The sequence below is a fragment of the Protopterus annectens genome, chromosome 6.part0 (genome assembly GCF_019279795.1).
Source record: "Protopterus annectens isolate FY-2018-M chromosome 6.part0, PAN1.0, whole genome shotgun sequence".
In the NCBI taxonomy this organism is placed as follows: Eukaryota; Metazoa; Chordata; order Ceratodontiformes; family Protopteridae; genus Protopterus; species Protopterus annectens.
In genome coordinates, this window is record NC_056737.1 from 1,421,562,958 (window position 1) to 1,421,635,046 (window position 72,089).

The following is a 72,089-nucleotide window of genomic DNA, read 5'->3' on the forward strand; positions in this document are numbered from 1 at the left end:
TAAAGCACACACTAAAATCAACACCAAATATCTCACATAAGCCTACACCTAATGGTCCGCCAAGTGCAAAGCTCATAAGGCAAGCATACACTTTACTTAACACTCTTGTCAATGGGGACTTCACTGTGTGACACACAGATGACCCACTTACCAGGTTGGATAAGGAGAAATAAGGTGCTAGTTGCCGGTCTGGAGTCAGGATACACAATATCAGGCACACACTCAAGTTACTGCACCCCAGGTACCAAGATGATTCTGTCATAGTCCATGTGAGAGTAAATAATCTGAGGCATACCTCACTGGAGTATATAAAAAAAGACCTAATGGATCTCTTGAAATATGTGTCACAGATAGGTATGAACCTTGCACTGAGCAGCATTCTACCTTCACCAAGGATACTGGCACAGTATGAACATAAAAATGATTGATTTTAATAACTGGCTTAGTTTCTGGTGTCACTCCATGAATATCGAATATCTGTCAGCATGGGAGAACATGGTCAAAATAGCACATTGCTTTGCCAAGGATGGGTTACACCTGTCCCACTCCCAGGTTTCTGGATATTGGCTAAATCTTTACCTACTCCCTTAAAGCAATTTTTAGGAAATGCCAAAAAGTCAAAACTACCAACACAGTGAAAAAGTCTACAAGCAAACTTAAGGTGTTATCACTCAATGCTTGGAGTCTAAACAAAAAACTCCACACTCTTCAAGTCCTTCTCACTCTGGAGAATGTAGACATCAGTGCCATGACTGAGCCTTGGTTTAAAGCAGTTGAAAGTATTGCAGAAGTGCAAGACTACAGTACTTTCCACACATTTAGACCAACAGCAGCACAGACTGGGGTAAAAGGTGGAGGTGTTTCGATCTATGTTAGTAACAAACATACATCTAGATCGCTTATACAAGATGACACCATTGAGCTTATCCATGTACAAGTCACCAACAGGTAAGGTCCCTCACCATATTGTGGCTATCTACGGGTCACCCTAGAGTCTCATGACTCTTGCCTAAACCTGCTAGAGGCACTCACTGTCCAAACAAACAACCTATTCATGTGTGACTTTAAATACCACTCTGTAGGCCTGGAAATGTACACTGCCTCAAACTCACAGGCACAATGCTTCCTGGACTTTATTAACACAAACTCACTAGAAAAGATAGTGTACAATCCAACCAGAGTATCAAACATACTGGATTTGGTACTCCTTAACATGGGAGAGTTTTGCAGAAAAGATGGCCAGAAAAGAGGAAAATCCCAGGATGCAAAAAACTCCCTTACTAGCCTCAGTAAGAAACTGAGATGCCTCATAAAATCCTCCAAAGCTAGTTACGAAAATAAAATTGCCAAAGATTCCAAAGACAACCACAAAGCATTCTATAACTATGTCAAAAATCTAAATGGCAATGCTCAGATCTGCTCTGAGCTAAAATAGAATGGCATTAAATATACTGATCCAAAGGATATTGCCAATATCCTGGCAGATCGATTCAGTGCCAACTTCACCCCCCCTCACCCCCTAAATGGCCCATCTCAATACCGGAAGATTGCCAAATTCCAGTAATAACGGCCACACAGGTACAAAACGCACTCTCTAAAGCCAAGAATACAGCATCCATGGGACCAGATGACATCCCGGGCTGTGTACTACATGAACTACAATATGAACTGGCACCTCACCTAAGTGTCATGTTTAATCATAGCCTCACCTCAGGTTTCGTGCCCACTGAGTGGCGCAGAGCTACAGTTATCCCAATCCACAAGGGGGATCCACATTGGATCCCGGAAACTACCGTCCCATCAGTCTGACAAGCCTTATCTGCAAGGCCATGGAGCGTATTATCATGGAACTTATAAACAAAGACATTGGCAACCTTCAAACACTGGACCCCACCCAGTTTGGGTTTGTGAAGGGCCGATCTTGTCTCCTGAACCTGATTAACTTCTTTGAATCAGTCTCCAGAGCCATGGACAAGGGTAAGGTGGTCCACACAGCCTATCTAGACCTTGCCAAGGCCTTTGACACCATCCCCCACTCTGGAATCATAGATAAACTTACTAAGTTGGGCATTAATCCCTATGTCACCCAATGGGTTGCTAAATGGCTTACTGATAGAACCCACACTATAAAAGTAGCTGACTCCAAATCCAGCTCCAGACAAGTGACAAGTGGAGTACCTCAGGGTTCAGTCCTGGGGCCACTCTTGTTTGGCATCTACTTCTCTGAAGTACAGGTCAACACTAAGGGACTCTGGCTAACAAAGTTTGCAGATGACTGCAAACTGGGAGCCATTATTGAATCCCAAATGATGTGGATACTCTACAAAAGGGCCTTACAGAAACAGATGTTTGGTGCCAGAGCCATGGGCTCAAGCTCAATGCCAAGAAATGTATTGTTATCCCTTTGGGAAAAAACATGTATCCATGAATTACCATATAGGTGGCAGTACACTAAACACAGAAAGTGTGATAAGAGACTTAGGGACACAGGTGGACAGTGGTCTCACCTTCGATAACCACATCGCCACAACAGTCAGGAAATTCTTCTATGTGGCACACCTCATCACAAAGGGCTTTTCATCCAGAAAAAAGGAGGTCATTGTCCCACTGTACTCATCCCTCATTAGACCCATTATAGAATACAACGCCCCATTTGGTATGTACCTCTCAAGACATCTGCAACAACTGGAAAGGCCTCAGAAATACCTCACTAAAAGAATCACAGGCCTAAAGCAGATGCCCTACGCTGACCGCTATACTCTGTTGCATATCGTCTACTCAGAGGCGATCTCTGCTTAACATACAAGGCCATGTCAAACCCAGAGCTGTTGGACATGCTACACTTAAAGAAATCCCAATCCGTCAGAGCTACACGCTCCAGGGATCTAAACCTTGTCATCACAATAAACAAAACATGCTGGAGGGATAGATTCCTGACCCAGAGACTCCCCAGACTCTGGAATAGATTGCCCATACATATCAAGCAGAGTGCCTCTTTGGACCTCTTCAAAAGGAACCTTGACGACTGGATGGGATAAATGAAATTCACCCCAGGCATCACGTCAGTCGCCCTGCTAGACAGGGGTCCAGGAAAGTAAATAATGTGGGAAGAAATAGCCAGGGAATTGTTATGGCTAGGCTTGTATAGGCCCTAGGGCTGATAGCCTAGTACCAACCTATGAACCTATGAACCTATGCACCCCAACCCATCCACCATGATGTCACATCCTTACTAGTAAAGTCAAATCACAAAGCTGTCTCATTTCAAGTAAAAATCAATCCAAAAAAATCCAGCCGAACTAGTAACAGTTAGGAACTATTCAAAGACAAACTACATCTTATTATGTAACAGTTTGCCAGAATTCAAGGCTCCCACCAAACACCGAGACCACTACTACCTATGCAGAATTATTCACAGAGTCAGTATACAAACATGTGAATGGCTGCATAGAAGCTGCCATACCTACTATAAATAAACCCAAAACAAACATTAAAAGCAAACCCCACTGGTACAATCCTCACCTAAACAGAGTGTAGAAAAAAATTAAAAAAACTCATGGCCAAAATCAGGAAATGCATCTCCCTTTAAGACAAGAGCTCTCTTATTTGACTAAACAAGAAACTAAGAGGTCTAATTAAGTCCAACAGGGCCAACTCTGAGGTCAGCATAGCCACACAGGCTAAGGACAATCTGAATGCTTTCTTCAGCTATGTCCAATACCTTAGAGGTAACACACAACAGTGAGCTGAACTGGTTTTAAACCCTACATCACCTGTCAGGGTGACATAGCAAATCTACTGGCTGAAAATTCATGTCAAACTTCTCCCTCACTCCCCCTAGCTTCAACAGGTGAAATCCCCTACAACATACTTCCCCCGCTATTATTAGAGTCCAGGTGCTGGCAGCACTCACTAAAGCCAAGAACTCCCTGCCTCCATGGGTCCCAACAACATCCCTGGTTACCTCCTGAACAGTCTAAAGCATGACCTATCAGGACTACCTGAGGCAGTCTTCAACTACAGACTTGAAATAGGCTATGTTTCAAGTGAATGGAGGTTCACAACAGTCATTACTCTCCACAACAGAGTACCATTAACTGAATCAGGGAACTACAGACCCATCAGTCTAACAAGCCTAATATGCACAGCCATGGAATTAATTATCAAGGAAATGATAAACAAGGGCGCTGGCAATCAAGAGACACTGGACCCATCCTGATTGGTTTTGTTAAGGGAAAGTCAAGCATACTTAACTTGGTAGAATTCTTTGACAGGATCAACAAGACAATGGATGAGGGTTAAACTGTATTCTACATATCTTAACCTGGCTAAGGCATTTGAGGAATCAACTGTGTAAAAGTCTTTCATCCTGCTGGAATAAAAGCCTTGCACAAAAGTGGTTCCCTGTGCCTAGTATATATAAAAATAAACCTCTCCAGTTTAAAATCCTCTATAGGAAAAGCTCTCCATAGTCTCCCACTGTTCACAGCTGCTCAAAGAGTTGTTAATTTCTGCAGAGGGCATCACAGGTCATCTAATCAGAGCTGCTCAACATTTGGAAAATTTTGTCAGAGGTCTGGAAAGACTCTACTGAAATCCAAAGCATCCACTGCTAAAATCGAAAAAATAAGTACCTTGTGAGTTTCCTTTGCACTTTGATGACTGTATTTTATCATTTTGCTGATTTTTGTTGTATTTTTCTGCAGTTTAAAAAACTGTTCTGTTGCTTTAAGTAGTTTGTACATACGGTAGACTCGATTCAGATATGCTGTTTCTAGATTGTGTCACTTTAGCACTATTCCAGCCATCTTACATTAGGAAGGCAGATGTGTGTAGTCTGAGCCTCAGCTGAGTTGGATATTATTGGAGGAAAGCAGATTGTGTGCTTTCTCATTGGTAGTTTAGCTTAAAAATGTTTAATTTCACCTGTATTTAAGTCTTGCATTTGTGTGTAGCTGCACACCAGTCTACGTGGTTCGGTGGTGCCCTCTATAGATGCAAACACCTTGAAAGACAAATTTATCCTAGACGTCTGTTAGTGAACCCACCCAAGCTTCCCTGCTGCATTTCAGGAAACTCAGTTGCACATTGAGAAGTGTTGCCATAGTTTTCACTCATAGCCTTCAATAGAATATGCCCCTTTGTTAATCCTAGAGCAAAATCTGGTCAAACTAGCCCACTCCCCAGTAGTAGTTACAGTTAAAACCTGCCATAATGGACAGTCAGTTTCCAACCAGCCTGATTGACATAGGCATCCTGAGACAATGTAGTAATCACCTCATGTATACTGTCAACCATTTCCTCATGAAACAAACAAATACATTATGTGACAAATGAAATCACACTAAAAATATGGAATCAGTTCTCTCACATAACAGCAAACTGGACATCAAACAGGTTGTCAGCACACACACATATCACATCACACACAAAACAAGGTCACAACACATAAACCCACATATGCAGAGGTACTCAAAAAAAGCCTACCAAATGATCAGAGACTCCCCCAAGAGCAAACCAAGCACACATGCTGCAAAGCAAATAGAATCTACTATACATAACAACACAAACACCAGTGCCTCAGCAAATAAGTCTGTAAAGCAAAAAACCTCAAAACCAAATGTCCTGGTCATAGGAAAATCCATAGTGAGACACACAGATGTCTCCCTCACCAGGCTGGACACGGTCACTGTTAGCTGCCTGTCAGGTGTCAGGATCCATGAAATCACACATGCACTCGAGTTACTCAACAACAGTTACTGCTATGACTCTGTCATAGTACATGTTCAGGTGAATAACTTGAGACGTTCCTCTCTGGTACATGGTTCAAGGATGCAGACAGCACACTGGCTGTGCAATGTTACAATGCCTTCTACACATTCAGATCCCAAAATGAGTGTGTAAGAACCAATGGTGGATCCATCTTCATTAAAGCCAAATACACCTCAAGACTGGTTAAACAGTATGACTTTCTTTTGAACTACTCCAGGTCCAAATAACTATAGGTAAAACATCCTACTACATCATTGTTAATTGCAGGTCCCTCACCATGAACCAAGAGAAGCACGCCACCTACCTGGACTTACTAGAGTCACTCACTCTACAGCCAAACATTTTGGTCATGGGTGATTTCAACTGTCCTTCCATTGGCTGGGTGACATACATGAGCACAAACATGCTAATCCTGATGTTCCTGGACTTTGTCAATACAAATGCCCTGAAAAAGCTAGTCTGCACCCACACAAGAGGCTCAAATGTCCTAGACTTAGTACTCACCAACATGGGAGGTCACTGCAGTACCCCCTGTGCGTTCCCCTACCTGGGAGGATCAGACTATAAACCTGTCTCAATTGAAGTAAGAATCAGACCTGACACTCCTGCAGGAGCAAAAATGTGAAAACATTCTCCAGAGCAAACTACAGCCTACTAGGCAATGATACAAAAAGTTGCAAAGCCCCTGCAAACATAGCCAACAATGACTCCTATGCAGAGGAGTGCACAAATGTCCTGTATAACCACCTAAACAACTGCATATATTTGGCTATAGCTGACCAGATCAAAACCAGGTCCTGCAAAAGAAACAGGCCACCCTGGTGGACCTCAAGTATAAACAGATTATATAACAAAAGGAAGAAAATTATGTCTAAGAACAAGAGGGAGCTGACTAAGCAGAGGAAGAAGAATACCCTCCACAGCTTGAGTAAGCAAAAAGATATCTTGTAAAGTCCTCTAAAGCTAGTTATGAAGTTAAATTAGCATCCCTTGGCAAGGATAATCATAAAGCATTCTTTAGCTACATCAAAAATCTAAAAGGGAATGCCCATCTATGTGCCAAACTTATAGTGGATGGTACCTCTCATACCGAACCTTGAGGAAATTGCCAACCTGCAAACAGCAGGTCATAATCCGTGCTCTCCAAGGCCAAAAGCACAGCCTGTATGGGACCAGATAACATCCCAGGCTGCTTACTATACAATCTAAATCAGGAGTTAGTAAAGCCACTTGACACTCTCTTTAACCTGAGACTAAATACTGGCTTTGTTCCAGCACAGTGGAGAACAGCAACAGTAATCCCCTTGCAGAAGGGGTGCCCATAAACCTTCCCGGGAAACTATAGACCCATAAGCCTAACCAGCCTTACCTGCAAGGCCATGGAATAATCATCATGGACCTTATCAACAAGGACATAGTTGACCTTCAATCTCTTGATCTGACCCAGTTTGGCTTTGTTAAGGGTAGATCATGCTTATTGAACCTAGTGGGCTTCTTTGAGAATGTCATCAAAGTCCTGGATGAAAGCAAAACAGTGCATACTGCCTACCTTGACTTAACCAAGGCTTTTGACACAATCCCCCACTCAGGTATCATTGGGAAACACTATCAGCTGGAAATTAACCCATACGTCATTAGATAGGTAGCCAATTGGCTCACCGACAGAACACATACTATCAAAATTAGGGATTTCACCTCTTCCAGTAGACCAGTTACCAGTGCTGTACCACAAGGATCTGTGATGAGCCCTCTAGTGTTTTAAATCTATTTTTCAGAAGACCAGGTGAAAGCAGATGGCCTTTGGCTTACGAAGTTTGCTGATGATTGCAAACTGGGTGCAATGATTGAGTCTCCAAATGATGTTAACATATTACAAAAGAGGCTAACACAGACAAATAACTGGTGCCAAAGCCACAGACTAAAACTAAACACAAAAAAGTGCTTATTATCCCCTTTGAAAAAAAGGAAGTCCCTGCAAATTACAGTATTGACAGCAGCCCCACTAAGCTCAAAACCAGGGGTGCTAGATTTGGGTACACAAACTTCAGTTACCATGTGTCCACAGTGGTAGGGAAAACCTTCTACATTGTGCACCTCATAAGTAAAGGCATCGCATCAAAGACTAAAGATATTATAACTCCAATGCACTCGACCCTCATCAAACCACTAATAGAGTACATTGCTCCCTTTTGCATGTACCTCAACAGACACCTGCAGCAGCTGGAGATACCACAGAGGCTTTTTACCCAAAAAATTCAGGGCCTCCAAAACATAAGAAAGACTAAAGCTGTCACCGAACTCTGTATCCTACAGGCTGCTGAGAGGTGACTTGTGCCTGGCCTACAGAGCAGTCTCTGACCTGCCGTAATGGAAATGCTGCACATCTGTAAATCAAATGGGACAAGAGTGACTCACTCCAGGGATCTCAACCTAGCCTGTGACATTAACAGAACATGCTGGAGAGACAAATATAATCTCTCAGAGAGTGCCGCTCCTGTAGAATAACCTCCCAATTCATGTGAAGCAGAGCTCTTCAAAAACCTTATTCAAGCACAACCTAGACAATTGGATGGGAGACCATAAATTCACACCAGGGGTGGCACCTATATCCCTCATGGACAGGGGCCGAATAATGACCATCTAATCAAGGTCAATTTAGGGAACACAGGTATAACATGGCTAGCCTTGTAAAGGCCTCAGAGTCATTAGCTTAGTAACCTCCTATGAACCTATGAACCTATACAATACTCCTCACAGGCATTGCTGACAAGCTGCCTGATCTAGATGTAAACCTTTTCATAACTCACTGGATTGCTGGCAGGCTCACAGACAGGATTCAAAAAGTCAGGATCTGTGAGATTATCTCCACCAAGAAACTGGTCACTGGCGGAGTACCCCAGGAGTCTGTGCTGGGCCTACTCCTGTTTGGCATACACTTCTCAGAAATCAAGGATAATGATAAAGGCCACTGGCTCACAAAGTCTACAGATGACTGTAAAATGAGAACTATAATAGATTCAAGACAAACATCTTGCAAGTGGGATTAACACAGACAAATGACTGGGACTAAAGCCATGGCCTATAACTCAATGCCAAAAAAATGCATTATAATACCCTTTGGGAAACTGTGAACAAGTTAACTACTCCATAGATAAAATGCACCTAAGGTTTGACTTAGTAGTAAGGGATCTGGGAACATATGTAGACAGCAATCTGAGCTTTGACCAATATGTAGCTAAGATAACAATAAAATTATTCTATGCTACCCAAATTTCAGGTAAGTATGTGGCATCTAGGTCAGAGGATGTTATAGTGTCACTGTATTCATCCGTTGTCAAATCTATTATTGAATACAATTCCCTCCCTGGCATGTATCTAACAAGAAACTTGCACAGTTGGAATATCCACAAAGGTTTATCACCAGGAGAATTCAGAGCATGAATACCCTGTCCTACAATGATTAACTAAAGGCTCTGTCTCTGTATTCAGTCTCCTACAGGTTGGTGAGAGATCTTTGCCAGGCTTACAGAGCTTCCAAAGACCTGGCCCTGATGGATCTGTTGCAAAGGTGCAAAACAAACTGCACCAGAAACACTAGATCTAGGGATCTGAACTTTGCTTGTGGCAAAAACAGAATGTGCTGGAGAGACAGATATATGTCCCAAATGATAACCACACTATGGAATAGGCTCCCAATCCATGTAAAACAGAGTTCATCCCTGATCTTATTTAAACAAAGCCTTAACAATTGACTGGCAAATCACAAATTTACCCTCGGTGTGGCCCCCATGTCCCTTATAGACAGAGACTATCATTAAGAAAAGTATTATCCTAATACTCCCCCAAGAAATCAATAGCTGCCTGCCTACTAACATGACCTCTCCATATGATACTTAGGACCCAAATGGTTTGGGGTGTGTAGCTAGGCTTGTAAGGGTCCTGGTGGGCGTTAGCCTAGTAACAACCTAAGCACCTGTGAACCTATGAAGTTCAGATATAAGTAGAAACATATAAAGATTTCTGACTCTGTTAAATAAACATCTGGGTCAATTCCATATTGCAAAATCATGTTGAATTTAAGGATTTTGTTTTACTGGAAGATGTAAGAAAAAGTCAGCGAAGTCAATGAACTCAACGTATCTCAGTAGCAGTGCTACATATGGGATCACGTTTTCCTTTAAGTCTAAGGATGAAAATAAGCAAAGCAATGAGCATATATTCCTAGAACAGGGTGGCTGCTGACTGGGCAGTAAAGAAAATGCATATGAGTGAGTGGAGCTAGTCATGTGTTTATGAAGACATTATACTTCAATATCAAACCCTTTCTTTCATAGAATAATCTTTGAAAGTGCATTGAATTTGTCAGTATACTCACTACAATGACCCTGAAATGAAAGGTTACTGTATTCCTTAGTCCAGTCAAAAAACAATCTGACTTCATGATCCACTTTGATAATTCTTCATTTTTTTTACCTGAAAAAATTATATTAAATGAAAATTATAAACCAACCACCAGTCCCTTAAATAAAATAGGATGGATTTGGAAGAGCATCCGCAATCTACATTTCTACCCAGTTCAGAGACATGACCAAATTCTAAGGAGTAATATTATATATCACTGAGTAACTGGCACATGTGCATATTAGTTATACAATATAGCAACTGAGCAATCTTTCATGAGTCATAGGTTCATAGGCTTATAGGTGTGTACTAGGCTAATGGCCCTGGAGCCTTTACAAGCCTAGCCCAAAGAATTACCCTGGCATCGTGCAACCTGACCTTAGTTCCCAGTGCCTCAGTTGAGCCAGTGGAGTGATCTCTGGGGTGAATTTTCGATTTCCCATCCACTCATTAAGATTTCTCTTGAAGAGGGCCAGTGAGGTGATCTGCTTGATATGTATGGGAAGTCTATTCCAGAGCATGGGCAGTCTCTGGGTTATGAACCTGTCCCTCCAGCATATTCTGTTGATTGTGGTAATGAGGTTGAGGTCTCTGGAGCATGTGGTGTGGAGGGATTGGGATTTCTTTAGATGTAGCATTTCTAACAGAGCTGGGTCAGACATGGCCAAGTCAAGCAGAGATCACCTCTAAGTAGGCGATATAAGACAGAGAATAGTTCGAATTTTTTGTCTTTCCATACAGGACAAGTGTTTAAGGCCTAGGATCCTCTTTGTGAGGTACTTTTGTAGTCTCTCCAGTTGTTGCAGGTGTCTAGTAAGGTACATGCCAAATGGGACACTGTACTCGATGATTAGCCTAATGAGGGAAGAGTAGAGAGAGACAATGACCTCTTTCTTCCTGGATGCAAAACCCTTAGCAATGAGATGTGCCACATAGAAGGACTTTCTGACCACAGTGGCAATGTGGTGGTCAAAAGAGAGGTTGCTGTCAACCTGTGTTCCCAGATCTTTTATACCACCTTCTGTGTTCAGTGGACTACCATTGATGTGGTAATTCAAGGGAATCAGGTTTTCCCAAGGGAGATGACAACGCATTTTTTGGCATTGAGTTTAAGGCCATGGTTCTGACACCAGTGAGATCTTTCTGTAGGATGTCAACATCACTTTGGGAGTTAATAACAGCTCGCACAGCCCTTGCAAGTACGGAAAATGCATGGCCCCAAAAAGGAAAATCCAAATTCAAAAACCAAAGGCCAGCAGACAGTGATAGACCAATTGCTTTATTAAAGCATGTATAAATGAAACTCCATCAGACTGGTTTCAGCTGAAAAAAACACTTTGATAGCCTTCATGAGTGTAACATGTAAATCAGAATTCCATGAGATTAGTATCCATTTATACAGTGACATATCAACAAAAATGGAGTTCATTGGTTATTCAGAAATTCTCATTCAGACCTGGTGGAAATAAACCACTCAACTTAATAATCCACTTTTTTCTTTTGCATTCAATATAGAGTGCCATCCAGCTGTATTTGTCCTATTACCAACATTCCTATCAATGACTGTAAATCTAAAATTTGCACCGTGGTGTAGCAGTGTGTGTGCTTATATAGGGCATTGCTAGTTCATTTGGTTCTGATGTCACTATAATGTTCAGAAATCTTTAGTTTCAATGGCCTAGAAGTTTGCCCAATATAAAAGGCTGAACAGTTACATGTAGCAAGATAACGTTGTTAGGCATAATCCTGGAATCCCTTAATAAAGCAGGGGACTTCCTCTTCTCTAATTCCATGGGTAAGATTTGGAACAGACTCCCCAGCAGCCAACAATTACTTTCATCATTACCACTCTTCAAGCACCAACTAAAACTACACCTTAAAGCACAATGGTTATGCTCATGTACTAACCCAGATTAACACTAACTGTAGAGTATACTGCTTTTTCCCCTTCTATAACCCACTAGTGGGCAAATAAACCCTCCTCTTAGTTAATATTCTAGTTTCTTATTTCTTTCTTATTACATGAAACTTAAAACCCTACTCCTGCTCCTGGCACTTCTATTGTCAGTTTTTGTATAAATGCCACCTAAGTTATATATGTGTAATGTTCTGAATAGGCATAATAATTAGCTGGAGCCTCTCATCTCTTCTCCACTCTTCTGTATAACAAATGTTAAACTATATACCTCAGATATATGCTTCTAGAACTACTGCATTGCCAAAACCTGCATTCATATTGTTCTATTGATGTTAGTTCCTTTTATGCTAGCCTACAGCAATATTGTATTCAATCATGTTTTAGCATTTTGTGCCTTTACTAGTTTGCTAGTTTTCACTATGTTAGTCTGCAGCTTTACTGTATTTGTATTTTTAACATGTATTAGTTTATGTTGCTGTAAGCCGCGGTGGTGCAGTGGTAGCATTGTCGTCTCACAGCAAGAGGTTCTCCCATTCGATTCTCAGCTGGAGCACCTTCTGTGTGGAGTCTGCATGCACTCCCCGTGGTCAAGTGGTATTCGAAAGACATGCATGAATGGGTGTGCCTTCGTTGAAGGTTGGGCGTCGGGCTGGCACCTCAGCACTGTAAAAATCAACTGCCAATCATTAGTGGACCAGAGTTCTGCTATGGTGACCCCTAGCCGAGAAAAGCCGAAAGAAAATCAACAGCATTAGTTTATGTTGCTGTATAGCTTTGTATTCCTGTTACATTAGTTTAATTTTGGAGCTTATCTCCCCGGGCCTCTACTGAAAATGGACATGTATCCAGTTGGACTAGAATGGTCAACAAATGTAAAATAAAACAAATACATTTTCATTTCATCTAGTAGTAGAAATCCTAATGTACAGCCAGCAGTATTTCTTGGCATCCTAGCTGACTCTCTGTGGCAGTGGACTGAGCCTGAATACTGTCACAGCCCATCTGTTGCTGGGCAGCCAATGCTTTTCATGCTTCTGGAGGTAGCTGTGAAATGTTTCTGCACCTGACACCCCTTTACACAGGTGTTACAGTCAACACTGTTGCATCTAAGATTGTGACATCCTCCTGAAGGTGTTCCTGTAGTTGAAGAATCGCTATTGCTGAGGTACATGGAATCTTTCTCAGTACAGCCTGCAATGCAACATCCTCATCTACTTGACTTTGTAATACTGTGTCATTTCCTGTAGAGTTATGTACCTGCTGTGGCGTGTTGGATCCTGCTATTAAATTTTGAAAATGCATGCCACTTTCAGTAGGCTGTTTCATAAATATAACTGTTATTTTATCTTCAACAGCCATTCTGCTGTTGACATCTTCCAGCTGTGCAGGAACAGTGGAATCACTCATTTCTGCGGCTGACCCAGTGAAGGATTAATTACTACTGCTACCTTGATGCACCATAATGATTGTTGTATAAAAAGGTTTGAAGGACACTTACCATGCACAATTAGTCCACTTTCATGATAGGCAGAAATAGAGGGTTTACCTGCTTATAGGAATTGTCATGTGTCATATGTAAGCAGTTAACTTTGCAGTTATTTTCAGTATGCAAATTTGTCAAGGCGGACACACTCATCTTTCTGAATGGATGCCCATGATTGCTGGTAGGTTGAGTCACTGCAAGTGTCCACACCACCTCTGATTATGGCTGTGCCATCCTTATCATTGCCACAGTCATCTCCCTGTATGCAGTGGAGACATTCCTTATTGGGTGTTAAAGGAATAAGTGTATGAGTTTTCCCACTTGTACTGTTACATGCAACTACAGTCTGTCTTTCATTTGCCCTGGCACATCCCAAAATATCGTGGCCCTTTTCCTGCACTACATCAATATGCAGTTCCACTCCTCAACAGTATTTATATCCAGAGCCACTGGGTTCCACACTTAGATCTCTAAGCTTGTTTTGGTCCACTATGCCAAGCAAGTGCTTTCCATATGTCCATGAAGATGCATTTCCCCTCAGGGATGAAGTTGTCTTTCCTCCATCTGGATCTCTGTTGTTGCATCATGTGTTCTCCTGAAACAACATGCAGCAGTGCCCTTAGTGAACTTGATTTACATAAATGAAACCCACTCATCACCCCTACAGCAAAATGCTGAAAGCATCCTCCAAAATAAATGTATTAGTACACATTTGCAGTCTTAACACCTAAGTCCCTTGCAAAACCATGCTTGCAACAACATGAAAATAAATCTGAAAAATAGGTGCAAAGCAAAAAACATATGAGCATTAACATACTGAAGGAGTTTAGCAGCTGTCAGCAGATAACATTTACGATAATAAACTAAAATATATTTCTAGACCGTTGAATGTGTTATTAATCTTTTCCACTAGTAACCTGAACATTAACATAAACAAATGAAAAAAAATATTGTAAGCATCTATCATTTCTAATATCAGCAGATATTTGTCATAACCTGGTTAACACAGAATGCAATACTCAGTATTTCCAATTACATTTCCTTGGTACATTACACTGCCACGTGCACAGATAATAAATGACACTTCCCATTCACAGCTCCTGTCATTACCTCTCTTATTACTGACAACAACATACATCAATTGAATATTAAATTCATTTTACAGTAAAACCAAGCTTCTTGAAGTAAATTATCCATGGAAATAAATTTGCATAGTTTGTCAATAATTTCTAAGTATAAAGTGTTTTAGCTTATGTCACAAAAGGAGATAATGCCAGCCCAGCTATCTGGAATTTTGTAAATAATTATGTCATTTGTGAATATCAACATGATTCATATGCTTGTGTACAAATGTATTAGAACTGTATGTTATGTGTATATCAAACTGCTGGTACTGAAGTGTGTGTTGAAAATGGTTGTAAACTACTGAGCTTTAAAAATGTATCCACAGTGTACCCTACTGGAACAGAACAATAATGTACATGCACTATTGTAACTGTTTAGATGTATATATTTCAACAATGGAAACTGGAACACAGGAGGTTAATTTCAGAAAAATAGCTGACAATTTAAATAACTTTATGACCATGTAATAAAAGGATGTCATATTTCAGTTTCCAGTGCAGTAACAGACACAGTGTCTAGGACTAGAGGTTCTCTGCATTGTCTTGCAAGTGTTTTATTGTTTTATGACTTCCAGCAAGTACCAAGATTTGAGGAAAAGCCCTTGTTTATGTATTTTTACAGGTGGATGTTAAATACTACCTGCTTCATCAATGGTTGTTTTTCACCTGGAATAGAATCAGATGACAAGAAGTGATGTCATCCTGCAAGTTATCCCAGCAGTAATATTTGAGATATTAATTTAAGAACTCTCTGAGAGAGACTGAGTATTCTGTATTTGTCTTTGACCTGACAACATCAAGATCCATTCACCACATCTGTCTTGCCTGCTCTGTAAGTAAGTTAACTAGGGTATAGTAATTACCTTAGATTCAGTCAGGAATATAGTGAAGTATAGTTTAGATGTTTTCTTTATTCATTTGAGACTGTCATGCAATCTTGTTTTAAACATTTCCTGTGATTTTGAACTCTACTGTTCCTGTGATTACACACTGAGTATTTTCTTGTTCTTTTATTATTTATTATTAAATATATTTAAACATTTCATTGTGGTTGATATTTGTGAGACATATTTAAGATTTGACAGTACTTGCATGTTTATTTGGTGACACCGTGGGCCACTCCTAATAGCCTTGCTCTTGGTCAAACTACCATTTGTATTGATAGTAACATTAAACAGTAAGATTGGACATCCTTTGTTAAGGACCTTAAAGTAACTAATAAGGACATGGCTGGTGGCAGTAATAACTACCTTATAGTCTGGGCAGAAGGGTGCATAGTAAACCTGTGGCAGCCTTTCCCAGGTCTGTGTGTGTGTGTGTGTGTGTGTGTGTGTGTGTGTGTGTGTGTGTGTGTGTGTGTGTGTGTGTGTGTGTGTGTGTGTGTGTGTTTGCGTGTGTCCATGCGTGCGTGTGTGTGCGTGTGTCTGTGTGTGTGTGTGTGTGTGGGGGGGGGCTACTTGGGCAGGGACACTAAGCACTGGCTGGACAGAGAGGGTGCTGGAGGTCTAGGCTTGGCCACTCAGCTGAGATCTCAACCCTATAGCTGTGCCAGCAGGGAGTCTTATTGGGGATCTGGAGAAAGAGGGAAAAACCAACTCCGGACTGACTGTGGTCTCTTTATGCTCTTAAGGGAAATTGCACTTGATGCAGAGAGCTGCATCTGAAAATATTGTGTGTGTACCTGTCATCCTCCCAATGTACGTCTCTCACTGTTGCCAGTGGTGAGGATTGAGTCTCCTTGATTACTAGACCAGTGATGGAGCGTCACAGCTTACTTTTAAAAAAAATGCACTTTTCCCTATGCAAATGCCACAAAACCTGGCTGAGCACAATTAAAAATGGAGATTTTATAGTTATCAAGAAATTTAGTCCACTTATGCATTTCTTTTGTGAATGAAACACACCAAGCTGATCCCTATAAATCTCAATTATATGTGTTGTTGCTTGTGGTCTCATAGGCATTGCATGACTTTGTGTGGTCATAGTTGAGCTGCCATCAGTGATTGTCAACATGGAAAGGGGCAACAGTGTACAATATGTTTCCAGGGACAACAGTTCATAATATGTCTCCAGGGGCAGCAGTGTATAGTATGCCTCCATGAAATCTAACTACGTGACAGCATTCAGATAGAAATCTTGAGTAATTTAACATTTAGGTTGGAGTTTACTGAAGCCTAATACAGTCAGCCATGATAATATGCCAAACCAAATCACTTTGTAACAGACAGTATGATTACAGCCATATAAGAGCAATTACAGCTTATTAATGCATTGCAGTTACAAAATAGTAATTATAAAATTAGTATCTCAAACCCTACTTCAAAAGTCATACTGCTATAATGTATCACCATAATGTCATTGTGGAATTCTGGTCAAATTATTACTCTACTTAAACAAATACACATATAAGCATATGTGAAATTAGTGGACTGGTCATTTTTCCCACCTTTAATGTGACCTATACCCTGTACAATTTAATTGAAAACAAACAAATCTGTTTGGGGAAAAATATAAAAAAATAAAAAATGTACAATAAGCTGGTTGCATAAGTGTGCATAACCATAAACTAATACTTTATTGAAGCACCTTTTGATTTAATTACAGCATTTGGTCTTCTTGGGTACACACCTGCCATCAATTAAAGAGACTCTGATTAACCCCAAATAAAGTTTAGCTGTCCTATTAGGATTTCCCTGACATGTACTCAGTTGCATGCAACAGCAAAAGCCATGGTTCACAGAGAGCTTACAAAGCATCAAAGGGATTTCATTGTTGAAAGGTATCAGTCAGGAGAATGGTACAAAAAAATTTCCACAACATTGGATATAACATGGAACACAGTGAAAGCACTCATCAAAAAGTGGAGAAAATATGGGACAACAGTGATGTTGCAAAGAACTGGATGTCCCATCAAAACTGAGGAAATGACAAGATGAAAACTGGTCAGGGAGGCTGTCAAGAGACCTACAGCAATACTGAAGGAACTGCAGGAATTTCTGGAAAGTGCTGGTTGTGTACTACATGTGACAACAACCTCCCGTATTCTCCATATGTCTGGGCTATGGGGTAGGGCTGCAAGACAGAAGCCTTTTCTTACACAGAAAAGCATCCAGGCCTGGCTAAAATTTGCAAGACAATGCATCAAGTGTTCCAAAAGCATGTGGGAAAATGTGTTATGGTCTGATAAGATCAGGGTTGAACCTTCTGGACACAATTCCAAATGTTACATTTGGCAAAAAAACAACACTTTACATCACCAGAAGAACACCATCCCCACGGTGAAGCATGGTGGTGGCAGTATCATGCTTTGGAGTTGCATTTCTTCACCTGGAGTTGGGGCTTTAGTCAAGGTGGAGGGAATTATGAACAGTTCCAAATACCAGTCACTTTTGGCCCAAAACCTTCAAGCGTATGCTAGAACGCTGAAGATTAAGAGGAATTTCACCTTTCAACATGACAATGACCCCAAGCATATAAACAAATCAACAAAAATGGCTTCACCAGAAGAAAATTAAAGTTTTGGAATGGCCCAGCCAGAGCCCAGACATAAATCTAATAGAAAATCTGTGCTGTGACCTGAAGAGGTCTCTGCACAAGATATGCCCTCACAATCTGACAGATTTGGAGTACTTTTGCAAGGAATAGTGGGCAAATATTGACAATTCAAGATGTGCCATGCTGATAGACTCCTACCCAAAAAGACTGAATGCTGTAATTAAATCAAAAGGTGCTTCGACAAAGTATTAGTTTAAGGGTGTGCACAGTTATGCAACCAGCTTATTATACATTTTTTATTTTTTTATATTTTTCCCCTAACATATTTGTTTTTCAGTTGAATTGTACAGGTTATAGGTCACATTAAAGGTGGGAAACATTTTGAAATGATTTATTGTAGTCTCATTTTTTTATATAAAAAAATGCAAACTGCACACCCACCTTCACGTGGGCTTTCATTAAAAATCTACCCAAACAGCAGAGACCACCAAGGCAGAAAAGCACTCAACCACCACGAAACAACACTAATCACAAGACACATAACTCTCCTAAACAGTGTGCCACTCAACCAAAGATCCTAAGGCAAAACAGCATTCCCAACACACTAGTCATAGGTGACTCGATAGTGAGGCACACTGATGTCTACTCACTAGGTTGAATAAGGAGAAAGTAACATTCAGCCACCTGCCAGGCACTAGGATCTGCCACATAATGCAAGCACTCAGGTCCCTCAACAACAGATACAAATATGACTCTGTCATTGTACATGTGGGTTTAAATGACCTGAGACCTGACTCCCTGGACTTCATGAAAAGAGACATGGAGTTGCTCTCAGATTATGTAGTCCAGGAGGGTATGACCCTAGCCCTGAGCAGCATCCTACCATCACCCAGAATGATATCACAGTACAAACAGAAAAGTATTGATTTCAATAGTTGGCTAAGGTTCTGGTGTCATTCTAAGATGATCCAGTATCTGTCTGCCTGGGATGACATGATTGACAGAGATGACCTGCATCTGTCACCCCTGGGCTTCTGGATACTGGCCAAGGCTCTTGCCACCCCTATAGTGCCTTTTTTAGGCAGTGTTCCAAAGAGCAAACTAATACCATAACAGCTACAAACAAATGCAATCTAAAGGTCATGCTGCTCAACACTAAATCTCAAAATGCAGTCACTTGAAGCACTCCTTAAAACAGAGAACATCAACATTTGTGCCGCAACAGAGACCTGGTTCAAGGCAGTAGAAAGCGCCCCTGAACTACCAGACAATAACTCATTCCACACCTTTTGGCCCCAGAACTTGGACCGAAGCTCCAAAGGCGGTGGTGTTTCCATGCTCATAAAGGATGCCCACACCTCCAGACTGGAAGCCCAACATAATGCATTTGAGATACTTCAGGTGCTGCATAACATTGGATAAGACAGTGATTCAGGTTGCAGCCTGCTATAGGTCCCCAACCATGTCCCAAGACTCACAGTCCATGTTCCTAAGCACACTGGAGAATATTAAGGTCCAACCTAACACTCTCATACTGGGCAAATTCAACTACCCCTCCATTAACTGGGAAAACTACTCATGTACTAATACACTTGCCCAACGTTTCCTGGAAGTCATTAATTCCAATGCCCTGGACCAGCTCGTTCTTACCCCCACTAGAGGTAGCAACATTCTTGACCCAATCATTGCTAACATGGGCGACTGTTGCTCTATAGTCAACTCCTCCCTGGTTAGATCTGACCACAAACTAATCACCTGGGAAATCCGCATCTCCCCCTGCAAAGGTGACCACCATGAAAAACATCTCCAAAGCTAACTTTGGGATCCTAAAAACAGAGGTGGCTAACTTCACGGCACCCATGCAAATGGAGAATAGTTGCATGACTGCTGAATCATACACCAATGCACTGTACGAACACGTACACAAATGCATGGATCTCGCCATACCCAATAGAACCAAGAAGCTCTCCTCCAAAGAAAGCAAGCAAATCTGGTGGACCCTACCATAAACAAACTCTGCAACAGAAGGAGAAAACTGATGTGTAATAAGGTGAAGTCCGAAGACTGGAAAAACTCCCTTAACAGCCTCAACAAAAAGTTAAGATCTCTCATCAAATCCTCTAAAGCTAGCTATGAAAACAGAATTACAGCAGGTAGTAAAGACAACAAAAAGGCCTTCTATAGTCATGTAAACAATATCCATGGCAATACCCTGATTTGTTCTGAGCTACTGCACAATGGTACCTCCTATACCGAGTGTCAAAGGAAAAAACTTCAAAGACCAATTCACGCAAGGTTCAGATATGGCATTGTAATTACTTGCTGCAAGTAGACAAAAACATGCAAATACAGGATTTTGCCTAACTACTAACAGGAAGTGTGCTCTTCTTATACTGTTCTACAAAACGTTGCTTTCTATAGTTGACGTAATTAAACACAACTTTCTGTATTGTTCTATAGCAGATGTTACTCAGATTTTCTGCTGACATGACTGGATTTATGAAAAAAATTTGAGAAAAACAACCTGACCTTGGGGGCTTTAGCCCGCTATAAGTTTTTATTGTGTAGTGCTAATACATGTGTTACATTTCAAGGTACTTTTCTAGCTTAGACACTGCTTCCCTGTACATTTCCAGAGCATAAGCAAAGATTATAACTGCGCATATTTCATAACAATACAAGATTGGAAAGCTCCTGCAGTTTGTACAGATTTATGCAGTGTGAAATAGAATAAATGTGTTAACCCTTTTCAGACCTTAAATGCACTAAGCATATTACTAATACATACACTAATACATATTTTTCTAACATTTCCCCCCTTTTAATACTTTATTCTACTTTCAAAATAAGCATAAACAGTTTTTCTTCCCCTAACCTCTTCATACTCAGGATTTGCAGCTAAGAGACTCATTCAGTTTAAACTTATGAAAGCATTTTCAATTTTTTAACAGTTCTTCAAACTCAGCACCTTGATATAAGGTTTCTGAAACTGACATGTCTATAAGGTCTTTGATCAGTCTTTTCATGCAGGGGATGCCACAGCAAACGCATACTCCCAGTAGGATCATTCCTACACAAATGGCAATCAGGATGTTCATTAGGATAGTACCCCACCCCCCTAAACCATTTCTGGAAAAAGTCCATCAGTGGGTTTGGTCCTGGTTTGGTCATGTCCGACACTTGCTGAATTACCTCAAGGTGATTGTCTATCTCGTGTTTATGGTCAGGAATATATGAACAGCACTCATCCTGGATTAAAGCGCAAGTACCGCCTCTCACCGCTAGGGTGAAGTCGAGAGCCATACAGTTTTGAAGCACTACAGTTCTCATGGCATTCAGTTCATCAGTCACCAACTCTAGAGCGGAAAAAGTTGCATTGCTCATTACTTCGAGAAGTTTAGACAGTTTTCTCAGCTCCCAGATCGATGTCACTGCTCCATATGCTGGTGATATGCCTGCCCACGATATAACACTGTCACTCAAGTCCATGTATGTCAGTTTATCACCTATAGAATGATGGTTTTTCTAGCATGCATCGATTTGACCCACTGGATTTGCAGTTTTTTTGACGGGTTCTTGACGACCTCTAGGACATTCCGAATTTTTCTTTGAGGTAAAACTGCTGTGTGTCATATGGCCGGAACCAGATAGCCCAAAAAATAACTGCCGGACCAATTCTCAGGTAACCGCTTGTATGCTTTCCTACCACATACAAAATAACAATCCTCTACTTTAGTAGTAACTTTACTATGAATATACACTTGTCCTGCATGAAACATTTTTCTATCAATTATAGACAGTTGTTTATAAAGAACAGAATCATGTTATACTTCATCAGCTGTTTTGTGCATCCATTCAAAAAATGAATCATAGTTGTAGTACAATAACAACCTGTGTTATTAGCTTTAGTGTAGCATCTATAAGGAACAGTCACATTGCAATTGCTCCAACCCACCTGAACAGTATCATTTTTTATAAAAACACACAGTCCCTTTTTGTGGAACAGACAAGTGCAATGCTATTTTATCTTGTGATGTAACAGCTGCTGTAACATAAATCAAGTTTTCCCAGGTCTCATTGACTCCCAGGGGGACTGAAGTCATTAATAACCCCCCGTATGCTGTTGGCAAAGCTGTGCAAATCCAGCAATTCGAAACATTGAAAGTCTCAGCATACACATATTTGATGGCCTGGTAAGTGTTGAAGTTTGGGTGCCAGTCTATGAGCAATGCTTCACGTTTATTCAGTTCAGTTTGTGTGGCTGGGAAAAGGAATGGCCACAACAAAAAGATTATTGTCACTAGTATAGTTAACAGGATGATTATGCAATACTTTTGAGGAAATGGTTATTCTGCATTCCTGTTTTCTCCAACTCTTCCGAGTAGTTTTATTTGGATTTTTCTGGATTCCATCATTTTTGCTCTTGACATGTGACAAGATTTTTGTCCAGTTCAAAGTTTTTAACTAGTTTGCAGTGTGTCAGGTGGATCCACAAGGCTCGCTCTGCGATTTTGACTGCAGTGGGTGTCGACAGAAGCACTAGATATGGACCTTCCCACTTTGGTGACGTCCGATTCTTCTTTTTGATAGCTTTCACCCAGATCCAATTCCCTGGGATGACTGCCACTTCCGATGTTTCGGTTTGTTCTTTATCTGAAACAGAATTTGACTGCAACAGATGTTTAGAATTCAACAAATTTCTCATATATTCGGCTAGTGTACAGTTGGCTTCCTGGTCTGCAGGCATGAGAGGTTTCCACTGGGGTGTATAATAAGCCCTTCCAAATAGTTTTTTCAAAAGGAGTCAATCCTTTTGCAGTCGGAACAGTTCTCATGCTCACCAGTGCCAGGGGCAGACAGTTCACCCAATTCTTTTCTGTTTCTGCTATTAATTTTCTTAACTTATTCTTTAAAATTCCATTATGCCTCTCAACTAGCCCTGCAGATTGCGGATGGTATGCACAATGATTTTTTAAAGAAATGCCAAAATGCTTACTTAACTGTTGTATGGTTTGGTTTACAAAGTGTGTACTGTTGTCACTGTAGATCCCTTCTGGAATGCCGAATCTAGGGATGATTTCTTTAACAAGGACTTTCGCTACCGTAGCTACATCTGGATTTTTGGTCGGAAAGTCTTCCACCCATTTGGGAAACATATCTACAATGACAAGACAATACTTCTTATTTTCACATTTGTTCAATTCTATGAAATCCATACAGATAGTATGAAATGGATACAGTGGTGTAGGAAAACTCCCTTGCTTGGGCTTTAATGCCCCTTTTGCATGATGTTTGTTACAAATGTGGCACATCAAACAAAGTTTTTTAGAATAGTTGGTGAATCCATATGTCGTGAACACTCGGTTCACCAGCTGTACCATCCCCCCTGTTGCGACATGGCATTGCCCATGGCTCAACAAAGCTGCATATCTAAACAAATTAGATGGTAATATCGGTTTCCCTTCTTTAGAGATGCACAGCCCCTTTTCAAGAATTGCTCCTCGTTTTATCCATCTTTGTTTCTCTACTTGCGTAGTGAGTGTCTGCATTGTCTTTAACATTTCTAAGTCTAAAATCTCAGAGGGTTGTAGTTCCTCATTCAAAAGAAATACTTCTGAAGCTGCCTGCTTTGCAGCTGTATCAGCTCTCGCATTACCTTTTGAAATCCTATCCTTATAGGTACATAGTTCATAGGCTGGTACTAGGCTATCAGCCCTAGGGCCTATGCAAGCCTAGCCATAACAATTCCCTGGCTATTTCTTCCCACACTATTTACTTCCCTGGACCCCTGTCTAGCAGGGCGACTGACATGATCCCCAGGGTGAATTTCCTTTCTCCCATCCAATCGTCAAGGTTCCTTTTGAAGAGGACCAAAGAGGCACTCTGCTTGACATGTATGAGCAATCTATTCCAGAGTCTGGGGAGTCTCTGGGCCAGAAACCTATCCCTCCAGCATGTTTTGTTTATTGTGATGACAAGGTTTAGATCCCTGGAGCATGTGGCTCTGAGTGATTGGGATTTCTTTAAGTGTAGCATGTCCAACAGCTCTGGGTTTGACATGGCCTTGTATGTTAAGCAAAGATCACCTATGAACAGACGATATGCGACAGAGTATAGCTGGAGTTTTTTAAGGTGGTCAGCGTAGGGCATCTACTTTAGGCCTGTGATTCTTTTAGTGAGGTATTTCTGTGGCCTTTCCAGTTGTTGCAGATGTCTTGAGAGGTACATACCAAACGGGGCATTGTATTCTATAATGGGTCTAATGAGGGATGAGTACAGTGGGACAATGACCTCCTTTTTACTGGATGAAAAGCCCTTAGTGATGAGGTGTGCCACATAGAAGGATTTCCTGACTGTTGTGGCGATGGATTATCGAAGGTGAGACCACTGTCCACCTGTGTCCCTAAGTCTCTTATCAAACTTTCGGTGTTTAGTGTACTGCCACCTATATGGTAATTCACGGATACATGTTTTTTTCCCAAAGGGGATAATTATACATTTCTTGGCATTGAGCTTGAGCCCATGGCTCTGGAACCAAGCATCTGTTTCTGTAAGGCCCTTTTGTAGAGTATCCACATCATTTGGGGATTCAATAATGGCTCTCAGTTTGCAGTCATCTGCAAACTTTGTTATCCAGAGTCCCTTAGTGTTGGCCTGTACTTCAGAGAAGTAGATGCCAAACAAGAGCGGTCCTAGGACTGAACCCTGAGGTACTCCACTTGTCACTTGTCTGGAGCTGGATTTGGAGTTGGCTACTTTTACAGTGTGGGTTCTATCAGTAAGCCAGTTAGCAACCCATTGGGTGATGTAGGGATTAATGCCCAGCATAGTAAGTTTATCAATAATTCCAGAGTGGAGGATGGTGTCAAAGGCCTTGGCAAGGTCTAGATAGGCTGTGTGGACCACCTTACCCTTGTCCATGGCTCTGGAGACTAATTTGAAGAAGTCAATTAAGTTCAGGAGACAAGATCGGCCCTTCATGAACCCAAACTGGGTGGGTTCCAGTGTTTGAAGGTTGCCAATGTCTTTGTTTATAAGTTCCATGATAATACGCTCCATGGCCTTGCAGATAAGGCTTGTCAGACTGATGGGACAGTAGTTTCCGGGATCCAAGGTGGATCCCCCCTTGTGGAGTTGGATAACTGCAGCTGTGTGCCACTCAGTGGGCACGAAACCTGAGGTGAGGCTATGATTAAACATGACACTTAGGTGAGGTGCCAGTTCATATTGTAGTTCATGTAGTACACAGCCCGGGATGTCATCTGGTCCCATGGATGCTGTATTTTTAGCTTTGGAGAGTGCATTTTTTACCTGTGTGGCCGTTATTACCAGAATTTGGCAATCTTCCAGTATTGAGATGGGCCATTTAGGGGGTGAGAGGGGGAAGAAGTTGGCACTAAATCGATCTGCCAGGATATTGGCAATATCCTTGGGATCAGTATATTTAATGCCATTCTGTTTTAGCTCAGAGCAGATCTGAGCATTGCCATTTAGTTTCTTGACATAGTTATAGAATGCCTTGTTGTTGTCTTTGGAATCTTTGGCAATTTTATTTTCATAATTAGCTTTGGAGGATTTTATGAGAAATCTCAGTTTCTTACTGAGGCTGGTAAGGAAGTCTTTTGCATCCTGGGATTTTCCTCTTTTCTGCAAGAGTTTCTTCCTTTTGTTGTAAAGTTTGTTTATGGCAGGGGACCACCAGATTGGCTTCTTTTTTTTGGATGAGAGCATCTTGGTTCTATTTGGGATGGCACAATTTATGCATGAGTGGATGTGCTCATACAGTGCCTTAGTGTAGGATTCAGCAGTTGAACTTTCAGCTCCCGTCTGCATGGGTGTCATGAAGTTTGTCACTTCTGACTTGAGTAGCATGAAGTTGGCTTTGGAGAAGTTTTTTATGGAGGTTTCCTGTTGCTTGGTATGAGCTGTGCATTTACAAATAGCTACTTTCTGAGGTAACTGAATAGATTCTAAGAGATCTAGAATAAACTGTGCATGATTAATAGGTTTGTCAGTAGATGTTATCATTCCTCGATTTTTCCACTGTTGCGCAAAAACATGTACAGTAGAAAAAGCGTACTGGCTGTCAGTAAAAATGTTCACACATTTACCCTTTGCTAAGGTACATGCCCGTGTCATGGCAATCAATTCTGCTGCCTGTGCAGATAAGTTGTGTGGTAAAGGTTTCGCTTCTATAATCTCAGTATCAAAAACTACTGCATATCCTACTAGGTTCTGTCCTGCAGGACCCCTTTTGCACGAGCCATCCATGTAGTATGTCACTTCGGCATCATTCAAGGGGACATCTGTGAGATCTTTTCTAGACAGTGTCTTTTGCTCAATCACCTGCAGGCAGCAGTGTGGTGTGCCATCTGCAGGGGTTGGGAGCAAGGTAGAAGGGTTCAAATTCGTGCATCGTTCAATTGTCATATGAGGTTGGCTCAACAATATAGTCATACAGGAAAGATGCCTAGCAGGGGAAAGATATGTTACCTTCTCTTGCAGTAAAATAACTGCGACTGCATGAGGCTCTCTCAATGTGAGATGGTGGAATAAAACTACTGAGGCCGAAGCCTGTACTGCCATTGCAGCTGCAACTACCGCTTGTACACAGTGAGGTAAAGACCGTGCCACTGGGTCTAGTTGTGATGAATAATAAGCAATGGGGCATTGTTTGTCCCCATGCTGTTGTGTTAACACTGATGTCATACAACCTTGCTTACAATCTACAGTTTGGAAAAAACGTTTATGATAGTTTGGTAATCCCAGAACTAATGAGGACGCTATTAACTGTTTCAGTTTGCAGAAAGCAGATTCTGCTTCTGGAGTCCATTGTAACAAGTCCTGTGCTGCCATAGGCTTTTTATATATCAGGTCAGTCAGTGGTGCAGATTCCAAGGCATAGTTTGGAATCCAGCTCCGGCAAAAATTAGTTGTACCCAGGAAGGACATCATTTCCTTCTTAGTAGTGGGTTTTGGTGCTTGTAAAATTGCTACTTCGTCTAATGTTCTGCCCTCTTTGGATATTACATATTCTAGGTATTTGACTTGTTTTTTCCAAAGCTGCAGTTTATTTTTGTTTACCTTATGTCCTTCAGCGGCTAAAAATCGTAATAGCGCTATGGTATCTTCTTTGCAATCTTGCTGGGTGGGGGCCGCCAGCAGGATGTCATCAACATAAAGTAAAATCTGACTGCCTCTTGGTGGGGTAAATCCCGCCAAGTTGCTTGCCATTTCTTGTGAGAATATTGTCGGACTTTCACAATATCCCTGTGGTAGTCACGTATATGTATACCTTTTCCCCTGAAATGTGAATGCAAGCCAATACTGGCTGTCAGGGTGTATCGGTATCGAAAAGAATGCATTGCTGATGTCTACCACAGAAAAATATTTCTGTTGAGGTTTTAAATCATTCAACAGGGTGTGTGGGTCTGGCACCGTAGGTGCCCTTGGAATTACTGCATCATTTACAGCTTGTAAATCTTGGACCATATGCCATTCTCCATTTGCTTTCTTAACAGGAAATAAGGGTGTGTTACATGGTGAATTGGGAGATTCCACCAGTACCCCTTCCTTAAGTAAAGCTGCTATAATAGGTTGGATTCCTACCGCTGCATCTTTTCTTAAGGGATACTGTCTTTTCTGTGGTCTAAATGCTGACTTTGGCATGATAGTAACTGGTCCCGCTGTACGAATAAGCCCTACATCTGATTTTCCTGTTGACCAGAGAGTTTCTGGTATATTCTGTAAGGCATTCTCTTCCTCCTTTAATAGGAGTGCTAATCAGCTGTCCTTGCTAGACTGCAAGTGCATGGCTGGGTGGGTCTGAGTTATCCAATTCAGCCTCTGTATTTGTATTCCTTGTTCTGACAGTTTTAATTCTGTCTGCCTTTCCCATCTCATAACTTTTTCTCCTAAGTCTGCCCATTCTATGTTTCTGTCCTTGGTTAAGCTAACATGTGGTAATCGATTAGATTTATAAAGCGCAAAGAACTCCTGGGGCAATGAACAGTTGGCTACACTGTTCCCTTCCATGTCCCAGTACAGATTAGGTAATATCAATCTGTTTCCACGATTTTTAAATAATTCTTGCTCATATTCTTTATCAGGTCCTGGTGTGTTACAGTAATACAGAGTACAGTGCAACAGATGCTGTTTGTCACTGTCAAGGGAGGGGAACTTACTGATGGCTATATTCATTAATTATTTGGTCACAGTCCCTGGACCAGTCATAACCAAGTCCTGACTGTGCCAATAAAACACTTCACCCTCCGATTGCACTGCAAAGGTATCAATTTGTCGCTGTGCTTCCATACCCTGCATGGTCGGAACTACTGCTATACCAAATAGCTGCATAAGGTCTCTGCCCAAGAGGTTTACTGGGCATTTTGCAGAAACAACAATTTTGCTTTTCTGGGTCAATCCTGAAACAGGATCAGTTATTGCGATGCCACGGGAGAGAGGCTCCCAGTTCAGCTGTTCATTAGCTGCTTTTACTAGTTGTCAAAGGAAAAATAAACTTCAAAAATGATCAATACATGGCAGGTTCAGGTTAAGGCACTTTAATCTTGCAGCAAGGAGACAAAAACATGTTAATACAGAGTTTGTCTAACTAAAATAAGGAAATAAGGTCTTTTGTTATACATTTTCTAACAAGACATTGCCTACCAAGTTGACGTAACAGATCGCAAGTTTTAACACCATTACTTCATAGCAGCTGTTTGTCCATGATTTTCTGCTTGCACTATCAATTTTATGAAAAACTTCCTAAGAAAAACAATGTGGCCTTGGTGACCACTGGTTAGATACAGCTTCCCACTATGTTATGTTACCATTCAAGGTACTATAGCTAATTCGAGCACAAAGCAAGTACAGATTCTTCAAGCAGTCTTTTGTTTTATGTATCTCTTCTTTTCCGCAGCTGTGTATGTTCTCATAACACGAACAGAGCTGATTGTTCATATTCAATCATATTATAGAAAACAGTATTGTTCTATTCATACACTATTCATTCATTTTCCTGACCTAGCAGATAATCACCTGCTTCTCAGTACATTTCCAAAAGGCATAAACATGAATTTTGCTTTACTAGCAAATATTAGGTCAGGGTGCATCTTGCAGTTTCAAAAAGCATACTGTGGTTTGAAAAATCATCTTATAATTTCATACAGAATTAAGCTGCACATAAAATAGAATTAAATGTGTTAACTCTTTTAGCTTCTAATAAGCTCTAAACATACATACTAATACATATTTCTCTAACATTTCCCCCCTGTTAATACTTTTTATTCTATTTTCAAAAGCATAAACAGTTTGCTTCTTCTCCTAACCTCTTCCATTTCGGATTTGCAATTAAGAGAGTCATTCAGTTTAAACTTATGAAAGCATTTCAGTTTTCAACAACTCTTCAATTTCAGTACTTTGATACAAAGTCTCAGAAACTGATATGTCTATAAAATCTTTGATTAACTTTTTCATGCAGGGAATACCACAACAAATGCTTGCTCCTAATAGGAGTAATCCCACACAAATGGCAATCAGGATGTTCATTAGGATGGAACCCCACCACCCAAAATAATTCTGGAAAAAGTCCGTCAGAGGGTTTGGGCCTGGTTTGGTCATGGCCGACACTTGCTGGATCACCTCAAGTTGGTCGTTTACCTCATGCTGCTTGTCAGGAATATACGAACAGCATTCTTCTTTGATTAAAGTGCACGTACCACCTCTCGCCGCTAGGGTGAAGTCGAGAGCCATGCAGTTTTGAAGCACCACAGTTCTCATAGTGTTCAGTTCATCAGTCGTTAATTCGAGAGCAGAAAAAGTTGCATTGCTCATAACTTCGAGAAGTTTGGACAGTTTTCTCAGCTCCCAAATCGATTTCACTGCGCCATATGCAGGGGCTGTGTCTGCCCATGATATAATAGTGTCACTTAAGTAAATGTGTGTCAATTTATCTTTGTTTTTCACGGAATTATGGTTTCTCCATCCTGTTTCGATTCGTCCCACTGGATTCTCAGGTCTCTTGATTGGATTTCCAGGTTTACTGCTGACCTCTCTGACGTTTCAAATTTTCCCTCAAGGCAAAGCTGCAGTGTGTCGTATGGCCGGAACCAGGTAACCCAAAAAACGACTGCCGGACCAATTCTCAGGTAGCCATTTATATGCCTTTTTCCCACAAACAAAATAACAGTTCTCTACTTTAATATTGATATATGCTTGCCCTGCATGAAACATTTTTTATCAATGATAGAAAGCTGCTTTAAAAGAACAGGATTATGCTGTATTTCACTAACAGTTTTTTGCATTTTCTCAAGATATGAGTCATAGTTTGTATCACAAATTGTTTCTACCTTATTAGCCTTAATATAACATTTATAAGAAACAGTCACATTGCAATTGCTCCAACCCACCTGAATAGTGTAATTTTTATAAAAACATACAATTCCTTTTTGTGTAACAGGTAGGTACAATGCTATTTTGTCTAATGATTTTACAGGTGTAGTATCAAAAATCAAATTTTCCCAGGTCTCATTGACCCCTAGGGGGACAGCAGTCATTAATAATCCCCCGTATGCTGTTGGTATAGCTGTGCAAATCCAGCAGTTTGAAACATTGAATGTCTCAGCATACACATATTTAATTGCTTGGTAAGTGTTAAAGTTTGGGTGCCAGTCTATTTGTAACGCATTACGTTTGCTCCATTTAACTCATGTGGCTGGAAAAAGGAAAGGCCACAGCAAAAAGATTATTGTTACCAGTATAGCTAACAGGATGATCATGTAATTTTTCTGAGGTTGTTCTGCATCCCTGTTTACTCTATACCTGGTCATTTTGTTCTCGTTGTATAACAGTAACAAGGTTTTTGTCCAGTTCAAAGTTCTTAACCAATTTACAGTATGTCAGATGAATCCAGGACGCTCGCTCTGCGATCTTGACTGCAGTGGGTGTTGACAGTAGCACTTGGTATGGCCCTTCCCACTTTGGAGAACTCCAATTTCTTTTCTTCACGACCTTCACCCAGACCCACATGCCTGGGACTACTGCTGCTTCCGATGGTCTGGCTTGTTCTTTATCTGAAACAGAATTTAACTGCAAAAGTTGTTTATTACTTAAAAGGGGTCCCCTTCACATGGTCGACAGTTCATTTGATCGACATTTATTTGGTGACAATTCATATGGTCGACAGGAAGATTTGCCCCCCTCCCCAATGTTGCATGACCCTGGAGTTGATATATATAGTTAGGGGGGGTGTGGGGTTACAACCCCCCACATTGGGGGTGTGGGGGGCAAAGCCCCCCACATAAAACTGCTTGTCGATCAAATGAATTGTCGACCAAATAAAAGTCGGTCAAAAGAACTGTCAACCATGTGAAGTAGACCCCTTAAAAGTCATCTCATGTATTCTGCAAGTGAACTGTCAGACTCCTGGTCTGCAGGCGTGAGAGGTTTCCACTGAGGTATATAATATGCCCTCCCAAACAGTATTTCAAAAGGAGTTAACCCTTTTGCATTTGGAACAGTTCTCATGCTCAACAGTGCCAGAGGCAGGCAGTGCACCCAGTTCTTTTGTGTCTCACTAATCAATTTCCTAAGCTTACTTTTCAGAACTCCATTATGCCTCTCTACTAATCCTGCAGATTGGGGGTGGTATGCACAGTGGTTTTTCAAGGAAATCCCGAAATAACGACTCAATTGTTGTATGGTTTGATTTACAAAGTGTGTGCCATTGTCACTATAGATCTTTTCCGGTATGCCAAATCTAGGAATAATTTCTTTAAAGATATCTTTTGCAGCAGTAGCTGCATCTGGATTTTTGGTCGGAAAAGCTTCCACGCATTTGGAAAACATATCTATAATGACAAGACAGTACTTTTTATTTTTGCATTTGTTTAGTTCTATGAAATCCAAACAGATAGTATGGAATGGGTACGGTGGTGTAGGGAAACTCCCTTGCTTAGGCTTCAGTGCCCCCGGTGCATGATACCTGTTACAAACATGGCATGCTGCACAAAACTTTTTTGTGTAGTTTGTAAATCCATACATTGTAAACACTTGATTCACTAACTCTGCCATCCCCCTATTGAGACATGGCACTGCCCATGGCACAACAAAGCTGCATATCAAAACAAGTTAGATGGCAAAATTGGTTTTCTTTCTTTGGAGATGTACAGCCCTTTCTCAAGAATTGCTCCTCGTTTTATCCATTTTTGTTTTTCTACATTTGTAGTAAGTGTCCGCATTGTTTTTAACATTTCAAAATCTAAAATCTCAGAAGGTTGTAATTCCTCACTCAAAAGAAATACTTCTGAAGCTGAAGCTGCCTGTTTTGCAGCTGTATCAGCTCTCGCATTACCTTTTGAAATCCTGTCCTGTTGTTTAGTATGAGCTACGCATTTACAAATAGCTACTTTCAGAGGTAACTGAATAGATTCTAACAAATCTAAAATAAATTGCGCATGATTAATCGGTTTACCAGTAGATGTTATCATTCCTCTATTTTTCCACTGTTGCGCAAAAACATGTACAGTAGAAAAAGCGTACTGGCTGTCAGTAAAAATGTTCACACATTTACCCTTTGCCAAGGTACATGCCCTTGTCAAAGCAATCAATTCTGCTGCTTGTGCAGATAAGTTGTGTGGTAAAGACTTTGCTTCTAAAATCTCAGTATCAGAAACTACTGCATACCTTACTAGATTCTGTCCTGTAGGACCTTTTTTGCACAAGCCGTCCACATAGTATGTCACCTCGGCATCATCCAAGGGAACATCCATGAGATATTTTCTAGGCAGTGTCTTTTGCTCAATCTCCTGCAGGCAGCAGTGTGGTTTGCCATCTGCAGGGGTTGGGAGCAAGGTTGACGGATTCAAAGTTGTACATCGTTCAATTGTCATATGAGGTTGGCTCAGCAGTATAGTCATACAGGAAAGATGCCTAGCAGGAGAAAGATATGTCACTTTTTCTTGCAGTAAAATAATCGCAACTGCATGAGGCACTCTCAATGTGAGAGGGTGGAATAACACTACTGAGGCTGAAGCCTGTCTGTACTGCCATTGCAGCTGCGACTACTGCTTGTACACAGTGGGGCAAGGATCGCGCCACTGGGTCTAGTTGTGATGAATAGTAAGCTATGGCGCGTTGCTTGTCCCCATGTTGCTGTGTTAACACTGATGTCATATAGCCCTGCTTACAATCTACAGTTTGAAAAAATCATTTATGATAGTTTGGTAATCCTAAAACTAATGAGGATGCTATCAGTTGTTTCAGCTTGCAGAAAGCTGATTCTGCTTCTGGTATCCATTGTAATGAATCTTGTGCTGCCATAGGCTTCTTGTATATTAAGTTGGTCAGTGGAGCAGACTCCAAGGCATAGTTTGGAATCCAACTACGACAAAAATTAGTCGTACCTAGGAAGGACATCATTTCCTTCTTGATAGTCGGTTTGGGTGCTTGTAATATTGCTGTTTTCATGTCTTCATCTAATATTCTGCCTTCTTTGGATATTACATATCCCAGGTATTTAACCTGTTTTTTCCAAAGTTGCAGTTTGTTTTTGTTTACTTTGTGTCCTTGAGTGGCTAGAAATTGTAGTAATGCTATGATATCTTCTCTGCATTCTTGCTGGGTGGGGGCTGCCATCAGAATGTCATCTACATAAAGTAAAATCTGGCTGCCTTTCAGTGGGATAAATCCCACCAAGTTACTTGCCATTTCCTGTGCGAATATTGTTGGACTCTCACAATATCCCTGTGGTAGTCGCGTGTATGTATACCTTTTCCCCTGAAATGTAAATGCAAACCAATGTTGGCTGTCAGAGTGTATCGGTATTGAGAAAAACGCATTGCTAATATCTACCGCAGAAAAATACTTCTGTTGAGGTTTCAAATCATTTAATAAGGTGTGTGGATCTGGCACCGTAGGTGCTCTAGGTATAACTGCGTCATTTACAGCTTGTAAATCTTGGACCATACGCCATTCTCCATTTGCTTTCCTAACAGGAAATAAGGGTGTATTACATGGCGAATCAGGAGATTCTATCAATACTCCTTCCTTAAGTAAGGCTGCTATTATAGGTTTAATTCCTACTTCTGCATCCTTTCTGAAGGGATACTGTCTCTTTTGAGGTCTAAATGCTGACTTTGGCGTGATAGTGACTGGTCCTGCTGTGCGAATAAGTCCTACATCTGATTTCCCTGTTGACCAGAGAGTCTTTGGTATGCCTGGTAAGGCTTTTTCCTCTTCCTCTAGTAAGAGTGCTACTCAGCTGTCCTTACTTGCCTGCAAGTGCACAGCTGGGTGTGTCTGTGTTATCCAGTTCAACTTCTGCTTTTGTACTCCCTGTTCTGACAGTTCTAATTCTGTCTGTTTTTCCCACCTTGTGACTTTTTCTCCTAGGTCTGCCCACCTCACATTCTTATCTTTAGTTAAACTAACATGTGGTAATCGATTAGATTTATAAAGTGCTAGGAATTCCTGGGGCAATGAACAGCTAGCTACACTGTTTCCTTCTGTGTCCCAGTACAGATTACGTAATACTAATCTGTTAGCATGGTTTCTAAACAGTTCTTGCTCATATTCTTTATCAGGTCCAGGTATGCTACAGTAATATAGAGTACAATGCAACAAATGCTGTTTATCAGTGTCAAGGGAGGGGGATTTACTGATAGCTACATTCATCAGTTCTTCGGTTACTGCCCCTGGACCAGTCGTAACCAAGTCCTGGCTGTACCAATAAAATGTTTCACCCTCAGGTCGCACCACAAAACTATCCATTTGTCGCTGTGCTTCCATACCCTGCATAGTTGGAACTACTGCTATGCCAAATATCTGCATAAGGTCTCTGCCCAAAAGATTTACTGGGCATTTTGCAGAAGCAACAATTTTGATCTTTTGGGTCATCCCTGAAACAGGGTCAGTTATTGCTATGCTATGGGAGAGTGGCTCCCGATACAACTGTCCATTAGCTGCTTTTACCAATATATAGTCGAGTGACTCTGAGTTTTCTGGTAGTTTGGAAGGATGTATCAGGGTTCGTGAAGCCCCTGAGTCACACAGAAATTTAACTTCCCTTCCTTCTACCAGAAGTGTAACTTCCAGTTTTGTGTCTGCTAAATAGAGCTCTAGGCTCAATAATGCCAAGTCTAAAATTTCATTTTCTTCACCATCTGTGATTTCTTGTACTTCCTCTATTTCTTCTATCACATTCTCTACTCCTTCTATCACATTTGCATTTGTCTTTTCTTGGTTATTCCCTTCTAGTGATTCTTGACTATCATATAGTCAGTCCTCACCCTTCTTATCTTCCATGGCTACCTTTTTGTTTTGCCTGCAATCCCTTGCTAAATGTCCCTTTTTCCCGCATTTAAAACAATCACCCCTTTTCTTTCTCTCCTCAAACTCCTCTGATAGCTTATCAGATTGTTTGTTTCCCTGGGCATTTTTCTTACCCTTCTTCCTGGACTGTACTACAAAGACTTCTGCTCCATCTTCTACTGTGAATACTTGAGTTTTCTTTTTCTTTTTGCTATTAAAATGCCTTTCGGCATGTCTTGCATATTCAAGTAATGACTGTAATCTACTCGTACGATGATCTACCATGTGCTTTGTAATGAAACTACTTATGGGTGCAATACTACCCTTCAAAAATGCATTCTTTAGTTGTTGTTCATATGGGGAATCATGTGTTTGGTCTTCAGGTACATGCATTTCACAATGGTTATTAAAACACTCTAATAATCTAGCATAATATCTATCAACAGTTTCACCTTCCTGTTGGATGCATTGAATAAAGCAAGTCCAGTCAGCCCTAGGCTTCCATTTCTCAGAGATTCGGTCTGTCAGACCTTTCACTCTGTTATCCAGCTCTGCGTTGCTATGTGGGAGTGGCTTATGTTCTGCATCACGGGAATTCCAGTTGCCACTGATCATGTGCCAATCTGGACCTACGATTTGTCTGACTACTTCCTCTACTTCCTCTCTATTTAAATGGTAACTTAACCTCATGCCCTGTAAGTCTTCTAGGAATTTTCTAAAATTAACTTTCAGATGGGGAATTCCCTCTGTGGCTTTCCGGATGTCTTCCGGTGTCCACGGTCTGTACACTAGAAGAGTTGGGTCCTGTCCTGCCTGTCCTGCCTGTGGATTTGGTACTTCTATGAGTGGGCATATCTCTTTTTCACTCATAGCTTATGAATTTTTATTTATTTCATACAATGCAATATCCCCTCTTAAGTTACGTGTTCGAGACCTAGTCTCGACAGGATCTCTGACAAACGGTTTTGATTTCGCAGGGACTGTTGGATATAGCGGAGGTGGATCAGCTTGTCCACTCGCTTCATATTCTGGTAAGGGAAGCGGAGGGGGCAGAGGGGCTGATGCTATTACTAGGTTATTGTATTCCTTGTCTAAAAACATTGCTTTTGAATTTTTAATCTTTTGTTCCCTGCGGTTTGCTTCCTCAAGCCACCTGTGTGCCTGAGGAACTCCCAATTGGCGTTGCATTTTACCTGACCTTTTGCGTCTGTTTTAAGTTGTTTGACAAGTTTGATAAGTGAAGGTTTATCTAATTTGCCATCAAATTTGTATTTATTAACCCATTTTGTATAGTACCTAATGTTATCGGCACGTTGTAATTGCATATATTTCGCGTCTTCGGTTAATGGCGGATCTCGGGATCTTTTTGTGCAGTTATTTCCCATGTTGTCTTAACTTAGTTAGAAATTGTTACATAACCCTTCTTATCACGTGGAACCACGATTTTCTCTTTTCACAGTTTATCTAGAATAACTGCCTACCTATCCTGTTTCCCTGATCTATGACAAGACAGCAATCTTTTTTGTCCCTGATTTATATAAAATCTCCCTGACAAAAACAAATACTGTAACAAGTCCCTGATCTGAAACAAAGAAAAGGTAAATTCCTCCTTACCCGAGCCTTCGTGATTGATCTTCTCACTGCTGGAACCGTTGACTCGTCCTCCAATCGCAGATCAGAAACAGTGGCTGGCCTCTTTTGAACGACAATTCAGTCGGAGGTCTTTCAGAGCAGAAGATCCGATGTGGCCTCTTCCCCGTACGGTTTCATGCCACCGGGCCCATCTGACCTGAGCTAGAGCGAGAGTTTCCGGTCCAAAGGACCAATCTCTCAAAGGAAAAATAAACTTCAAAAATGATAAATACACGGCAGGTTCAGGTTAAGGCACTTTAATCTTGCAGCAAGGAGACAAAAACATGTTAATACAGACTTTGTCTAACTAAAATCAGGAAGTAAGGTCTTTTTTATACATTTTCTAACAAGACATTGCCTACCAAGCTGACGTAACAGATCACAAGTTTTAACACCATTACTTCATAGCAGCTGTTTGTCCATGATTTTCTGCTTGCACTATCAATTTTATGAAAAACTTCCTAAGAAAAACAACATGGCCTTGGTGACCACCGGTTAGATACAGCTTCCCACTATGTTACGTTAGCATTCAAGGTAGTATAGCTAATTCGAGCACAAAACAAGTACAGATTCTTCAAGCAGTCTTTTGTTTCACGTATCTCTTCTTTTCTGCAGCTGTGCATGTTCTCATAACACGAACAGAGCTGATTGTTCATATTCAATCATATTATAGAAAACAGTATTGTTCTATTCATACACTATTCATTCATTTTCCTGACCTAGCAGATAATCACCTGCTTCTCAGTACATTTCCAAAAGGCATAAACATGAATTTTGCTGTGCTAGCAAATACTAGGTCAGGGTGCATCTTGCAGTTTCAGAAAGCATACTGTGGTTTGAAAAATCATCTTATAATTTCATACAGAATTAAGCTGTACATAAATAGAATGAAATGTGTTAACTCTTTTAGCTTCTAATAAGCACTAAACATACATATTAATACATATTTCTCTAACACTAGTATATAATCAGGTGACTCTGAATTTTCTGGCAGTTTGGAGGGATGTATCAGGGTTCGTGATGCCCCTGAGTCACACAAAAATGTAACCTCCCTCCCTTCTACCAAGAGTGTAACTTCTGGTTTTGTGTCTGCTAAATAGAGCTCTAAGCTCAATAAAGCTAAATCCAATATTTAATTTTCTTCACTATCCGTAACTTCCTGCACTTCCTCTATTTCTTCTGTCACATCCTCTACTCCTTCTATCACATTCTCATTTGTCCTTTCTTCGCTATCCCCTTCTAGTGATTCCTGACTATCATATAGTCAGTCCTCACCCTCCTTATCTTCCGTGGTTGCCTTCTTGTTTTTCTTGCAATTCCTTGCCAAGTGTCCCTTTTTACCGCATTTAAAGCATTCTCCCCTTTTCTTTCACCCTTCAAAGTCCTCTGATCGCTGATCAGATTGTTTGTTTCCCTGGGCATTTTTCTTGCCCTTTTTCCCGGACTGTACTACATAAACTTCTGTTCCATCTTCTACAGAAAATACTTGGGCTTTCTTTTTCTTTTTCCTATTAAAATGCCTTTTGGCATGCCTAGCATATTCAAGTAATGACTGTAACCAGCTTGTACGATGATCTACCATGTGTTTTGTAATAATACTGCTTATGGGTGCAATACTGCCTTTCAAAAATGCATTCTTTAACTGCTGTTCATATGGGGAATCTTGTGTCTGATCTTCAGGAACCTGCATTCCACAGTGGTTATTAAAACATTCTAATAGTTTGGCATAATATATGTCAACAGTTTCACCCTCTTGTTGGATGCATTGATTAATGCAAGTCCAGTCTGCCCTAGGCTTCCATTTCTCAGAGATGCGGTCTGTAAGACCTTTTACTCTGTTGTCTAGCTCTGCACTGCTATGTGAGAGGGGTCTGTGTGCAGCGTCACGGGGATTCCAGTTGCCACTAATCATGTGCCAATCTGGTCCCACAGTTTGTCTAACTACTTTTTCTACCTCTTCTCCATTTAAATTATAACTTAGCCTCATTCCTTGTAAATCTTCTGAGAACTTTCTAAAATTAACTTTTGGATGGGGAATTCCCTCAGTGGCTTTCCGGATATCTTCCGAAGTCCAGGGTCTATACACTAGAATAGTTGGGTCCTGGCCTTCCTGTCCTGCCTGGGGATTAGGTACTTCTATGAGTGGACATATTTCTTCTTCACCCATACACCGTGAATTCTTAACCATTTAATATAACTCAATGCCTTCATTCGAGTTACCTGCCCGTGTTCGAGACCTGGTCTCGATGGGATCTCTAATAAAGGGTTTTGCTTTTGTAATGTCTCTATTTTCAGTGACAGCAGGGTATAATGGGGGTGGACTAACCTGTTCACTTGCTTCATATTCTGGTAAGGGAGGTGGAGGGGCCGATGCTATTACTAAATTATTGTCCTCCTTATCTAAAAACATCGCTTTTGAATTATTATTCTTTTGTTCCCTATGGTTTACCTCCTCAATCCACCTGTGTGCCTGAGGAATTCCTAAGTGGCGTTGCTTTTTTACCCGACTTTTGGAATCAGTTTTGAGCTGTTTGACAAGTTTGATAAGTGAGGATTTTTCTAATTTTCCATCAAATTCATACTTATTAACCCATTTTGAATAGTATTTAATATTGTCAGCGCGCTGCGACTGCATGTATTTTGCGTCTTCGGTTAACGGTGGATTTTGGGGTCTTTTTGTGCAATTATTATCCATTTTGTTCTACCCTTTTAATCGTTACGTAACCTCTCTTATTTTTAATGTGGTACCACGGATTTTGTTATAGTCTCTTCAGAATGACTACCTACCTACTCTGTTTTCCGTGATCTATGACAAGACAGTAATTTTTTCTGTCCCTGAGTTGTAAAAATACAGTCTTGACAAAAACAATACAAATCTAGTCCCTGATCTAAAACAGAAAAAAGTAGATTCACCTTACCTGAGCCTTCGTGATTAATCACCTGGTTCGTGAAAACCCGTCCTTCAGTCGCAGATCAGAAAGTGGCTGGCCTCTTTTGTACGACAATTCAGTCGGAGGGCTTTTCAAATAAGAAGAACCGATGTGGTTTCTTCCCTGTACGGTTTCAAGCCACCTGGCCAGTCTGATCTGAGGCGAAGTGAGGATTTCTGGTCCGAAGGACCAATCTGTCAAAGGAAAAAACTTCAAAGACCAATTCACGCAAGGTTCAGATATGGCATTTAATTACTTGCTGCAAGGAGACAAAAACATGCAAATACAGGATTTTGCCTAACTAACAGGAAGTATGCTCTTCTTTTACTGTTCTACAAAACGTTGCTTTCTATAGTTGACGTAATTAAACACAACTTTCTGTATTGTTCTACAGCAGATGTTACTCAGATTTTCTGCTGACATGACTGGATTTATGAAAAACATTTGAGAAAAACAACCTGACCTTGGGGGCTTTAGCCCGCTATAAGCTTCTATTGTGTAGTTCTAATACATGTGTTACATTTCAAGGTACTTTTCTAGCTTAGACACAAGTAAACGCTGATTGCAGTTCATATTTTCAAGCAGTCTTTGTTCTTATTATCAATAGCTTCTGCAGCTGTGTATTTTCTCACAGCATAAGCGGAACTCCTTGTCTAAATCTCATAACATTAATACAAGTGTTACATCTATTTATTATTTTCCTGACACAAGCAGAAATTATCTGCTTCCCTGTACATTTCCAGAGCATAAGCAAAGATTATAACTGCGCATATTTCATAACAATACAAGATTGGAAAGCTTCTGCAGTTTGTACAGATTTATGCAGTGTGAAATAGAATAAATGTGTTAACCCTTTTCAAACCTTAAATGCACTAAGCATATTACTAATACATACACTAATACATATTTTTCTAACACCAAGCCAGCAGATATTGCCAATATACTGGCTGACAGATTCAGTGCCAACTTTACCCCGTTTTCCCACCCAAAGGACCAATCACAATACCAGTAGATTGCTAGGCACCCGGTATTACTGCTGCACAGGTTAAAACAGCACTGTCCATGGCCAAGAATACAGCTTCTATGGGACCTGACAGTATCCATGGCTGTGTTCTACATGAACTACAGAGTGAACTGCCACCTCAACTGTGTGCCCTGTTCAGTCACAGCCTCACCTCAGGCTTTGTCCTTACCAAATGGCACCCTTCTACAGTCATCCCTCTCCACAAAGGAGGTGTGACTACAGACCCTGGGAATTATCACCCACATTAGCCTGATGAGTCTGATATGCAAAGCTATGGAACGCATCATCATGGACCTAATAAACAAGTATATAGTGAACCTCCAAACTCTGGATCCCACACAGTTTGGTTTTGTGAAGGGTAGATCATGCCTGCTCAACCTGGTCAACTTCTTTGAGTCAGTCACCAGAGCTGTGGATGAAGGCAAGGTGGTTCATACAGCCTACCTTGATCTGGCTAAGGCCTTTGATACCATTCCTCACCCAGGAATCATAAAAAACTCATTAAGCTAGGCATCAACCCTTATATCACTAGGTAGGTTGCAAACTAGCTCACAGATAGAATCCATAGTGTGAAAGTAGATGACTGCCGACCGGTCATGAGTGGAGTCCCACAAGGTTCATTTCTGGGTCCTCTCCTGTTTGTATCTACTTCTTTGAAGTCCAGGCCAACACAAAGGGACTCTGGCTGAATAAAATTCACAGATGATTGCAAGTTGGGAGCTATTATTAAAAATTATATTAACACAGAAAGGCCTCACTGAGACTAACGACTGGTGTCAGAACCATTGCCTTAAGCTCAATGCCAAGAAATGTGTAATTATCCCCTTTGGGAAAAACCCAGTTCCCGTGAATTACCACATCAATGGTAGTCCACTGAACACAGAAGGCATTATAAGAGATCTGGGAACACAGGTTGACAGCAGCCTCTCTTTTGACCACCACATTGCCACTGTGGTCAGAAAGTCCTTCTATGTGGCACATCTCATTACTAATGGTTTTGTATCCAGGAAGAAAGAGGTCATTGTCTCCCTCTACTCTTCCCTCATTAGGCCAGTTATCAAGTACAATGCCCCATTTGGAATGTACCTCACTAGACACCAGCAACAACTGGAGAGGCTACAATAGTACCTCACAAAGAGGATCCTAGGCCTTAAACACTTGTCCTGTATGGACAGACTCAAAAAACTACAACTATTCTCTGTCTCATATCGCCTAGTTAGAGGCAATCTCTGCTTGACATACAAAGCCATGTCTTACCCAGCTCTGTTAGAAATGCTACATCTACAGAAATCCCAATCCCACCACACCACATGCTCCAAAGACCTCAACTTCATTACGACAATCAATATAACATTCTGGAGGGATAGAGTCATAACCCAGACACTGCCCATGCTATGGAATAGACTTCCCATACAGGTCAAGCAGAGCACTTCTCTGACCCTCTTCAAGAGAAATCTTGATGAGTGGATAGGAAATAGAATATTCACCCCGGGGATCACCCCAGTGGCTCTACTTGACAGAGGCTCTGGGAACTAATGTTGACTGGTATGATGCCTGGGTAATCCTATGGGTTAGGCTTGTAAAGGCTCCAGGGCCATTAGCCCAGTACACACCTATGAACCTATGATATGATTGCCATCAGCAGCACAATTCAGCTGGGCAACACCATGCTGACAGAGTAACATAAAAAAAGAAAATCAAATAATTATTGTTTTTAGGTTTCACATTTATATATCTGTATTAGATTTGTCATCTGATTATCTTGATTTCGGAATGATGGTCACTCAATTAATTCAGTCATTTAATGTATGCCTGCTGTGCAGTGTTTACCGTTACAACTGCGTTACAAGCTTGATTAACCTATTCTCATATAATTCATCATTGTTATTCAGCAGTGCACTGTCCTATGTATGACATGCATGTTTGTCTTGTCAATGCAGATAATGCATATATGAGGCAATACAAGTGTGTAATTATCCTACCATGAAGTTTCTGAAAAGTTTAATTGATAATCCACTGGTTTACGACAGTGAATGTCTATGCCATCCCATAATGTAAGATGTCAATATCCCTCACGTTAATGGAATATACATCATCATTATCAGCCCCCTTTTTCCCATTTTTTTCTACATGGGATCAGGGTATCGTGTTAACTCTCACTAACTCTCTTGATTCAGTGCCACACTCCTGCCTTCTTCAACACTCATGCCTGACTGTCGCAGGTCTTCTTTCACACAATCCATCCACCTCTTTGTTGGATGTCCTCGCTTCCTCTTACCTTCATCCTGTCTGTCCCAAATCTTCCTCACCAGATTGGTTATTAATGCAGTGTACATGAAGGACAGTATCTAGATGTTAGTCGAGAAGTATGCAATTAAATGTGACAATCATAGTGATGTTACATTGCCCTGTACACATATATGCATTTTCTGCACGACCTGTGATGCACAGAGTCATCTGTTCCAAACAGCAGATTTTCAAGAAGTACAAATCTGCCATTTCAGTGTTAAAGTCAGTGTTTTCCTGTGTGCTTGCAAATAATGCAGTACTGTCTAGATTGAGTGACTAGATAGATAGGAGGTTCAATGCTCAACATGGGGAAACTTGTGTGAGTGTGTATAGCACTTGCTGCTATATCCAATTCCCCTGAGAAGAATATGTTTAATTCTTCATGCAACTCACTTATCCAACTTTTTACTGAAACACACTGATGAGGTCCTCATAACAAAAGTGTACTCTGTCCTCTTAATGCTCAGACATTTCCTGGGGTGCTAATTCAGTGCTGCCTAGATTGTGTTACTAGAGAGATAGAAGATTCAATGCTCAGCATGGGTGTGTGTGTGTGTCTGTGTGAGTGTGTGTCATGCTTGGTGCAATATCTACTTCCCCTGAGAAAAATACATGCAAATAAGTAAAAAGAGCAAGGCAGCCAAACACGGCTAAAAGACATAAATTTATTAAAATACAAGTGGTAATAAGCACTTTCATGCAGATACACTGCACTTCGTCAGACCAATAAAATAAAAACCAAACAGCGCACATTTAAATAACAGAATCAATTAAAAAAGCAATTAAAGAACATAACTAGTGCTTCAAAGTGTGTACCTTTAAAACAGGCTTTAAATGTACACATCCATTCAGCCCTGGTGCTCTATGTGCAGTGAGCCTAATAATCCATTTGGACTCCGCCAATTCTAATTTATTCCTCATATCTCCACCCCCCGCCTATCAAAACCTAACAATTGCAAAACCATAAAAGTGAAGTATGCCCAGGTTTATCACGAACGTGCTTATACAAGGCACTAGTGGGGTCATGCCTATGTATATAACCCAAATGCTCCATTATGCGCTCTTTAAAAGGGCGTTCAGTCTTCCCTATACAGAAGCATGAACAGCTTCTACATCAGGCCAGATAGGCTAAATGCACAGAAGTACAGTCAGCATAAAACTTGGGTTCAAACTAATACCCATTATTAGGTTGTACAAAAGTTTTTTGTTCACATATAAATTCACATGTTCTGCAATCCCAACAGGCATAGGTACCCTTCCTAAGTGACTGAACACAGAACCTACTTTGATCAAAATTACAGCATAATTCTCTCTTTAAATTATGTCTGCTCTTGAACCTGAAGGCGGGACCATTCCCAACTATATCTTTCATACAATCATCAGCTAAAAAGCACGGGCCAGTTCTTTCTAATAATACCACATACCCTTCTCATATCACTAGTATAAGTCAATGCAACCTTATTCTTCACAGACTTATCAGTGGTCATTCCTTTTCTACAGCCACCATTGCCCTCTACCCTGGATGAGTAGAAGGGTTTTGCCCTACCATCACGGATATGAGTACAGTCTGTCATATTCATGAACACTTCATCGTGACCATGACCCCTCTCTCTAAACTCATCCTGTAGATGCCAAACTGCTCCAGCAAATGTCTCATCATTAGTATGTAAACGAGGGTCACTATTAATTATTCAAACTTTTCAAAGTTCGAATGTCATATGGTCCACACCATATGATTGAACTTTGAAAAGTTCGAAGGTTAAAAGCAATGGCTCCGTACAGAGGAAAATTGGAAAATTTCACTTTTCTGCACAGAAGTGCAATCTTGGAGTTGGTATATATAAGTAGGGGGTGTGGGGGTGCAGGGGGGACTTGCCCTCCTGCTCAGAGCATTAAGGTAAGTTTTTTTTTTTTATTTTTTATTACATTTTTGAAGATTTAAGCTTCGCTCATATATTGTCGAACATATGAAGTTCGAAGTTTTGAAACTTCGAATATATAATATAGACCCTGTAAATGAGACATTCTAAGAACCTGTCCCTTAACAATATTACCAAAAATATGGCTAGGGTGCATGCCGGTGCGATGTAATAAATTGTTTTTATGACAATTTTTTTCTAAAAATTGCAGTCTCAAAAGGGCCATCATCCATTTTAATAATTTCAATGTCTAGGAAGTCTATTTTGTCAAAAGCCACTTTATGTGTAAATCTTAAATAAGAGGTAGAAGAATTCAAATATTCCACAAATTGAGTCAATTCCTGTGATGTACCTCCTCACAGGAGAAAGATGTCATCCACAAATCTACGATACAAGTTAATGGATTTATTGAAGCTATTATTCCCAACAACAAATTCCTCCTCCCATTGAGCCATAGCATGGTTGGGATAGCTATTGGCACATGCCGTGCCCATAGCCACATCAATCTTCTACCAGAAAATACATTCATTATACATGAAAACATTATTCTCAAGAACATTTTCCAAGAGATAGGCAATTAACATAACCATATCTCTTGAATTGGAACCATGTTTCAGCAGGGCCAGTCTAACTGCTTCAATACCCTCCAGATTGGGTATGACAGTGAATAGGGCCATAACATCTAAGGTTACTAGCCAAAAATCAAAAACATCAACATCCCTAACCACTGCAAACAAATCCCGCAGGAAATGTTCAGTATCTTTCAACACAGATGGTATCCTAAAAGCCACTGGTCCCAACTTATCTTGCACAAAAATAGACAACGGCTCAGTTAACCAGCCCCTTCCTGATACAATAGGACTTAGAGCAGGTCTATTGAGCCCTTTATGCACATTAAGCAGGCCATAGATACAGGAAATAACCAGAAAATCTACCACAAAGTATGTATATAGTTCAAACTCTAACATCCTACACATTAAGGAATCATATAAAAAATCATGAACCCTTTTAGTCATTAAATCAACATCACCCTTAGAAATGCTAACATAAGTAGAAACTTCATTTAACATTGTTAACATACTCTCAGTGCAGTAGATTTTATCCAAAATAACATTATAGCCTCCTTTATCAGCTGGACAAATTTGTATATTCATATTAGTTTTTAATTGGGTTGGGAGGGTGGCCTAATGGTTAAGGTGTTTGCCTTACAAACACAAGGTGCAGGGTTTGAGTCTCACAAGGGATAATTGGCTAGGCTTACAATGGCTCGCAAGGGCAGTTAGCCTAGTACTAACCTATGAACCTATGAACTCTAACAGTGCTTTTTTTTTCTTCAGCATCCAAATTACAAAATCTTTTGCCACTTATTTTATCATTAAGCAAGTCTTTTTCACATAGGGCTGGATTCACGAAGGCTTGCATGGAGTCTAAGAGTAGAGTAAGACTTCATGCAGCCAACATGTCCGCCGAGCGATCCAGGAACAGCCGGCAGGGGCGTGCAACAGAGCTCCTAAAACGACTCTTACACGGACAGGGCTAGGCTATGCAAATTATCTAATTTGCGGGTGAAAGCTATGCAAATGAGGTAAATTTGCGATCCAGGAAACCCTAACCTGTCCGAGTAAGAGTAGTGCTATTTGTAGAAATGTACTCCATTGACAAGTGAGTACCATTCTGCAAATAGCAAAACGGAGCCATGACAGCTCCAAATAAAGGCTGCATCCAGTTGAGGAAGCATGCCAATGGCCAAATATATGGCCATTGGCAATGTTCCCCGATGCAAAATTTAAAAAAAAAAAAATTTTTTTACCTCGATCTCCGAAGTTTAAGCATAGCGCAGCGCCGTGCAAACGTGCTGTGCTCTAAAAAACAGAAAACCAGAAATTAAAAGCCACAAATAGGGATTTTATAGCAAATCATAAGTTTCAATGCAAGTGAATGGCAGGCTGAAGACAACATGGCAACAGAGTAGAGGTTGCTAAGGGGGGGAAGCTCAGTCTAAGAGATGCAACCAAGCATTAGTAGGCAATCCCATGCATATGAGGGTAAGGATAGTGAATCCCAAGTTTACGTAGCAAATAAGCACAGTCAGTGGAGTGTATGAGTAGGATAAGGGGAGTAACAGAGTAGAAGATAGGTGACATCATGAGAGGGGTATGTATGAAAGAATGTAAGCTCATTGGAGCAGAGTGGCATGTGTTTGCTGTCAGTTACTCATCACTGGAAGAGGTGTGTCAATAGGTATCCTGGCTAAAGGCCAGAAATAGAAGGTGTATGCCGTGGATAACACTAAAGTTTCTTGTTGAACTGCCTGCAACGTGTTTGCGTGTGGATGCACACCTGTATATCCGAGTAAGACTGTGTGCACGCATGTGCGCGCATTTAAGCCGGAGTAAGTATGTGTAATGTTGTTTAAAGTTGTGTAAGCGCGTTTGCGGCTGTGTGCACGTGTTTTAGCAGGAATTAGCAAGTGTTAGGCCATGAAAGCATGTGTGCGCACGTGTGAGCTGGTGTGTGCGTGTTTGCGCTTGTGTGCACAGTGCTGCCCCCCTGTGGAAACAGAAAGGGAAAAGGAAGCACAACAAATAGTAGGAAGTTAACCAGGGAGAACTAGCAGAGCTAGCAGGTGAAAACAATCAGAATCAGGCAATTACACAGGCAGTACAGTAGCCCAGCCCAGCACTTAAAATTCTGCAAACAACTTTCCACCATGTTTTCCTCAGAGACACTGCAACACTGTAGTAAACTAAGAGAAGTGAAAACTTAAAAAGCTTTACTGAGACAAAGAAATGTTAGGGGCTGCCATTGCTGTTATAAGGCGACATATGCAACATGCTGAGGGTGGTGACAATACGAATGCTGCTGAGCAACCCCCAATGAGGAGACAGAGAAGAGTGTATAGGCCCAGGGTAACCTACCAGGGGCTACATGAGCTGGAGATAGTGGAGCGCTATAGAGTGGACAGAGACCTCATGCAGCAAATTGTTGAGCTGTGTAGGCCACGCCTCACACACAGAACCAACAGAGGGGAACCCATCCCAGTGGAAATCAAGGTATGTGTAGGCCTAAGAATACTAGCAACAGGTACCTTCCAGAGACCAAATGGTGATATGATGGGGATATCACAGGCATCAGCATCCAGGGTACTGCATCAGTTCCTGAACGCCATGTCAGCACATGTTGGTGATCATGTATATTTCCCCAATTCTCGTGAGGTATTGGTCAGCAATATGCATCTTTTCCAGCAAATAGCGGAATACCCTGAGGTAGTGGGTGCAATAGACTGCATGCACATATGCATTAAAACACCAGTCAGTGAGCGGGGTAGGTCCTACATTAACCACAAGGGCTTCCCCTCCATCAACTGCCAGGTCGTGTGTGATGCCCAGGGCCTAATACTGAATGTGTGTGCTGGCTGCCCTGGAAGCTACCATGATTCCCATATCTGGCATCTGACACAGCTGTACCAGACATTTGCCAATGGGGACATCCCTCATGGTCACCTAGTGGGGGATGCTGGATATGCACTCGAGCCGTGGCTGATGACACCCATCAGAAATGTGCACACACCTGAACAGGAACACCATAATGAGGCACACGCACAAACACGAAATGTAATCGAGCATGTGTTTGGGCTGCTCAAGTCATGGTTCCGGTGCCTGGACACATCTGGTGGAGCCTTGCAGTACTCACCAACTACATGTACCCAAATTGTCATGGTATGTGCTATGCTACATAATATGATCCTGTGAAAACACCTGCAGCAAGAGCAGCATAGGCCTGGGCCAAACAGCCCCCCACCATTGCCAAGGCCATCACAGGCAGAGCATGACTTGGAGGAGGAACAAGCTGAACCTGCCCCAGTAGGCAGAAGAAGGCATGCCCAGTATGCTTTGGCCTCGGCAAAGAGGCAATGCATAGCACATATACTGGCTCAGTAGGAACCCTGGAAATGATACCGCTCTCTGACTCGCACATATAGTAAAAGGGATGCCTAACTTGACACTACCTGTTTTCAAACATGTATAGGGAGTGCACTATGTGCATCCAACATAGGCAGCCCTGCTGCACCACCTGAGGCATGATTTCCATGTTTTAAGCAATATAAAGCAGTGCTAAACAGCTTTTACCACTATTTAGTATATGTAAACAAAATTGTACACACTAACTAGCACAACTTTGGGCAATGTTGAGCAATATTGGGCAACGTTCATCAATGTTGGTTAATGTTGAGCAATGTTGGGCAAGTTCGGTCAAAGTTGAGCATAGTTGAGCAAAAGCAGGTAAACATGCTCATATTTGCTTTACTGGTCCTTAAGAAGTCTGGTCTGCTCAGTATGAAAATATAAAGCAGTGACAGGCCTCAAACCCAGGATACTGTGCACTATAGTCGCAGTTCTGAACCACCAAACCATGACAGCATTTCACTTGTCAGTTTGTATGAAGAAATGTTGATAAGTCTATGCAAAGTGTCTCATGGAAACCCTGCAGGCACAGCATAATCCCTGTCAAGTTATGACACAAAGGTGAGCCCTGCAGTAAAAATATAACTTGATTTTCAACACACATATAGTTTAATTTTAATATTGGGCATGTTCACACACGTTAACAAATGTAGTGGACTTCAGACAGCAACATACTGAAAGGTCACACTGGGCATGCTCACACACTTGAATAAATGGGACAAATGTCAGGCAACAAAACACTGAAAGGCCAAACTGGGCATGCTCACACACTTAGGACATGTCTGAGTACAGCAGTGGGCCACACATATCTGGCAGTTGCATGTGTTAACCCAGGAGCCTCTCACTATTCACCAGTCCTGCCTTGTGCACACAGTTATATGACAACAGACACATATATAATATATTGGAACCCTGTCATAATCAAATATGTACTACAGATACTTAGGTTGTTCATAGAAAGTGGGAAAGCAAAGAAGATAAAAAACCTGCAATCAGTATCATCAATAAACAACGTGCACTCCAAACATTATCATAGGTTCATAGGTTGATACTAGGCTATCTGCCCTAGAGCATTTATAAGCCTAGCCAGAGTGTGTTTGGCTTTCGCCACCCTTTTAGATTAGTAGACTGTGCCTTTGAATAGTAGGTCACACAAGATAGCCCTTTTATGGTTAGTTTATTGTGCCTCTGTGTAGCAGGGACCCAGAAGAGATCCCAGGGGTAAACTTACGATCTCCCATCCACACGTCACGATTTCTCTTGAAGAGGGTCAGTGAGGACCTCTGCCTAACTTGGACTGGGATTTCGTTCCAGAGTGAGGGGAGCCTCTGGGATATGAATCTGTCCCTCCAGCATGTCCTATTTATTTCTGTGCTGAGGTTTAAGTCCCTGGAGTGTGTAGCTCTAAGGGATTTGGATATCCTGAGGTGGAGCATGACCATTAATTCTGGGTTGGACGTGGCTTTATACGTCAGGCACAGATCGCATCTGAGTAGGTGGTAAGCAACTGAGTAGAGCTGGAGGTTCTTTAGCCGAACTGCGTTGGGCATCTGTTTGAGTCCCTTGATCCACTTGGTGAGGTACTTTTGGGGTCATTACAGTTGCTGCAGGTGTCGGGTAAGGTACATCCCAAATGGGGCATTGTATTCAAGTATGGGCCTGATGAGTATAGGGGCACAATGACCTCTCTTGATCTAGATGTGAAACCTTTCAGGATACAGTGGGCTATATAGAAGGTCTTTCTAACCACTTTGGCAACGTGATTGTCAAAGGAGAGATTACTATCTACTTGGGTCCCCAAATCCCTAATTACTTCTTCTGTACGTAATGGATTACCACCTATGTGGTAATTTGTGGGCACTTTGTTTTTCCCAAAGGGGGATGACTATGCATTTTATGGCATTTAGCTTTAGGCCATGGCTCTGGCACCAGTTATCCATCTCTGTGAGACCGTTTTGGAGGATGCTTGTGTCAGCCAGAGAGTCAATTATGGCACCCAGTTTGCAGTCATCTGCGAATTTGGTCAGCCATAGTCCTCCCGTGTTAGCCTGTACCTCAGAAAAATATATACTGAACAAGAGAGATCCCAGGACTGAGCCTTGTGGGATGCCACTTGTAACTGGTGCAGAGTCTGACATGGCACCTGCAATTCCAACCATGTGGGTGCTATCCCTGATCCAGTTTGCAATCCATCTTGTGACATATGTGTTGATATCTAAGCTGCTGAGCTTATTTATGATGCCCGAGTGGGGCATTGTGTCGAAGGCTTTTGCAAGGTCCAGGTAGGCTGTGTGGACTACCCTCCCTACATCTATGGCCCTGGTAACTGTTTCAAAGAAGTCGACCAGGTTCAAGAGGCAACATCTGCTCTTAACAAAGCTGAATTGGGTAGGATTCAGTGTCTGGACGTTCCAGATGTCTTTGTTTATGAGTTCCGTGATGATACGCTCCATAGCTTTGCAGACCAGGCTAGTCAGGCTTATAGGGCGATAGTGTCCAGGGTCCGTTGTGGCACCACCTTTGTGGAATGGGACCATTGTTGCTGTACACCATTCCTTGGGTCCATATCCTGTAGTAAGTCTGATATTGAACAGTGACTTTATGTGAGGGTTAAGTTCTTCATGAAGCTCGTGTAAGACGCAGCCCGGGACACCTTCCGGTCCCATTGATGCTGTGTTATTGCTTTGGAGAGGGCAGCTCTCACCTGTTCATCTGTGATGTCAGGGAGTCTACACTCTATTGGGATGGACATTTGCTCTTTTGGGGGGATGGGGGGGGATAAATTTGCACTGAACCTGTCTGCCAAGATGTTGGCAATGTCTGTGGTTTCAGTGTATTTTTTGTCATTATGCACTAAGTCAGAGCATATCTGGGAGTTGCCACCCAAGGTTCCTGACATAACTAAAGAAAGCCTTGTGATTGTCTTTAGTGTCTTCTGCAATTTTTCTTTCGAAGCTGACCTTAGATGATTTTATGAGTGATTGTAGCTTCTTGCTAGTACTGATCAGAGATGCCTTCCCTTTTTGGGATTTTGCTCTATCATGTAGTAGCCTCCTCGTTTTGTTGTATAGCTTATTTATGGCTGGGGTCCACCAGACAGGTCCCCTGCCTTTGGAGGAGTGAGTCTTGGTTTCATTTGGAATAGCACGATCCATGCATTCCTGTAGGTGTCCATAGAATGCATTTGTAAAGGATTCTGTGGTTTGAGCCATATTTTCCACTGGCCCAGGGGCTTTGAAGGATACCACTTCAGTTTTGAGAAGTGTGACATTTGCATTTGAGATGTTCTTCACCGAGATTACCTTGGCTGGGGGTGGGGACGGGATATGGATGTCCAGTGAGATAAATGTATGGTCTGACCTTACCAATGAGGGGTATACCTCTGGTGTGGAACATAGAGTCCCCATGTTGGTGATGACCAGGTCCAATATGTTTTCCCCTCTTGTGGAGGTAGTGACCAGTTGTTCCATAGCATTTGAGTTTATAAATTCTAGGAACCGTTAGGCGATGGTGTTGGGGCTTGAGTAGTATTCCCAGTCAATGTTTGGGTAGTTGAAGTCACCCAATATAATGGTGTTTGGAGAGACCTTCATAATCTCCAGTGTTCTCAGGAAATCTGAGTGGGGTCCCTGAGTTTGTTGAGGTGGTCTGTAGCAGGCTACAAAATAAAAGGCAGTTTTGCCCACTGTTAATTGCACATGGATGGTCTCCGATGCTTCATGCAGTGCTACTAACCTGGAGGTGTGTGTATCTTTGATGTATATGGATACTCCCCCTCCTTTTGTGGTTCGGTCCGGGTTTTGTGGCCAAAAAGCATGGTATGAAGTATAACCTGGTAGTGCTGGGGTGCTTTCGGGAGCCTTGAACCAGATTTCTGTTACTGCACAGATATTGCTATTCTCCATACTGAAGAGAGCCTTGAGTGCGTGCATTTTGAGGTGTAGACTTCTGGCATTGAGCAGCATTACCCTTTGTTTCTTTTACCTTGTATTGTCTATGGAGGTGGGTTTGTCTTTTGAGCCTTGCCTAAAAAAGGCACTACGGGGGTGGCAAGAGCCTTAGCCAGTATTCGAAAGCCCAGGGGTGACAGGTGCAAGCCGTCCCTAGTGAAGCAACGTGGCTTGTCGAGCATGTCATCCCAGGCTGACAGACACTGGATCCCCTTTAAATGACACCAATACATTAGCCAACTGTTAAAATTGATCATTTTGTCTTTATACTGTGGCATCATTCTTGGTGAGGGTAAGATGCTACACAAGGTCAGGTTCATACTGGCCTGGGCTACATGATCAGAGAGCTCCTCTATGTCTCTTCTCATGTAGTCCATGGAGGAATGTCTCGGGTCATTCACACCAGCATGGACAATGACAGAGTCATATTTGTACTTGCTTTGGAGTAACCTGAGTGCATGTATTATGTGGCAGATCCTGGCAACCGACAGACAGCTTACAGTGACCTTCTCCTTGTTCAGCCTGGTGAGCGGGACGTCAGTGTGTCTGACAATAGAGTCACCTATTATAAGTGTATTAGGTGTGTTGTTTAGCCTGGCAGTGACTGTGTGGCACACTGACTTTGTGAACTATGTGATATGTGTGTTGTTCAATGAATGGCCTCACCCTGGAACACAATGTGTACATGGACACAACATTGCTGTGCAAGTATTAAATGCTTTCCAATGTCCTGTGCACCATCACACATAGGTATACATACCATGGCCGGATGTACACAACTGTCAGGTGTATAGCAATGAATGCTATGTGTAGTACTGTAGTTACTGTAACTGGATGTAGTGTAGTACCATGAGCCATCATCAGGCAGCATCATGTGGTCACTCAAGGCCACTAATGTGTGCCACACTGGCAACTATCTTGCTGCACCTGAACTGCAGCACTTTGTCTACATTAACCATTTCACAGGCAGTTGTTACATGGGTATGTAAGGTGCTCAATAGGGAGCATTGCCTAACATGAATGTGTTGTGTGTTGAAGAGTGTTGCACTGCCCCATGATAGGCCTCTACCCCTCAGGTATAGTATGTGTGCTGTGTGGATGACATTTGGGATACTGGAGTCTGACCTTACAGCAGGTGTCTAAATAGGCCATGTGTATCATATGCATATGACATAGTGGTGTATGTTGTGTGCATGTGTATTGAGTCTGCCTATACAATGTCCACTACAGTGTACCACAATTGTTTGGGATGCTCTGTGTATTGCATGTGTTTGAGACAGCTGCTCATGTTACTGGGATGTGCATAGTCCCACAGAAAACATGCAGAACATGCATTATGTGTAGGTGTTTTAGATGTGTATATGGCCTACAACTCACCTATGACATGCACATGTTATTTGCTATATTAAATGTAGAACACTCAACAGCATGGGTCTGCTGTCTTGCTGTCACACCAGAGGGAACTACAAGGATATGACACAGTTTGCCAGTGTCAACAACTATGGCATTGTTGCTGTGAGTTTGCAACTTTACAGTAATACAACGTGACAGTCACAGGCATACAGATTATGTTCCAAATTATCAGTATTGCACAACACCAGGCTCCACATCTTCTAAATACACAGTACACATCTGACATATGCATGTTCTAACAATCGCACTAACATTAGTCTACAGATATGCCATGTTACCTGCATGCTCTGAGTCAACTTGCTGGGTGACTCCGGCCTCCATGATGACACATGTATGTTGTAGTGGTTGGCCAGGATCCACCATGCTGAGGAGCAGCTCTTCTACTCTGGTGAGGGGCGGGTGTGATGCTGCACCACCACCTGTGGCAAGCTGTTGTCTGCGGACATCGGAGGCATGCTGCTGGACATGTCTAATTAAATCACTGCAGTGATGGCGTTCCTGCTCATAAGTCCGGTTATGCATGCCTATGTCATTCACCTGACGGACAACATCTTGCCACAGTGCAGTGCGCCCATGCTGGTCCTGGCAGGTTCTGGAGAACAGCAGGGTGTGATGTTGTAGTAGGGCATCTAGGATTATTTTTTCCTCTTCAGGGGAATATGCAGGTTTGCGATTGTGAGACATGTCCCTGGAAGACCATAAAACAATAATTGTGAGCAAGTCATGTGGCACACTTAACATTCTAAAGTACAGACATCAATTAAATGCCATATATAACAGCCTATTGGCTGTCAGTAGATACACACTTTTAATACCACATATCAGTGCTCAGCCCACAATTGCCTGACAGTGCCTGGCACATTCTATATATTAAACCATGTTCTGCCCAGCAACAAAGTGAAACCAGTATGCAAGACTATACAACAGTACATGGCACACTGTATGTGACACAATGCACCACCTAGCCACAGGAGTTATATATCAATCTAATGGATGAAGAAAGATGTCATCCATTGCAATGAATGTAAAGTACAGTTACAGTATTACCAGTATACCACAGTAGTCTTTGATGCCAAACCCCTGCCTAACATATGTGCACAGTTGTTGATATAGGTGGCATACTGCTGTACTAGACTTTACATGTTGCTAGATACACACGTATACCCTGTAACACAGATATGATTGAGGGCATGGTACAGGCATAATTACACACACATCAGACATACATACAACACACAAATGTATGCCAACCCAGATGAGCTTTACCTGTGTACTATACAATACTGTGTGTCACTACTTACAAAACCTTATTCCTGAGGTATGTAATCTGTGAGGACTACAGGGAAGACACAAAACAGTGTTACCAAGCAATGTAAACATACACCATACTGTACTGTTTAGGCCTACAGCTTCAGGTAGTACTACATTTCATATGGGAGTTGGATTCACCAGCAGTACCACTCACTAAGCATACATGTATTGCTTTAGCCTACAATGGGAAACCACAGTCGACAACAAGGGACTATGTCACACCATATACCATACTACTTTTTCTGCTTAGGAATAGCATACACATCTTTTGCTGGGATCACAGCTAGGACACAAACTATCATGACAGAAACAATTTCACACTAAGTTATCACACCTTTAGAAACCTTGCACACATTCACCTACACATTCACCATCACACTCAGTCAAACTCACATAGCAATTATTGCACTAAGTGCATATGTATGTGCTTCGTGTCATGGGTAGGTAATACGCTATTGGCCTTAGGGCCTACAGCAGAATAGCCACACTCTACCCTGGCCTTTGACACACATGTAATTTAATTTCATTTGCCCCTGTCAACCAGAGCCACAGAGGTGATTCACAGGGTGTATTTCCTATCTCTCAAACAATCATCAGGAGTATTTATGACAACTGCTAATGAGGAGCTTTGTTTGCTATTGATAGGTGGTTTGTTCCAGAGTATGGCATGTCTCTGAGTTAGGACTCTATCCCTCCAGCATGTGCTGTTTAGTGAGCTGACAAGGTGTAGGGCCCTAGAGCGTGTATCTGGGAGGGATTGTTATATGTTTACGTGGAGGATGTCCAACAGCTATGTGTGTGACATAGCTCAGTATGTTATGCAGATGTCACCTCTGGGTAGGCGCTATGCAACACAGTGTAGCTGTGGTTTTGTGAGTCGGTCTGCATAGGGCATCTGTTTGAGGCCAGTATTACTCTTTGTAAGGTATGTCTGTGGCCTTTCCAGTTGCTGTAGTTGGCATTGTACTCTCTAATGGGTTTTAAGTGTGATAAGTAGAGGGGAACACTGACCTATATTTCCCTAGATGACACACCTTTTGTGATGACGTGTACCACATAGACAGAGTACATGACCAGTGTGGCACTGTGATTATCAAAGGGGAGGCTACTGTCCACCTGTGTCCCATGTTCCTTTATCACACCTTCAGTGTTAGGTAGACAAACACCTATGTGGTAGTTAATGGGTACAGTGTTCTGGCAAGAAGGGATGGCACTGCAGTGTCAACACTGAGCTTCAGTCCATACCTTGGTCGCCAGGAACCTGTCACAGTAAGTATGCCCCATGTCTCTCTCCCTCTATCTATATATATATGTATATATACATATCTATATATATATGTCTATATATATATATATATATATATATATATATATATATATATATATATATGTCTATATATATCTACATATATATGTATATATATATTATATATATATATATATATATATATATATATATATACACACACACACACACACACACACACACACACACACACACACACACACACACACATACATATAATCATCCATTGCTGTACATATAGATGTACATATAGGCACATATACAGTCCACTATTCATGGTGGGAATATCACTTATGTGACAGTTGTGAGATATACAGTTATGTAATAATATGGCACAGTATTGTGCATTGAATCCTCAGCCCATGTAGCTGTAGTAGGCCTCACTGGCTACAACACTGCAAAACTAACAGAGCATACTCACAGCGTTTAACCACCACATGTCATATACCAGCACTGCATGCTATTTTCTTTTCCACATACTACAACCTACATAGAAATATGCACATAACAACCTTCAACAACGTATATACGTACACCCTTCAGAAACAGTTGCAGTATGTCCCTTGCCCTATGCACATGTACAGATACATAAAGATACGTATTGCTGCCACATATGGATGATTCACAGTATGTAGAGTACTCTTCATAAACATCTACTACATGCCAGTAAATACATATGTGTTACATACCTTTCGTTTGTATTGCTGTGTTCCATTTGTTTTTAAAGGCATTTTTTTTCTCTGTTGCTCTTTCTTTTTCTGTGTTTGTCTGTCTTTGTCTATGTCTGTGTCTCTGCCTCTGCCTCTGTCTCTCTCTCTCGCTGTCTCTCTCTCTCTCTCTGTCTCTCTCTGTCTCTCTCTCTCTCTCTCTCTCTCTCCTGCTGCAATGAGATTATTGCATGTGTAGACAGCAAGTATAGCCTGCTTTTCTAGGTATCTGCACATATGCATGTGATGGCCTCTGCACCAATTGGTGCCCGCCATTTACTAATTGCATGCAGCCTGCTGTGTGGTAATTGCACTACTCACTGTCATAGCAGCCCACTGCTATAAAATGCTAGGTTAGGTAGGTGTAGCCCTTTCAGCTTTCCAAAGTGGGGCCCATGCTTCTTTGCTGTGGACACCATTGTGTGAGTCAGAAGGTTGGTATATTTCTTATCTCTGAAGCTAGGGTTGTAGCCAGTGATTTGCATGTTATACTCAAACCTGAATGTTGCTGCTTCTAATACACACTTGTCAGTGTAGAATTTTACTCACCCCTCCACATGCTTACACAAGATACATGGGAGTATGTACTTTCTTTTCTAATTAGACAATTAACTGCTATACAAAAGTAGTTATTGCAATGTATTCTTCTGGCACATGAACTGTTTGTGAACTACTATACTGTAAAAATTAATTACCTCACTTCTGAACAGTTTGTTGTTTATTTGTGTTGACATTAGCACTGGCTGCTCAAGACAACTGGACAGATTTCAGTACTGAGTATGCCTACCTACATCCTTGGTAGAGCCTGAATACATAGGTATATTGTTCTTTTGGGTAGGGGTGCAGAAGTACAGAGAGCAATATATATTATTGTGTGATGTTTATCTTGCTGAACATAAACGTTGCTGTGTACCTGTTACTCTAACAAGGCAAGTAGTCTGTCTGCGTAGCTCCCACTTATGGACATATCCAGGTGGTAGCCAGAGGTTAGCCTATTATTCTTTGTCTGTGCACCACACTGGTCTTCTCTGCACTGGAACAATAGCATTGTCACAGTTGGTTGCTAACAGTACATGGCTACATCCTTTGATATTTCTGTGTTGTACTCCTACATAAGGGTATACTTGTGGGACTCATTCCAAAGCTATTTGCAGAGTGTGTAACAGCAGACAAGCTGAAATGTCTGTGTGTTTCTGCCTCTGCCAGGCCTCTTATACACTCAGGTATATATTTGAACAGCCTCAGGGAAAGGTACATATAAGTGGGGTACACCTGTAATATATTACAGGCATTAAGTTGAGACTGTGAGTGATTCAGAGCATATGTATTAATACACCTTTTCTCACGTGCATGCAGTGTGTACTATTACTTATTGACATTATTCATTAAGTGTAATCCCCACTCTTCGGCCTACCATCAGTACTTTTCAGAGGGATTCTGAGGGAAAAAACTAACATTTGTTTAGGAATCAGGGACATCCCTGAAAAGCAGTCACAGTTGGGAAGTATGGCCTCTGCCCTATTCAAATATGCCAGTGTTTATCCTGCTCTGATACTGTGTGGGGTTTGTAAAGTGGTACTGTAACATTATTTCCTGCTAGAATGGCTGGTTCTCTTTTCACAGTCATGTCATGCAATTCCACAACAACTGCTGGTAAAGATCCACAGAACAAGATTTGTGTTATGACATTCCTATTTTCCCTTTACATTCACTCATTGTAATGCATGGTATATTTATTATAGCACCAACTTGTTGTCAATCTACTGTGGCCTAGTGGTACTTCATGCAGTCTAGTGTCTCCAAGGTCCACAGTTTGAGCCTGACAGAGGTGGTTTATTTTGCTGCTCAGCAGAACAAGGGCCCTGCCATGCAGAGTGACTAAGGCACTTTTCAGCAGTTGTAAGAAGGTTTGTGTGATGCTTAGCAATGCTTAGCTAAGCGCACACATGCGCACACTCGCTTAAACCCACTTACTACTGCTTAAAAGTGCTTACTCCCGCTAACCCGCACTAATTTCTTTGAAAGAAAAGAAAATGGGGAGATAGGAAAGTGGTGAAAAAGGGGGGCACAAAGATGGAAAGACAGTAGGGAAACAAGTTCGGGATGTGCAGGATGGGTGTAGGGAAGGTCCAAAGCTGCCCACTTCTTTACCAGCAACAGCTGTGCATATGCAATACATTTGGAGTGAAATTTGAAACCTTCCACCCCTGAGAGAGGGGTGAGGACAACAAAGTCTGTTGTACTGCCAATGATAATTATCAGTTTACATGTCCAGCGGACATATGTGCAAAATGGGCAGCTATGTATGGGGTGTAATTTTTTTGTGGGAACAGATTGCCCTTTTTTTTTTCAGATGAGAGTGGAAAGTGAGGTAGAGGAAGTAGGTATATTTGGGGAGGTAGGTTGGGGAGGTAAACAGACAAGACAAACAAGATGCATACAGGGGCAGACACATGGGGTGGGTGAACACAATTGACGGGGATGGATGTTTGGAAATTGCAAGCCCATGAGCCCACAGATGGTAACAGTGGAACTGAGATTCCCACCCATGGGCAGTCACCACTGCACCTTCACAGCCCCGAGGGTGGCTGTGTTGGGGGCTGCGTAGGAGGGGCAGGCTCACCCGTGAGTTGTGCCACTCTCACCTTGAGCTGCCATAGGGGATCAGAGACTGAACTCTGGATCTCCCTACGCACCACAACCCGGACCCTTTGAAGGGTGACAGGTGGCACTTTTCTGCCCATGCTTGCACAGGGGGGACGAGCCCCATCCCCTGCAGCGCTTCCACCCAAAGGTGGCACAGGACCAACGGAGGAGGGGAGCCCGGGCTGGGCACCGGACCTGCTGGTGCCAGGTGCAATCGCCAGCTGAGGAGGGACAGGTGGGTCCGCTGGGACCGGCCTTCCCATACGTTCTGTGATTAGGTGTGTTTAATTACAACATAAACAACAGCATTCCAAATTCATTGTAACAGCATGCAGTAATATTCCCATTAACCCAACACACCATGGTTCCAACAGTTAAACAGCAAGCATAACACATGCATATACTGAATGACAGTGGACATTCCAACAGCATGCAGGGATAATTGGTGGCAACAGGCCACCAAGATTGTGGTGTTTGAACAGGGCACATGCATCAAAGTAAATGCAGATATTTATAGAACAATAGGACATATGTCCCAACAAATGTTTCGAGATTAAACATACCCATTGAGGTGTGGAATTGCATTGTTTATGCACATACAGTAGGGTATAGAAAGAAACCTCAATTAACATCTTATAAGTACTTTTAGTCTACACTACATTCCTATTGACTGAAGGTGTATATCCCCTACATGTATTATTACACTTGGCAACATGCATTAGATTGTGTAATGGGTTTGGCTAGTTCATTATATACCTGACTTATATCTGACATACTAACTGTCCAAGATGCAGATTTTACTGCTACATAGTTATTTATTTTATTTATATTTCTATATCTACATATCTGGATGTGTTCACATGACATTTTCAGTTAAATTTTTACAGAACCCTACATTTCGTGTAGCACACTCACATTTCTGGGGAACACATTAACAAGCTACTCGTGTGTCAGATTTACTTATGCATGCCAGCCATTAACTGACTGTTGAGGATTGTATATATGCTTCACAGCTACTGGCACTTCCATCATCCACTTTATATGGGACTGCCCAACTGTGGGTTGACAGCACTTATTACAACAGTACTATTTGTATAATGCAAGGGTACAACAACATTTCAAAGTAAGTGACACAGACACACTCCAAGTATTATACCTTTATTAATTACATTACACACTTTTCTACAGGCTCTCTCCTTTATTTGATATTACAGTGCATACGGAAGACATATTCAAGACATATTATACCTTTATTAATAGGTTACAACACTCTTTTTCAGGCTCGCTCACTTATTTTATATGACAGTACATGCAGTGATATTATTCCGGAACTATTTTACCTTTCTTAATGGGTTACTACACTCTTTTTCCGGTTCTCTGACTTATTTTATATAACAGTACATGCAGAGGTATTATTCAGGGCATTTTCTGGCTGTATTATTGGGCTACAATACTTTCTTTCAGGCTCTCTCACCTATTTTATATAACAATACATGCAGAATAATTACTAACCTGCCTGGTGGCACAGCCTTAGCAGACTATCTGCATAGGCTTGCTGATTCGCAGCACGGACACCTGAAGCTGTGAAGTAAATGAAGGGATATTGAGACATACATATCCATTATATAGACTAAATTAGCATGTCTTACATACTGCATTCCATGGCTACCTACTCAGTAGTGGGGCATCTTGCATGTCACGGGCCTCCTGTATCCATTGGTTCAGTAGGTCCTGCTTCCATCTCTTCAGGTCTGCATGGTGGTGACAGACCTGCTCACCAGTCCGAGGAATGCCTGTGGCACTGGTGAGATCATGAGCTAACCAGTTCCAAGCCTCTGCCTTGTACTCCGTCCCTTGGAACTGGCCCTGCAGGAGTCTTGACTCATGATGGTGGACAAGGAGCCAAACCATGTATTTTGACTCCTCGATGCCCCAGCGTAGCGCTCAAAAGTGAGTACCCTCTCCAGCACCAGCTATTCTAACTGCAGATGGGAGCTACAATCAGTTATAGCAAGTATTCCCTCCTATGGGGCTTAAATATGCCGCATTTCCCACACTTTTTTGTGATTGGCCATTTTCGAAAATTCTCGGTCGACTGCAGACCTGCTTAGCAATGATTAATCTACCATTTATAAGTATATGTATGTTAACAGTGGCTGTTTATCCTAAGCTGTCATGGCTTAGTGGTTCAGTACTTTGATTATGGTGCACAGTGTCCTGGGTTTGAACTTTGTCATTGTTTTTTATTTTACTACTGTCCAGACAGGCTAGGGGGTGTGGCTGTGTTTAGGCAACTTTGTTCTACGTTGTTCCACGTTGCCCGACGGTGCGCTGGTTGGCATGGCGCACACCTCCGCACAAACCGATTGCGCTGGGTAAAACGCTATTTAGCTATGGGCAACTCTGTTGTGCTGGGTATAGCGCTATTTAGCTATGGGCAACTATATTGCACTGGGTAAAGTGCTGCTTAACTACGGGCAACTATATTGCGCTGGGTAAAGTGCTATTTAGCTATGGGCAACTCTATTGCACTGGGTAAAGCGCTGCTTAACTGCGGGCAATTATATGTCAGGATACTTTATAAATACACATTTTATTCACTGATACATAGGCCATTTCAATGCTTTTTAGTAAAATTTTCATCATATATGTCAGGAATTATTTCATATACTAATTTAAAGCATAAAATAGAAAGGGGAGTGGTGGGACTCGAACCATGAATGCCTCCTCTTTATGCAAAGGCTCTACCACTACACTATTGCTATTTGGCTTAATTTGCATAAACATTCCTTATTATGCTCTTCAATGTCGAGATTGCTAACTGCAGCTAAGCAATGGGCACACCCACGCAAACACGCGCAAATACGGGCAGCTATATCTGGAATTAAAAAAAAAATTTTACTTTTACTTTTCATAACTTTACTGGGGGTTTACAGTGTGAGGGAGTGCAGTGTTGGGTACGTAGACATTTGAGCGGACTCGCTCATGTGTGTTGACATTTCACAATTCAGACACTTGCAGGGGCGTGGAGCTTTGGACTGCTCGGCAGTCAGACGTGCCGCCTGCCTTCCTGCATGGTCCGTGTTGGACTTGGAGTGGAGTCAGCGTGCCGTCATGAATATGTATGGCATGCTGATGTCATACAGTTCAACTGCAGTTTCCAAGTAAGACTTATTTAGTCTTACACAGAGGATTCATGAATCCGGGGGATAGTTTAATAAAAGATGTAGAAGCTGTTTGTGCTTTTATATAGGGAAGACTGAATGCCCTTTTAAAGTACGTATAATGGAGCATTTGGGTTACATAAGTAGGCATGACCCCCACTACTTCCTTGTATAAGCATGTTCATGATAAACCTGGTCATACTTTCACTTTTATGGTTTTGCAATTATTAGGTTTTGATAGGTGGGCTGGAGATATGAGGAATAAATTATAATTGGCAGAGCCCAAATGGATTATTAGGGTCACTGCACATAGAGCACCTGGGCTGAATGGATGTGTACCTTTAACGCCTGTTTTAAAAGCACTGCACTCTGAAGCATTAATTATGTTCTTTAATTGCATTTTTATTTGATTCTATTTAATTGTGTGCTGTTTGTTTTTTTATTTTATTGGTCTGATGAAGTACAGTGTATCCGCATGAAAGCTTTTACCACTTGTATTTTAATACATTTATGTCTTTTAGCCATGTTTGGCTGCCTTGCTCTTTTTATTTATTTATATTTGCTTTTGGTACAAGGCAGCCTTTATCTGCTTGGTTGGCTTTTTTATTGAAAAATACATGTAGCTCTTCACACAGTTCCCTTGGCACAGTTTTTGCATCCTCTCTGCAACCTACTGATGAGGCTATCCTGACAAAAGTGCACTCTCTGCCCTAAGTACTCAGACTTTTCCTGTGGCACTTGTGACTAGTACAGTACTCTCTTGATTGCATAAGTAAATATGTAGGAGGTTCAATGCTGTACATGAGAAACTAATATCTGTAATGCTATGTGTTGTATGTGCTTCCTTTAAGAAGAATACATTTAACTATTCACACAGCTCCCTTATCCAACTTTTTACAGAGACATCCTCCATGCAACACACTGATGAGGTCATCCAGACAAAACTGCACTCTCTCTTCCTCTAGGAGTCAGACTTTTCTTGTGGCACTTTTGTTTCTTACACTATTCTCTAGAAAGTGTAAATAGATAGGAAGGAGGTTTGAATGCAGCAGTGCTTAACTTTTACAAGTGCGTGAGTGTAAATTATTTCTGGATTGGTTTACACACATTTGCCATGGCAGCTATAACAAGCCCTGATGGCTGGAATAGTCGTTTTACCAGACACAGCTCCTTGGCAATACATTGTTAATGTCATCCCTTCCTAGAGGTTGTATGCCTCACTTGTATTGAGTATTGTCCTGAGGTTCTGGCTGCTGATAATGTGCTGTATTGATGGTGTATTCTCAATAGATATTTGGTTCAATTCCATCTTTGCTTAAATAGTGTGACTGTGATTACTGCCATGTACTGTTGGCCACTGAGATGGATTTAAAATAGCACAGTGTTTCGCTAGGAAATCCTAGCATCCCCAGGGAAAATAATTGGTGGGCTATGCAATGATAACATAATGCTGCCATAACTGCAGTATCTCACAGATGGAGTGCAAATTCTTCTGTGCTGCATAACTTTGATACTGTGCTTTGTACATTGTATAACTACATACGTAGGATGTTTGAGGCCTGTTGTGAGTGCGCCTTTTACCCTCATATTGTGTATACTGGTCTTCAAATACATACATGATGTGTACCTGCATAGTGTTATTGTGTACTTCAACCACATTTTATCATAAATATCCAGCTTATAAATGATGATGTTGCAATCCATTTATCTGTACACTGTCCCAGCTGTTGTTCAATATGTTGTGTGGCACTTTTGACTCAGGTACTAATCTGTAGCTTTTGATCTTAAGTAGTTAGCTCAAATCCAGCCATTACAACTCAGACTATGTTGCAATAGTCATATCATGAATGGACAGCTGCTGTATACCTGTATATATGCTGGTTCTTTTTACAAAAAGCTGTGACAATGTCTCACATAATAATGCTTTTATTCAGACTAATACTGACATGTGATTACAATTTCCTTACATAACATTCACTATGTAGGAAGCATTATCCTCTGGTACAGGGGAATGAGACAACATCCTGTATGCTGTTGCCTTAGTATGATTACAGGCACACATATCCCTTGTAGCAGTAGCATGATGTACTGCCATGACATACCAACACATCTCATTCATTCTATACAATATCATGTATATTCTGTTGTCAAATGCTCAGGTGTTCAACATCCACATTCAGTACCTGTTAGCATTGTTGGGACTTATACTGTAATGCATGAATGGCATCCACCACAGTTACAATGTGTCCATTTACAGTGGGAGAGGCCTCCACTATCCCTTTATCTCAACGAGATTGTTTACAACTCATACATCTGATGTAATAAGTTAGCATAGGTGGAGTGTCACATTTGCAATAAAACTTTCACTGCAGTCCATGTTGTTTATCTATGTCATTAGTCAGTAGAGTAGCATAGCTTGCTGTTCAATTCATGAAAGGGTGATACTATATGACTATATTTATGTTACATAAACATCATTGTATCTAGTTATTCTTATCCATTTTATGTTGGACATTGATATATTATCACAGGTTGTGATTGTATGGCAGTGAAATGGTTATTTGAGGCATGTCATGTTGTGACTAATCCTGTGGCATGTGCATTGAGTACTGCCTTGTATAGCAAACTATACAGATCAACTGTGGTTCAGTTCTGGGACAGTGTGTTTACTACATGATGGAAACAATTTCCTTGTCAAAGAAGCATTGATATTGTACTGCTCACCATTGTGTGGACAGTAACATGTGTTTAGTGCCTTTCCAGCTAAATACTATATTCAGAGCTCCTTTCTTAATGCACACATTCAATTCAGTTATTTGGGACAACTTTCATTGCTATCTGATGTGGCATATGCATCCAATACATAGGTCTGGAGTAAAATAGGTATGGATTTGAATCTGGTAACAGTTGACTGTCAGACAACTGTGTCAGACAGCAGTGGCTTACACACAAACAATAGTTATGGTACAGTCAAAGGGCTACCTTTTTCAGGTCTCATCATACATAGTAGGGCATCCATACCCCCTCATGATAGGAAAGTGCTGCAAGCTTTTCAAGTGGTGTTCTTTATGACATAACCGATATGCGTATTTCTGTGGCATCCATGATTGATACGCTTCTCTGTTATTTGTCCTGGCAAGTGTTTAGAAATGACATTATGCAAATGTTTATTATGTCATTCAATGCTCACAGGCATTACCTATTCCCAATAGAATTATGCTCTTTATTACTTGTCTTTATCTGGACATTTCTTTATTACTGTTATTGTTTTTGCCACTTTATACAACTAATGGCAGATGAGGGATTCCATAAAAGTTTCTTACTGTACGGCATGTGTCAGACCATCAAAAACCACGATGAGTCCTCTGTTATTGCACTTTCTTGTGCGTTGGCACTGTTAAATTGCTGTGATGTTAGTGCTTCATGTAATTTCATTTGAGCATGCCCAGTATAACAATGTAGAAAATGTTTGAGAATTACCAATGGAAAACTTGAAATCATGAAATTTCATCCGATCTGAGTCGTCACTTGTTACTAATGTATGTTTGTTATTAGATTACTATTTACATGACTATACAATATTTGCTTAACTATTACGTTTATAGGTGATAAACTCCTTTGCTATGGGTGCCATTGACAGTTCTTTGCAAAAACATGTCAATTTCTGATGTACATGATATTACAGCTGTAATCTCCATTTGTTCTTGGGTATACTTGCTGAGGTGAAGAATACATCAGTGGTGTTGGCTTAGATACATAAATTCCCTGTATATACATCCCATGTGCAACAACTGCAGTCTATGCATTCATCCCAAAATGTATCTTCTGTCCTTCCTGTTATTTCAACCTAGCATTTTTTTAACATGTACATCACATTTTAACTTCTATTTGTTACAATACAGCTCCATAACCTTATCACATCCTTAGTATATATGTTTTTATTTATATGCATAACACTAGTATTGTCATTGACACTTTAATTATCATTACATCAATGCAGCAGAATTTGTCAGAAATGTTTCTTTTGACACTTCAGCACATTTACCCGATTTATATGACTACACTTTACCTATTTCCCTTTCCCTATTGTTATGAAATTCAAGTAATTTGTGTACAGTTCCCCAATTTCACTTCCCCTCTTTTAGAATTCTTTCACTGAACTTGCCCTTAATATTTCTGCGCTGCAGCATGTGCTCATATCTTAGCTTTGCCTATAAGCTGTCCGTTTTGTTTGCATGTAAGGCATGAGGAGCAGCATGCATATATGATTAGCACTGCTGCTCATAGTGTTAACATGTTTACATCGTGTAGGCTTAGTGCAAAGCCTAAACGATTGCTAATGAATTCCAGAGGCATTTTTATACAGCTTGTTTCACTAATTATGCATCATTTAAAAAAAAAAAGCAAGTGCAACACAACTCTTTCTCACTTTTATGTATTCTACAAATATATGCACACTTTAAAACATTGATACAGCTGTACAATGGCTACTTTACTTTCTAGAAATGTTCCTTTTGACTAGCAGTTAACATTTTCTTAGGGTATTACAATCTTCCTCACATATCTTCCACTTTCAATGATCCAAGTTGGTTTTGTTGAGGAAACCCCAAGGAATAACTCTACCTGGGTAGTTAATAAATTTACCCCGGGATTCATGAAGCTTGACGCAAGGCCAGCGTTAGGCTTGCACCGACCGTGTGGCGTGCAGATGGCGCAGTAGCGCCATATGCATATTAATGAAGGCGCGCTGCCACCGCATCCATGTGCATAGGAAATGAGCGCAAGTGCATGGGGAGTGTCGAAGCGCCGCATGGAGGCGTGGAAATTGTGGCTGTTGACGTGCAACCTAAAATGCTGAATATTACAGTCTGCCTGCAATAGTAATCACACCTGTCAGTGTCCGTGGATACTGAAACATATGCAAAGCATGCAAGATAGTTCTTGCGAACACAAAATTAAGAAGCAAACACAAATGCACGCTAGCGAATATCGAGTCACCATCCCTCGAACAAATGACATTTAAAACTGTGCGCCCATATCCTAATGCAGTGTTGATAGTTATACCAAGTGGAAGTGAAACGCATCGTGTTAGCGTGCCGCCAATAGCTAAAAGTCTAGCCCAATGGTCAGGGTTACCACCTGTCCCACATTGTGAGGGACAGTACACATCTGGGCAGTTGTGTCCATACCAAAACCATTATAAATGTAAAATATCCTGCGAATGTATGACATAATTATGTCCCACATCGCATGTAATAGTCACATACAATAGTTATTTCCATATGTAACATACCACATGTTACAAGAAATAGAATAAGCAAGTAAACAAAACAGAAGGAGCATATAAACTGCTACAACAATGAGCTAACATGTAGGCATAAAACAAAAGTACTATCCGTTGTACTGACCGTGGGTATGTGTTGTCCTGTAGAATCTGATTTGTGTCCGGAATATATCCCATCCTGGCCATATGAAAAAGTGGCAACCCTACCAATGGTCAGAGCATTAGGCCAAAATCTGCCCATTTGCGGTCCAAGCCGTTCTTGTCAGGATGTGTCAAAGATGAACGGTTATTACCTGGGTGTACCTACCATGTCATGAAAGATAAGTATTTCCGTGTACCTATGTGTGTGATGTACAGCATGTGGAAGGTGAAAAATTCTAGGGTAGTCCTTACAACCATACAGGTACCAGAGATATGTAGTATATGCAATGTGTTCCCTTGACCATACCATGGGCCATCAACCAAAAAAGGGATGGATGGAGTGTGTGGAATATGGGTGTGGGAGGGATGGGTAATGTATTAATCCACAAAGGTGAGACTGTGTTGGATGCACAATAGGTGAACTGGTGGTTTATGAAGGAGCAGTGGGTGAATCAGAAAGAAACACAAAGAACAAATATACACATCTGCAATACAACCTGACAGGCCATACTGTAGAACACAATCACACAAACATATGAATATTAAAATGTGGGATGCACATGTACAGAAATGTCACCAGCACATACCCACATAATGGTCTGGATGGAACTGAGCCATCCAACTGCAACACACCTGGATGCATAATTGACTACCCATCATCCCCTCTACAGCACACAACCCGCCCCCATTCCTGAACGTCCACCAAATCCAGCCATATTCGGGCTACTACCTTGGCGCAGCCATATCTGCACATAGTGACCACTACTCATATCTAGTAGGCAGTGTCACCCTAGGCAGTGTCAGGATTGCAAACTATGTATCCCTTGTATGTAAAACCCTATCACATTTTCATAAGTCCAAAAAAAATCGAAGGTCGTTTGCTTGTTCAATTTTTGGATATCCCTCATGGGATAAGTATCCTGTGTAAACATCAGACTTGGTATCATGACACGATGTCCAGTCCTGTAGACATCTGGATACAAGTTGTATGTGCAGTAGTGGTTCACGAGACTGCTCAGCCTCCTGCCGGTCATGCAGAACCTACTACCTGGGATCAAACACCTGCCCATGATGCATGTCTCCCCATATGAATCATCGAGAAAATATACTGTACACATTCACATAGTGACACTTGGATATAGGGTGATTAAGGCGCTGACATAAGCAGGGTACCTCCTGTCCCACTTTGTGAGGGACAGTACCTGTATGGGTAGGTGTGTCCTGACCAAGAATGATACAATGGCAAATGTCATGTGATTGTAGGAAATAACTATGTACCATATTTCATGTAACAGTTGCCTAAAACAGTTATTTCTGGATGTAAAATACGTAAATTGTACAAGAAACAGAATAAGCAACTAAAGTGCTACAGGAATAAGCTCTCATCTAGGAAAATAATTAATGTTCTAAACCCTGTACTGACCATGGGTATGTGTTGGCCTAAACAATCTAGTGTGTCCAGAATATATTCCATCTTGGACATATGAAAATGTGGCAAACCTACCAATGGTCAGAGCATTTGCGCAATATCTGGCAAGCCTCTTAATCACTCATAAAACCAGTGACCTTTGAAGGAAAGGTGTTGAATGACACTGGAATGAATAATGACAATAATTAAGAGTAACAGACACTTTTAACTTCAGAAAATAAGTATTAATACATATGCTCTGAATCTGTCAACACGTTTCAAGTTAATAGTACTAATATTGTAGAAATGTCCATGATTGTCCCTGATTTGTCCTTGCCTTGTCCCTGTTGAAATTAGTCCCTGAGTGTTTGAGAGGTCCGTACACATATGTACACCAACCAACTGTCACATTTGTTGACAGTACTATTGAATACCTGTAGTGAAGTCATAAGTGGTGGCCAGAATAATATCCTTTGGATATAGGGAGGTAAAGGCAGTGGGGATGCACGGTGTACATTCAACTGTATGGGAAATGTAAACAGGTATGTAGGTGTATGTATAGACAGATATATATATATATATATATATATATATATATATATATATATATATATATATATATATATATATATATATATATATATATATATATATATATATATATATATATATATATATATATGAATGAATGAATGAACATGGTCACAATAAAGCGTTTGTAATGAACGTGAAGGGAAACACCAGAGGAACCACCCCCCCACCCCCCACCCCACCCTATATTATGTAGTGCCAATATAATAATCTGGTCAGTGGTGTCCAAACCCCTGCCTCTGTAAACACAGGTAGAATGTTAAAATTGGGACCAACTCTGTCCATATGCTAAGTCTGACATTTGAACGGGTACAGGGCAGTTCTGGTCTCCAGTCGGATAAGCCTAAACCCGGATCACCACATGAACACAATGACAATCAAGCACATGTATGTGCCAGGACTATAAGCTTTGGAGTTCTGAATATCCTTGGAGTGAGTAAACATGCACCATGGGTCCAGAGCAGTAGGGAATAGTGTAGTACTGTGGTTTTCCAAACAGGAAAATGGATGCCTGTTGCGTAAGTGAAGCAGTGAGGCATATGTTAGGGTAGCTATGAACCATGGGTATACATATAAATGAAGCAGAACACCAATAGTGTAGTGGTTAGAGCATCTGCCTAACGTAAAGGCATTCCTGGTTCAAGTACAACTATAGCACATATCATTTTCTTGTGTAATGAATGCCTCTGTGCTGTAAAGCCAACATTTAAACATGTAAAGGTGAACGTGTGCTTCACATGGGGCCATTAACCAGATTCCTTCAATCAAAGTGGTACTGTCATAATGAATAAGGCACACATAAACACAAAGAAGTGGCAGTAAACATATATAACTCACAGTAAGCATATGCGAGTGTGCCTGTGAGGGTGTAAGCAGCTCCCAGCATAGCAAATGTATGTTGTTATG